At 36.2% G+C, this 72089-nt stretch overlaps 3 protein-coding genes and 1 non-coding gene across 6 annotated transcripts; 2 read left to right on the top strand and 2 right to left on the bottom strand.

Annotated features, from left to right (window-relative positions):
• Positions 1 to 26042: 26042 nt before the first annotated feature.
• On the top strand, positions 26043 to 33544 carry LOC141704017 (tRNA-dihydrouridine(16/17) synthase [NAD(P)(+)]). Its single transcript, XM_074507363.1, has 3 exons — positions 26043 to 26619; positions 28849 to 28955; positions 32524 to 33544. Exons 1-3 carry the CDS (start codon positions 26155 to 26157, stop codon positions 33239 to 33241), a joined length of 1290 nt encoding a protein of 429 aa, XP_074363464.1. The 5' UTR covers positions 26043 to 26154; the 3' UTR covers positions 33242 to 33544.
• Positions 33545 to 43482: 9938 nt separating this feature from the next.
• On the bottom strand, positions 43483 to 43589 carry LOC141704018 (small nucleolar RNA R71). The gene has a single exon (XR_012567795.1). It is a non-coding gene; the product is annotated as a small nucleolar RNA R71 (small nucleolar RNA).
• Positions 43590 to 52253: 8664 nt separating this feature from the next.
• Positions 52254 to 54022, top strand: LOC141704015 (uncharacterized protein At4g06744-like). The gene has a single exon (XM_074507360.1). It carries the CDS (start codon positions 52319 to 52321, stop codon positions 53729 to 53731), a length of 1413 nt encoding a protein of 470 aa, XP_074363461.1. The 5' UTR covers positions 52254 to 52318; the 3' UTR covers positions 53732 to 54022.
• A 1452-nt stretch (positions 54023 to 55474) lies between these two features.
• Positions 55475 to 61524, bottom strand: LOC141704016 (homoarginine-6-hydroxylase 2-ODD-C23.1). 3 transcript variants are annotated; one of them, XM_074507362.1, is made up of 12 exons: positions 61277 to 61518; positions 60967 to 61082; positions 59892 to 60010; positions 59749 to 59812; positions 59389 to 59456; positions 58791 to 58849; positions 58510 to 58675; positions 58393 to 58412; positions 58269 to 58315; positions 56159 to 56239; positions 55986 to 56075; positions 55475 to 55878 (listed from the first exon to the last, which is right to left on the bottom strand). In XM_074507362.1, exons 2-12 carry the CDS (start codon positions 61042 to 61044, stop codon positions 55750 to 55752), a joined length of 921 nt encoding a protein of 306 aa, XP_074363463.1. In that variant the 5' UTR covers positions 61045 to 61082; positions 61277 to 61518; the 3' UTR covers positions 55475 to 55749. The 3 variants fall into 3 exon arrangements, 2 of the variants coding, with proteins under 2 accessions (XP_074363463.1, XP_074363462.1); XM_074507361.1 differs by having other exon boundaries at positions 61303 to 61518; XR_012567794.1 differs by lacking the exon at positions 55475 to 55878 and adding an exon at positions 56774 to 56920 and having other exon boundaries at positions 56040 to 56075; positions 61303 to 61524.
• Positions 61525 to 72089: the final 10565 nt, after the last annotated feature.

Genomic DNA, 72089 nt, shown 5'->3' with positions numbered 1-72089 from the left:
TCTCCTTCTACACAAGGCATATGTTACTACCCCGTCTTTGCTTAGGTGGTTGTTAATGAAATAATCGGAATCTTTTGTTAATCTCAACCAAAATTCATACTTGAAACTTAACGCATAGTTGCCTCCCTTCTAATCTTCGTAGAAAAATCCTTGGGCGTTCTACACAGACTTTCTTAGTCTTTGGCATAGCTGAGGATGTTATCAATAAATACAATTATGCTTATCCAAGCGCTCCTTATATACCATATTCATTAAATCCTTAGAGACGACTGGTACACCTGTTATTCCAAATAACATCACCAAAACTTGTAATGTCCATGTCTCATTCTAACTGCAGTCTTTGATACGTCCTCAGGCTGAATCTTGAATCAACCTTCGAGAACTAACACGCTCCTTAAATTAGGTCATATAATCAATTTTAAATAGGGGTTATTTATTCTTATTTGTTATCTTGTTAAACTTCCGATAATCAGTAGATAATTTCATATTTTCTTCCTTCTTCTCCATAAACAACATTGGTGCACTCTATGAGGATATATCTGGTATGATCACCTTATTTTCCAATAATTTTTTCAATTACTTAACTAAATCATTCACACAGGTCATACAACATAGAGTCTTTGACATTGGTTTGGCTCAGGTTTATCAATGAGAGATCTTATCCCATAATCTAGGGTAATCTTAGTGATTCATCTGGAGAGACTTCTTATCTCGTGTCTGCCTTGAAAACTTACATTAAAATTGGCTTTCGCAAACATTATGATTTGCTTCTTCTAGAAATCTATCTTTGCCTTATGACTGGACAACCAATCTGATCCTAGAATCGCATCGAACCCTCCTAGCTCGAAGGGTATCAAATCAGTTGAAAAGGAATGTTTGGGGGTTTATAATTGACAGCTAAGACAAAGTTGACTCACTGAAATTCTACCCTTATTAACCGCTTCTATAATTAAGGGCTCGAATAAGTCTTCTAGTATCGAATCTATTTTATTCACACATTCCTTTGATATTAAGGACTTAGACGCTCCAAAATCAAAAAACTTTAACAGGTACGGAATTGAGAGAAAATGCACCTGCAACTACGTCTGAGTCCCAGGCATTCGATTTCTTGGTCACTTTGAAGCTTTTGCCTCTACCGGTGCTGGATGTTGGCCCTTGGGATGTAGTACCTTGAGTAACCATTCCACAACTCCTTACAATATGCCCAATCTTCCCAAAAATGTAACAAGTAACTCCTGGATTTTCTAGATTGCATTTCGACGCATAATGACCCTTATGACCATATTTGAAACATTGAACATTCTTTTTGCACGAACTATTATGTCTCCTGTCACAGGACTTGCAATCCACTACTAACTTGACTGAGTGGGATGGAGTAGAAGCAACTGAAGTAGCACTAGACCTAGCCTGAGAGAAACTCTGTTTCCTGAATCTTTTACTCCTATTTCGGCCAAACTGATTCTGAAACTCCTGACTGGATTTTTCTTGGTCCGCCTTGTTAATAACACCTTCAGACTTCCTTTTCTTATCACCCTCTTCCTTAATGGCCAACTTCTGGTCACTTTCAATTACTAGGGCGGCCTGAATTACGAAAGGATATGTCTTGAGTTGCAATGCCATAACTCATCTGCGAATTTCAGGCTTCAACCCTTATTGAAACCTCCTTGCCTTCTGGGTCTCCGTACTAACATACTTAGGAACTAATCGGGCCATTTCCGTAAACTTGGCCTCATAATCTAACACACTTTTTCCACCTTTTTCAATTCTAAAAACTCAACTTCTAACTGATTCTATAGACAATCTGGAAAATATTTCTCCAAAAACAATTCTATAAATTTGGCCCAAGAAACATGACCTTCTCCCTCCAATGCACGATTAGATTCCCACCAATAATTTGCCTCACCCTTCAGAAAATAACTCACATAATCCGTTTTAAGATCGTCACTTACCTGAGTGAGGGTAAAGCCTTTTCCATTTCCTTTAGCCAATTTCTGGTACCAATCGGGTCCACTTCACCTCTAAACTCTGGGGGCTTAACAGACTAAAAGGATTTAAAACTAGTAGTTCGGTTTGGCTCTCTTTGCTGATGTTGTTGCTACTGAATCTGTAGGATTAGCTGCAACTGTTATTGCTGCTGCTGGCGCAAAAAGTCTAGAATTTCATATATAGTTGGACCCTCTGCAAAATTACTACTATTTTCTTTAGACTGGGTAGCTTTCTTGGGTGGCATTTTCCTAAATATAGCAGGGAATTTATTTGAAAATATAACTAAAATGCATAACAGAAAATATCACCATCGAAACGGTGCACCTGCATCAGGAAAATACTGCCCAGTCAAAGTACCCATGTCTTTATTATCAAGATCCATTTATAAAAGATCTAGATTAACAACATCAACAATAATGGCAACAACAACAATAGCAGAATCAACAACAGTACAGGAAAACTGAAATATAAAGATACTAAATAGCATAATATAGCTTCTCCATATAATGTCCCACCACTGCTTAAGTGGAACACTAACTAATCCCCATATATCGCACAACTGGGCTGGCTATATCAGCCACCACCTACAAGGAGCATTTAGTAAACCGAATCAAACTTAGGGAACTCTGGACTCTACTGAGTCCACCCTTTCGAGTTCCGACCAACCATTCCTCTACTGAGTTAACCTTTCTAAGCTGCAACCTTCAATACTGCTTCCTGAGTCCTCTTTACCATCTTCATTTCTGGAGTAGGAACCAGACATAAAACTTCTATTCTTCCAGACAGTCAACTCTTGTTTACTTTCAATAACCAGGATTGTCTAAATACAGAGGTAATTGGCGAATTCATTAAAACTAGTTTCTTTTGAGAGAAACTAGAGTGGGTTTTTTTTACTTGGATTTCGAAATTTTTGATTTTGTGGCTTGGGTAGGCACCTGTTTGGTCACTGTCACGGATTCCATAGCCACAGTTGTTTGCAAAGACACTTATGATGGAAAAGTAGCAGGGATAGAAGTGTTTACCTCACTTACCTGAGGCTGCTCCATAATTGGCATGTAGATGAGGGGAACCTCATTATGGTGATTAGCCCTGTTAAGATCAGCAATAACTCTTCTCTCTTGGACTCAACAATCTAACTTGTTTGTTGGGTTCACAATTGAGAGATCCTCAGAAATAAAGTTAGCTATCATTATAAAGAATCTAGCATAATAGATGTTCTTAGACCTCTTTTTAATGTAACCTAATTTACTCCCCAATTCATACATTACAGAAGTACTAAAATTAAAATACATATCACTCAGAAGCTGTTAGTCGCTAAACACGCGCTAAATTACACGCAAGTATACGCGTTCGCAAGTAGTATAAGATATAAATCAGATTCATTCCCACAGGGACTGGTTTAGGTTAACTTTATAATTTATGCACTTAAGCAACAATGTATGGTTATTATTCAATGCTAAGACGATAACAAATTGAGGTTGTTTATAACTAAGAATTAAACTAACAATTATAACTAAGGGAATAAGAATGAGTGAATTAATATATGACAAACATGGGATTCTAACTTCATTAAATATTTCATTCAATAGCCTTTTCATTCTTAACCTTAGCATGTAATGGTGATGACTCTAATAAAATAACATGAAACTGATAAATGCCAACTTTCGTTACACGAATACCATACTACCAGGCATCCAAAAAGAGATAGAAGCTGAATAGACACCAATTATATTGAGACTATATGTCTATAAAATTTGACAACATAACGGTTTAAGCACAAGTCTATCTTGATTACATAGGGCAAGTAAGATGATTAAAATTACCTACGCATCATGCATAAAAAATACATGAACCTATGCTAGCATGGCAAGTTCTAAATCCTTAAATTCACTTTCGCTTCATTAAGAATTAACACACTATCTTATAAGTTCGCGACGCTCATAACGAATAAGCACAACCAATACTAGGTTATCATACAATCACCACACACTAAGGCATCGAAACAAATAAACTAAAGAATCCATAAATAAATCCGCTAGAACCCCATGATAACGATTAGCCCATAATCGGACTCATCATCAATGTGGGTTCTCATGGAAGCATGGTATAATAAACGTAGTCTCTATAATGAATAATCAAACAAAGTTAACACAAGAGTATAGGTTCAACAAAACAAGAAACAAGCATCCAAGATTACAACTCAAAACAAAGATTCACAAGAATAAACTAGATCGTCTTCGCCTTTGTTGAATTGTGCTATACGTCTCTTGTCGTCTTCTTCGTAGCTTCGATATGTCTCTAGCTTGATATCTTATGAAAATGACCTAAAGTTGTTTATATAGCAGCACCATGCAATGTAGAAGTCTTTCGCTCAAAAGCCAAGTAGAAACAGGATTCTTCAATCCCGACACGGCGCGGCCGCGCGCTTGATCAGCACGGGCGCGCTGGCTCTCTGTAGTTTGGGCGCGGGGCGCGCTTGATCAGCGCGGGCGTGCTGGGCTTCTACCAAAATTTTGATGACTTCTTTTTCTTGCAGTTTTGAGCCGGTATTCGCGAGCTTTATTCCTTGGACACCATCCTAACACCATATTAGCATAAAAACAATGCTAATTCACCTGATTCTCAGATTAATGCCTGAAATGCAAAAAACACTAGAAAACACATTAAAACACCAATAACTTGAGTATAAATACACCAATTCAAAGCTTAATAGAGCATTATAAAGTGTCATAAATGCCACTCAACATACACCCAAACTTGAATCGATGTTTGTCCTCAAGCATAAACAAACTCAAAAAAAACAAGAAATACAAATGCATGAATGCAACTAAATGAATGCAACGATCCCATGGAATAACTAAACCAATCAACAAGCAACACCTCATCAAATGCATTTTTTTGCATAAATCAACCAAACCTCATAAATCAATCTACAAACCAAAGACGTACGTGTGTGCAACTGCTTACAGATATACTATCGTAACTAGATGAACAATCATGACTCACTACCTATCAAAACAATCACAAGTTTATAAATAGAATAAAGCTAGACTCAAAATAACTTATAATACTTCAATTCTTATATCAGAGTTTAACATAGATTCACGCTTTTATTCACAACAAAAAACACAAGTATGCTTATTTGATCGTGCAATGAGTGAGGTCCACAAAAGACTTATACAATAGTACCCATGTAGCGAGCGTTAGGTTAGCGGATCCCAGACTATAAAAGCCTTAGGTCACTAGGCACAAAGTCCCCTAGAACTTAATAACTCGAGTACTAAAGAGCCCACTCATGATCAATTATACATAACACTTTTTTTTTTTTCTTTTTTTTTCCAAATTTCTGAACGAGTGTGTTTCGCTCCATCTCGCTCAACCCTAGACTACTCATATAAATATGAGTCGGTTACTAGCCATTTGACACCTAGCCACACAATTAGCAATGAAATCCAATTTTCTCCAATTTTTTTAAATCTCCATGCTAATTTATTATTAAGAGAATATCCTAAATTCTAAATATAAACAAGCGATTAAACCTTGACAAACAAATAAACCATGACCATTATCTAGAACTTTAGCAACCTATAAGACTTAGTGAAATACAATTGTCTCTAGCATGCAAATTAATTCGATAAGACTTAACATCACTAAATACGACATCACTACACTAGCATCAATATCACAGATTAATCAGAAAAATCATCTAAGGGATCACGTTATTTTGCACATGCATGCAACTACATGAACAAATTATCATAAAAACTACCAAAAATAATAAAAAAAAACTACATGGAAAAATATGCAAACTATATGCACTAAACTATCATGAGTATGCAAACTAAATGTGACTCACACAAACATATTCCTTCAACTACTACCCCCAAACTTAAAATATTCACTGTCCTCAGTCAAGATAATAGTAAGGAATCAGGAATACCTACTGCGAATCAGAATCATCACCCTCAACGGGTGGAGTGTCAGGAGTGTCAGGAGGCGGATACACGGAATCCTCACCAAATACTGGCCACTGGATGTCAATACCGGTGGCTTTGAGAGCTGTCCCAAGTGCCTGGGTGAGATCATGTGCAAACCGACTATAGATATCGTGCATCGGATCCATCCTCTTCGCTAGAATCCTATAATGTGTCGAACTCAAACCAGCTCCAACATCTGCTCCAGCCTCCTCCTGCTGCTACTGCTGTGACGAACCAGCCTCCTCTCCTAAATGAGCTCTCCAAGCTGCTCTACGGCCCTGCGAAGAACCTCCCGCAGTAGCCTGATCCATGGTTACAACACCTGGAAGATGAAAATATGAATAACCAAGCCCCTAAGGATCGGGCTTCCCTCCATACCACTCCTTCATGCTCAACATCGTAGAACTGTTGATAGGAGCACTTCGAAGCTGAAGCTGCTCATGTGCGGGCCAATGAACACCAACCGCCACGCACAGCTTCGTCACAACGGACATATAAGATATAGCACCTGTGGTACCACCTCTCAAGAATCTCAAAATCCCCTGATAAATCACCATCCCCAAATCAATGTAATCGCTCTGAAGAATACCGCATAGCAGATGAGCACGCTCCATAGTAATCTCATGCACATGCGAAGACGATATGATGTTAACATAAATAAACGAATTCCAAGACCGTGTGAACCTGTTCATGCACGACGCAAGGAACGTGGAGTAATCAGTAGTGCCCCTCTTGAACTTCCAGTGAGTCTTAGGCACACACAGAGTCGCAACGATCAGATCCAAGTTGAAGTCCTCGGGATTCTTATCATTCCACGTGTCCTGACCGGGCTTCCTCACGGGCTGCTCAATCACCCTCCTAATGGCATCAGCACTGTACTCTATAGTCATCCCCCTAACTACCGTGAAGCCATTCTTCTCCGCCTTAGCGTTAGCATAAAACTCCCGTACAACACTCATGGGCACAGCAGCGGGAGCCTCACAAAAAGGAACTCAACCCATCTCAAGAATCATCTCCAACAGCTTGCCATCCTTCCCTGATGGCAGAAAACCTCGCTCCTTAGTAATAGGCTTCGAGAGAAGCCTCGTGTACTCTTCTTCAGCCTCAGGAGTAGAAAAACTTGGCCTCACACCACCCACAGATGAAGAATCGGCAGTGCTACTGCCTACTTGTATTCTTTGCCTCTTGGGTGCCATTGGGATTGAATAAGAGAGAATAAAACTAAGTGTTTGAGAGAGATTTGTGTTTGAGAATTTGTGAAGTGGTAGAGAAGTCTGTATATAAGAGTGTGTATTTATAGATGGAGAGATGAGAATTAGATATGGAATAGAAATGGAAATTGATTATGTGAATCGTGGGAATAATGGGTTTGATTTGGAGAGGGAAATTTGGGATGAGGAAGAGTAAAATTCGGTTTGAAATTGATTTTATAGTTAAAATTCCGAAATTCCCTTAAAAACTGTTGTTTTTATTTTTTTTTTTTTCGAACAGGACCCGACGCGGCCGCGCGCTTGGACAGTGCGCGCGCGTTTGGACAGCGCGGGCGAGCTCACCTTCTAGAAAACTGGCATGGCCACGTGCTAGATCAGCGCAGGCGCGCTTACCTTTTAGAAAAATAGCTCAGCCACGCGCTAGATCAGCGCGGGCGCGCTTGGCTACTGAAGTTGACTCTAAATTTTTTTCTTTTTTTGACTTTTTTGTGTTTTTTCTCATTTTTTCTTGCTTCCTCTACCTACTAATGTACAACAAACTTGAGTTGCCTCCCAAGAAGCGCTTATTTTACGTCGCTAGCTCGACGTAAAACCTTGAGCTCAAATGGACAATAGAACGACACTAACCACCTCGCGGTTTGCCATGTCACTATAGTAATGCTTCAAGCTCTGACCATTTACCTTGAATGCTTGGCCCGGATCACTTTCAAAAATTTCCACCGCTCCATGCGGAAATGCTTTTTTGTTTATAAAGGGCCCTGACCACCTTGACTTCAACTTTCCAGGAAAAAGACGGAGACGAGAGTTGAACAAAAGAACTTGTTGCCCCGGCACAAATAATTTGAGCACTAGACCCCTATCATGCCACCTCTTGACTTTCTCCTTGTACATTTTGTTGTTCTCATAAGCTTGAAGTCAAAACTCGTCGAGTTCATTCAATTGAAGCATCCTCTTCTTTCCAGCTGCATCCAAGTCAAGATTCAATTTCTTCAAAGCCCAATATGCCTTATGTTTAAGCTCTACTGGCAAATGACACCCCTTACCATAAACCAACTAAAATGGTGACATTCCCAATAGAGTCTTGCATGTTGTTCTATACGCCCAAACAACTTCATCAAGCTTCAAAGATCAATCTTTCCTTGATGAACACACAACTTTCTCTAAAATGCGCTTGATCTCTCTGTTAGACACCTCAGCTTGACCATTTGTCTAAGGATGATAAGCCGTAAAAATGTGATGATTCACATTCTACCTTTGCATCATAGCAGTGAACTTGATTGCAAAAATGTGACCCCTCATCACTGATTATGACTCTTGGAGTTCCAAACCTTGTGAATGTCTGCTTGTGAAGACAATTAGGCACCACTTTCGCATCGTTCGTTGGCAACGCCTTAACTTCAACCCATTTTGACACATAATCAACCGCCAACAAGATGTACTGATTGTTACAAGATGAGACAAATGGCCCCATGAAATCAATTCCCCAAACATCGAAGACTTCAACCTCGAGAAGCACATTAAGAGGCATCTCATCCCTCTAGACATATTAACCACACGTTGACATCGATCACATTTCAAAATGAACTGGTGAGCATCTTTAAACAAGGTTGGCCAAAAGAAACCTGCTTGAAGAATACGAGTTTTATCTTTTCTCCACCATAATGTCCTCCATAAGCCGTTGAGTGGCAATCTCGCAAGATCCCCCCCGTTTTGCTGTAAGGAATATATCTCCTGATGATTTGGTCAGCTCCTTGTCGAAAAAGAAATGGCTCATCCCATATATACCACTTCACTTCATGTAGAAACTTCTTCCTTTGAGCATAAGATAAGTCGGGAGGCATGATATTACTCACAAGGTAGTTCACAATGTCTGCAAACCATGGTTCTTCTTCTTGCACTCAAAATAGCTGCTCATCGGGAAAAGACTCATTTATCAATGTCTTATCCAATGAAGTAGCATTAGGGTTCTCTAAACGCGAGAGATAATCAATGACTTGATTTTTAGTCCCCTTTCTGTCCTTGATCTCTAGTTCAAATTCTTGAAGCAAAAGAACCCATCTAATCAATCTAGGCTTCGAGTCCTTCTTTGAGACGAGATAACGAATTGCAGCATGATTAGTGAAAACTAACACCTTAGTCCCAAGTAGATAAGATCCAAATTTCTCAAAACCATAGACAATAGCCAAAAGTTCTTTCTCCGTAGTAGTATAATTTAGTTGAGCACCATTTAGGGTCTTGCTAGCATAGTAGACCACATGAAATATGTTGTTCTTCCTCTGCCCAAGAACTGCTCCAACTGAATAGTCACTTGCATCGCAAATCATCTCAAAAGGTTCATTCCAATCAGGTGCAGTTATGACCGGCGCCGTGATAAAACTCTTCTTCAATGTCTTAAAAGCTGTAAGGCACTCGTCATTAAACTTGAAAGGGACATCTTCTCTAGCAAAACTGCATAATAGATTCGAAATCTTGGAGAAGTCTTTGATGAAATGCCTATAGAAACCCGCATGGCCGAGAAAACTAAGAATTCCCTAAACAGAAATAGGTGGAGGATAATTCTCAATGACCTCCACCTTGGCTTTGTCCACCTCAAGACCCTTACTAGAAATCTTGTGCCCGAGAATAATGCCCTGTCACACCATAAAGTGACATTTCTCCCAATTGAGAACCAGATTTATCTCAACACACCTCTTGAGAACGTGTCCCAGATTTTGCAAGCATTCATCAAAAGAATCGCCAAATACAGAGAAATCGTCCATGAAAACCTCCACATTCTGGCCAATCATATCAGAAAAGATGGCCATCATACATCTCTAAAATATGGTTGGTGCACCACACAAACCAAAAGAAACTCGTCTGAAGGTGAAAGTACCAAATGAACAAGTGATGGTAGTCTTCACCTGATCTTCAGGAGCGATACAAATCTGATTGTAACCCGAATAGCCATCCAGAACATATTAGTACTCGTGACCAGCCGATCTATCAAGCATCTGGTCAATAAAGGGAAAAGGGAAGTGATCCTTCCTAGTGGCCTTGTTCAGCTTCCTGTAGTCCATGCAAACTCTCCCCCCCCCCTGACTGTTCGTGTAGGAATAAGCCCATTCTTCTCATTTGCTACCACAGTAATTCCACCTTTTTTTTGGTACACATTGAACTGGGCTCACCCATGAACTATCAGAGATATGATAATTGATCCCTGCATCTAGCCACTTAAGAATTTCCTTCTTCACTACTTTCTTCATGATCAGATTAAGTCTTCTTTGCTGTTCGACCGTAGGCTTGCTACCTTCCTCTAGCATAATTTTATGCATGCTGATTCCCTGGATATCTGCTATAGTCCAACCAATTGCTGATTTGAACTATCTCAGAATCCTCAGAAGCTTTTCCTCGTCACTACCTGAAGGTCAGATGCAATAATAACAGGCAAGGTAGATGCATCATCTAAAAACGCGTACCTCAAATGCTCAGGTAAAGGCTTAAGCTCAAGAGTGGGAGCTTCCTCAATAGATGGCTTGAGGCATTTAGGAGCTTTGTTCAATTCCTCCATTCCAAGAGATTCAAAAGGCATATCAATCTTCCTCTTCCAGGGAGAAGTATTCAAATATTGTAATTGTTCTTCACCTTCATCATCTTCACTATCTGAATTCCCTAATAAGGCTTTTTCTAAGGCATCGGACCTTAGCAAGTGATCAAGTTCTGAAGTAACCACATAATCGACCAACTCCACCTTTAAGCACTCCTCATTTCCGTAGGAAATTTCATAGAATTAAACACATTAAAAGTTACATCCTGATCCAGCACTCGCATTGTGACCTCACCCTTCTGCACATCTATCAAGGTTCGGTCAGTCGCCAAGAAAGGTCTTCCCAAAATTATGGGAATTTTCTTATCCTCCTCGAAATCAAGAATTACAAAATCAGTAGGGAAGATGAGTTTATCAACCTTGACCAAGACATCCTCCTCAATACCTCGCGGATATGTAATAGACGGTTGGCCAATTGCAAAGTCATATAAATCGGTTTTGGATCAGGTAAGTCCAACTGCTTGAAGATTGACAAAGGCATCAGATTGATGCTAGCTCCCAAGTGACATAAGCATCTATCAAAGGACACTTTTCCAATAGTACACGGAATAGTGAAGCTTCCTAGATCTTTAAGCTTCGGAGGCAACTTATGTTGCAGCACAACATTGCATTCCTCCGTGAGAGTGACTGTCTCTAAATCATCTAGCTTCACTTTCCAAGAGAGAATACCTTTCATAAACTTTGCGTAACTAGGCATCTGCTCAAGACCCTCAGCGAAAGGTATGTTGATATGAAGTTTCTTGAACACCTCCAGAAACTTCTCAAATTGCTTGTCCAGCGTTTTCTTCTGCAGCCGCTTAGGAAAAGATGGTGGAGTATAGATTTGTTTCTCCCCTGTATTACCCTCAGGAGGAGTGTGCTCAACAGTAGTCTTCCTTGATTCTACTTCTACTTTATGCTGCTCTACTTCTTTCTCAGCTGTCAAAATTTGATCTAAAAGCTGATGAAGGAATTTTTGTTGGATATCCACTTTCCACAAAAGCCTTCAGAGTCTACAATTTAAGAACAAGGGTTGTCATGGAATCTATCAATGTATCTTTTGATGATAAGAAGATTACTGGACTTGAAGATTTCAATGATCATGATCAACTGAGATTTGAAAATGAAGATTTAAATTCTGATTCTGTAAATTCCGATGACTTAAACTCTGATCCTATAAGTTCTGACGGGTTAAGTTCTGATGTCATTGAAACTGTGGTAACAACTCCAAAAGAAAATGCACTTGTCCAGGGGGAGCAAGCTGAACATCCTACCACAACTCAAGACTCTCAAGAAGCATCAGCACCTGTGTAACACCCCCAGATCCGGGGTCGGGGATCCGGGTTTTCACGGTCTTTCTTTCCACAATATCACTTCACTCAATTAATAATAAATAACCTCATACTGTGACCCCACACTAACACACACCACAACCCGTTATAGTCTCAGAGATGAAATTGAAATAAGTACAAGTCTTTGAATCCACAATTTAAAATTATTACAACCCAAAATGATTACTTGATAATTTACAGTTAATTGCCATTATCTGCCACAAGTTATAATTATACATAATTTGATTCTCAAAAGTAGATGGTCTAAACTACAATGGATCTACCTCTGCAGCTATAGCAGCTACAACATCAGCGGGAAGACGCGGGACGCTTCCCACGCGCTTGCGCTGGGTCTGCTGGAGTCTGGCCATCTCTCCTAACTGTTGTTGTGTGATGAAGAAATAAAGCAAGAGTGAGCCTTACAGCTCGCAAGTTAATACATAGTGATAACAATAATAAAGTATCTAAATGGATACTTGATAGCATCTCTATCATACTTGATAACAATAATATAAGTATCTACAATCGTTGCCTTTTGCACCAGAGTGGCATAGTCCGTAAGCTCAAGGATTGCCACCCTATTCTGAATCCATGGTTTCAGTCCCTGCTGAAACCTCCTAGCTTTCTTTTCCTCGGTGCTTACAAACTCCGGCACAAACCTTGATAATTCAGTAAATTTTGCTTCGTACTCTGCTACAGACAAGTTATTCTGCTTTAGCTCCAAGAACTTGAGCTCCATCTGGTTTTCCATAAACCTCGGGAAATACTTCCCCAGAAACAACTGACTAAATCTCTCCCAGGTTATTATAGCATCTGTCTCCATGTTTTTCTTGGCCTCCCACCAGTAGTTAGCTTCTCCTTTCAGAAGGTAGGTAGCAAATACAGTTTTCTGTGCCTCATCGATACTCAAAATCTCAAAAGATTTCTCCATTTCCTTTAACCATGCCCTTGCCTCAACTGGGTCGGCTGATCCGTGGAACTCAGGGGGCTTAAGGGACTTAAAAGCCCTGAAAGAGTTTGCCACTGCATTGTTACTTCCTTGAGGGGGTGGGTTGGGTTGACGTTCCAAATTCTGTCTTAGGAGTTGCATGAACTGGCTCATGGGATCCATGCCTGGGTTTGGTACTGGTTGCTCAACCTCGGTTTCTCCTTCTTCAGCCTCTATCTCAAATCCCTCAACATCATATGTTTCCTCTTCTTCTTCATACAGGGAGTCATCCTGTTCCACATAATCCTCATCTTCCTCTTCACTGTGTTCTTGGTTTCTATTGTCCTGATTATGGCTTCCCTGGTCCTCAGACCCAGGGTTCGCCCTAGTTCCAATCTTTCTTGGCGGCATGATTCTGATAATAATAAAAACAATTATTGGGAAAAAATTCAACGTTAGGTCACAATCATATACAACATTGTGCCTTGCACAGCTCTTATAATGGGGAGAACGTATATCGCAATTCTATTATTTTAAGAAAGTTCTAATACGAAGTGCAGTAATAATAATAATAAAACAGTGATCCCGTCACTATGGAACTGAACTGAAAGGAAACAAATATATACATAATGCGAGAATATATAGTTTGATCTGGTCAAAAGTACAACAGTGCTACAGTCATCTGTCCCAAAAGTGATACACAAGAGTCTATCTGTCTAGTCAGAAAAAGGGATGCTATATACAAGTCAACTATCCCGGAAAATTGGCTCTTACTAAGGCCTCGGCTAACTAGACAACTAGACTATTCCATCATCAATCCTGAATCACACACCGGAACGGGTCAGCTCCCAAACCCTTTCCATCGCACGACGGAAGATATAGTCGGCCTGCCGCCTGGAGATCCTACCATGCCTGTCCCCCTGGAGAGATCTGAGTCTCGCTCGGGACGTGAGCTCTATCCCCGTAAGCTCCCTCCTCAAGGATCGGGGTATATAAGCCCTGGTCTCATAAGCTCGGGTACGCCTACCCGCCCTCTCTGCATCCAACTCCCTCCTGGCCTCATGCAGTCGGGCCTCGGCAACAGCCACTCGGGTCCTCAAAACATCCTGAACATATCCATGAGCTAACGAAGACTGTCTCTGGGCAGGGTCAAGAAGTGGTGAATCCGGAGCCGCTGAGGGTGCCTCCTCGGTCTGCCTAGGCTCGGAAGTATGGGTCTCTGAGCTGTCATCATCAGGAATCCAAGATAGTGGTGGAGGGGTAGGGGCTCTGACCACCGGAAGTGTGGGTAAAGGGATACCAGCATACACTACCATAGATCCAACACGCTCCTCAGCTACTGGGACCTCATCCGGGTCCTCCTCATCTGGAATAGCAATAACCTCTGTCTCCGACTCCTCTGAGGGGTCCTCCTCATCTGAAACAGCAATGACCTCCGTCTCAGGCTCCTCTGGGGGGGTCCTCCTCATCCTCCTCCATCTCAGGCTCCTCCTGATCCTCAACATCTAGCAGTGCCTCATCATGCTCACGCTCGAACATCTCGGGGTCCTCCATCTCAGGCGCCTACACATTAAACGAGCTAAGTTACTATCATGATACTTATAAGGGTTCCCGTAAGGGTTTTAACTGTCAGCACTACTTTAAGTAGTCCGACCATGAACTTGGCAAGAGTTCTTATTATCTTTGTGAGTTTGTTATTATATCGTCGCATCATCTCTGAGGTTTATAACGCTTGGCTCTGATACCATTTCTGTAACACCCCCAGATCCGGGGTCGGGGATCCGGGTTGTCACGGTCTTTCTTTCCACAATATCACTTCACTCAATTAATAATAAATAACCTCATACTGTGACCCCACACTAACACACACCACAACCCGTTATAGTCTCAGAGATGAAATTGAAATAAGTACAAGTCTTTGAATCCACAATTTAAAATTATTACAACCCAAAATGATTACTTGATAATTTACAGTTAATTGCCATTATCTGCCACAAGTTATAATTATACATAATTTGATTCTCAAAAGTAGATGGTCTAAACTACAATGGATCTACCTCTGCAGCTATAGCAGCTACAACATCAGCGGGAAGACGCGGGACGCTTCCCACGCGCTTGCGCTGGGTCTGCTGGAGTCTGGCCATCTCTCCTAACTGTTGTTGTGTGATGAAGAAATAAAGCAAGAGTGAGCCTTACAGCTCGCAAGATAATATGTATAGTGATAACGATAATATAAGTATCTAAATGGATACTTGATAGCATCTCTATCATATGCAAGATAATTACTTACTAGATATAAGTAAAAACAAGGAATGAAGTTACCAATACTTCACCACACTTATATCATATATAAAGCTACTTGAACTGCCACCGTTCAAAGTATTATAGGTTTTAAGAAAACATCCCATAGATGAGACCACAAGTTAAGACTTGAATAGATTCAATCTTTGAAAGATTATTGAATGAAAAAGTTATGAGATACTTTATTTAGTCCCGGTATATATATATCCACATATATATACCCCTTTAAACATTTCCTGAAACCTCTGTTATGTAAAGTATGAACAGAGTTTGAAACATCCAATGAATTTTGGAAAGGAAAAGAATTTTGGCATAAACCCGATATCTCGCTGATCAGGCAAAGATACCAATAAGTAACCTTTTCTACTGTAGATGGATGAATTCCTCACCGGTCATCACCCTGGCCGCATTAGGACCTTGCGCTCGACCGTACCCCGGTCCCTCACGCGTTGATGGACTGCCACCCAGCCACTTACACAATAATAGACCGTACCCCGGCCTGTCGCTTATGCCGACTCAATGAGATGGGCTTACTTCCCGGACGTTGGGCAAGTAATCAATTCATTTACCAAATCTGCAACCTCGTTGCGAATATAAAATACACCACAGAGCCGGATTCCCCAGGTTTTGAGCGAGTATTTAAATCCCCTTTAAAAGGAAGATCTTAAATATAAAAATGAGTTTTGGGATCCGCTCTGACTTTTAAAAATCATTTTGAAGACTCGAAAACACTTTAAAGAGTGTTTGGAGTAAGGCTGATTTAATAAAGTAAATCAGTCCCCAGAATATTAGAAAATATCTGAATATTATTAATTAAATAATATTCCCATAAAGAATAATCTTTATAAAAATAATTGAAGTAGAAGTATTAAAATTTATACTTGAAACGAGTATTAAATAACCAAAGATATACTTATATGAAAGTATTATCTTTATTTGAATAATCGAAAATAAGTTTGATTATTGACATCTTATTCTTTAATAAAATAAAGAATATATCTCAGCAAATAATCAGAGTCATAGATCCTCAAATGAATATTCAAATAATATTCAATAAATAAAATAAGCTGAGTCATAATACCTCGAATGAATATTATAAATAATATTCATTAAATAAAATAAAGGAGTCATACATCCTCAAATGAATATTCAAATAATATTCAATAAATAATATAAAAGAGTCATAAGCCCTCGAATGAATATTCAAATAATATTCAATAAATAATATAAAAGAGTCATAAGCCTTCGAATAATATTCGAAATAATATTTAATAATAAAATAAAGTTTCAAGTTATCGAATAAACCTTATTCGATTAATAGTTTAGAAAACTATAACCATATATATATATAAATATATATATATATATATATATCCATATCCATATATACAAGATTACTCGGGATCCTCGACTCCCGGTTTTAGAAAATATTTTCACCTTTGAGTCCCTATACTAAGGGTATATGCAAGATACCGTTATCCTCTAGCATAGGTATTATCAACTGAACCAACAGATATATATTTCAAGAATATGAAACAGGCATGCATATATACCATATCACATGCTACAATATATCGCAAGAATTTGCTAAATAACCAACATGCATCTATCGCAAGATAATGCATATACAAGTGTATACATCACAACAACAGTATAACGGATAGAATACTTGCCTGAGCGACTTGGGGGTGAGAAAGGCTCGGGACGAGTCTGATAACCTATAAACAACAAGTAAGTTGGAATTAAACCAAAATCACTTGTAAATCTATGATTTAACTAACTTAGACTCTAATGCTAGTTTTACGCTCACCGATTCGCTTAAGTCACTCGGGTACCCTCGGCTCCACCATTTTTAATAATTTAACCTTTACGAGTTTTAAAGCGATTCCTTCGCGAATGACTTACCAACTGCCTAACACACTTACCATAAATGTTTCATACATTAATTCACCCTTTTTGGTCTTTAACCTACATTCCAAAGTAAGGCGAGGGAAAAAGTTTCGTCCGCGAAACGCCGTTACTTGAAACGGTCGTTTCTCCTAAACCGTAAATCGGAATCGGACGAACTACATATCAAAACGAAGCTCGTAACATGAGCTATCTAAACATGGCAGTGGTCACAATCTAGAAGGGGGTTCTCGGGTCCTAATGCTATGCACAAAAACAGTCCAAAGAAAATCGGCCGTTACGACGGCTATGTTTACGCGATTTCCAATTTTTTAAACCATCCACAATCAACCCAAATCAACCTCAAATCCAACATACAACCATCCTCCATCCTTATCACATCATAACCACCCCAACCAATTCAATTTAATCTTTCATACTTATGCTTAAACTTAACTTTAATCATTCTTAAGTTTCTTTAAATCAAAACCACAAAATTACCATTCCATTACACTACCATTCCAAATCTCAAACTCTAAATCATAACAACAACTACAACATCAACCCACTACTCAAAATCACCTTATAATATATATGAACCTAGGGTTTGGAAATGGTATACCTTCCTTGAAGTGGTGGGTGGAGCTAGGAAGCCTTAAGAAGCTTTGAGAAGCCTTAGGAAAGCTTGGATCTTCAAGAAAAACAAGAAAAAGTTCAAGTTAAAAACTTGAAAACACTATTCATTGTCTTCTTCCTTGATTAAATGAAGAAGTTAGAGAAAGAATTAATGGCTTAAACTCATGATATAGCCATAACTAAGCATAAAGATGATTAGGGAATTTTCTTACCAATTTAGGATGCTTGGATCTTGATTTTGAAAATTCTATGCCTTGAAAATGTGTAAAAGCCGAGAGCAAAGTGAAGAACAAATGCCTTGGTTGTTTTTGATTTTTTGATGAAATGATTTTGCTAGCTTGGTTGGCTTGGTTTTTGTTCTTGATTTAGCAAATTACTACCTTGCCCTTGAATTTGTGTGGTTCTTATTCAACCACACCTCCTTCCTTCCCATGTCATGCTTACCTCATCCTCATGATGTCATCCTTCCTTCCTTGTCTTCTTTCTATTGGTTGGATGACATCATTCCCCCTAATCCCTTTGATTAACTTCCTAATCGTTTGCCTAATGACCGCTGATCTGCTATACGGTTTGCTTAACTTTCGTTCTCGTTTATCGTTTGAAGGATCATACCCGGGATCTTATTACTTAGGTTCCCTTAACCTTTCTCAATACATTATATTCCTTTTTATGATCCTCTATTATAATCCTTTAATTTAAATCCTTTTTATCCTGTTACCTTATACTCAATTCTCTCCGTATCTTGTGGATTTCCGGGAAAAACCAAAGTGTTCGGAATTGGATTCTGACGATATTTACATACACTTATATACTTCATAGAGTACTAATAATATCCCAGAATATCCATAACAGAACCCCTACATAGTGTGGCGTGAAAAGTTTTCTCATTCAGCTAAAACACTATTCACAAGGGTTACAAAAAGTTGAAAAATTTTGGGGTTATTACACTATGTACAAGTCAACTATCCCGAAAAATTCGCTCTTACTAAGTCCTCGGCTAACTAGACAACTAGACTATTCCATCGTCAATCCTGAATCACACACCAGAGCGGGTCAGCTCCCATACCCTTTCCATCGCACGACGGAAGATATAGTCGGCCTGCCGCCTGGAGATCCTATCATGCTTGTCCCCCTGGAGCGATCTGAGCCTCGCTTGGGACGTGAGCTCTATCCCCGTAAGCTCCCTCCTCAAGGATCGGGGTATAGAAGCCCTAGTCTCATAAGCTCGGGTACGCCTACCCGCCCTCTCCGCATCCAACTCCCTCCTGGCCTCATCCAGTCGGGCCTCAGCAACAGCCAATCGGGTCCTCAGTACATCCTGAACATAGTCATAGGCTAATGAAGACTGCCTGTGGGCAGGGTCGAGAGGTGGTGAATCCGGAGCCGCTGGGGGTGCCTCCTCAGTCTGCCTAGGCTCGGAAGTATGGGTCTCTGAGCTGTCATCATAGGGGATCCAAGATAGTGGTGGAGGGGTAGGAACTCTGACCACAGGAAGTGTGGGTAAAGGGGAACCAGCATACACTACCATAGGTCCGACACGCTCCTCAGCTACTGGGACCTCATCCGGGTCCTCCTCATCTGGAATAGCAATGACCTCTATCTCTGACTCCTCTGAGGGGTCCTCCTCATCTGAAATAGCAATGACCTTCGTCTCTGACTCCTCTGAGGGGTCCTCCTCATCCTCCTCCATCTCAGGCTCCTCCTGATCCTCAACATCTAGCAGTGCCTCATCATGCTCACGCTCGAACATCTCAGGGTCCTCTATCTCAGGCGCCTACACATTAAACGAGCTAAGTTACTATCATGATACTTATAAGGGTTCCCGTAAGGGTTTTAACTGTCAGCGCTACTTTAAGTAGTCCGACCATGAACTTGGCAAGAGTTCTTATTATCTTTGTGAGCTTGTTATTATATCGTCGCATCATCTCTGAGGTTTATAACGCTTAGCTCTGATACCATTTCTGTAACACCCCCAGATTCGGGGTCAGGGATCCGAGTCGTCACGGTCTTTCTTTCCACATTATCACTTCACTTAATTAATAATAAATAACCTTATGCTGTGACCCTACACTAACACACACCACAACCCGTTATAGTCTCAGAGATGAAATTGAAATAAGTACAAGTCTTTGAATCCACAATTTAAAAGTTATTACAACCCAAAATGATTACTTAATAAGTTTACAATTAATTGCCATTATCTGCCACAAGTTATAATTATACATAATTGATTCTCAAAAGTAGATGTTCTGATCTACAGATAGATCTACCTCTGCAGCTATAGCAGCTATGATCTCAACGGGAAGGCGCGGGGCGCTTCCCACGCTCTTGCGCTGGGTCTGCTGGAGTCTGGCCATCCTTCCTAACTGTTGTTGTGTGATGAAGAAATAAAGCAAGAGTGAGCATTACAGCTCGCAAGATAATATATAGTGTAATCAATAATGCAAGTATCTAATAGATAACTTACTGAAAACCTTTATCAAAAGTAAGATAATTACTTACTGGATATAAGCTTAAAGGAAGATGAAGTTACCAAATACTTCACTATACTTATATCATTTATAAGGCTACTTGAACTACCATTGTTCAAAGTATTATAGGTTTAAAAAAGGTCATCCCATAGATGAGACCACAAGTTAAGACTTGAATAGATTCAATCTTTGAAATATTATTGAATGAAATAAAGTTACGAGATACTTTATTTAGTCCCGATATATATCCACATATATATCTCTTAAACATTTCCTGGAACCTCTGTTATGTAAAGTATGAACAGAGTTTGTAACATCCAATGAATTTTGGAAAGGAAAAGAATTTTGGCATAAACTCGATATCTTGCTGATCAGGCAAAGATACCAATAAGTAACCTTTTCTACTAGTAGATGGATGAATCCCCCACCGGTCATCACCCTGGCCACATAAGGACCTTGTGCTGGACCGCCACCCGGCCTCTTACGCGTTGATGGACTGCCACCCAGCCACTTATACTTTGATAGACCGTACCCCGGCATGTCGCTTATGCCGACTCAATTAGATGGGCTTACTTCCCGAACGTTGGGTAAGTAATCAATTCATTTGTTTTATTAAAACAGCAACCACGTTGCGAATGTAAAATGCACCATAGAGCTGGATCCCCCAGGTTTTGAGCGAGTATTTAAATCCCCTTTGAAAGGAAGATCTTAAATATGAAAAAAATGAGTTTTGGGGTCCACTCTAACTTTAAAAATCATTTTGAAGACTCGAAAACATTTTTAAGAATGTTTGGAGTATTGCTGATTTATTAAAATAAATCAGTCTCGATATACTAGAAAATATCTGAATATTATTATTTAAATAATATTCTCATAAAGATAATCCTTATAAAAATAATCGAAGTAGAAGTTTTAAAACTTATACTTGAAATGGATATTAAATAACCAAAGATATACATATATGAAAGTACTATCTTTATTTGAATAATCGAAAATAAGTTTGATTATTGACACCTTATTCTTTAATAAAATAAAGAATATATTTCAGTAATAAGCGGAGTCATAATACCTCGAATGAATATTATAAATAATATTCATTAAATAAAATAAAGGAGTCATACATCCTCAAATGAATATTCAAATAATATTCAATTAATAAAATAAAAGGAGTCATAAGCCCTCAAATTAATATTCGAAATAATATTCAATAAATAATATAAAGTTATCGAATAACCCTTATTCGATTAATAGTTGTGAAAACTATAACCATATATATATAAATATATATATATAATCTACTCGGGATCCTCGACTCCCGGTTTTAGAAAATGTTTTCACCTTTGGGTCCCTATACTAAGGGTATACGCAAATTACCGCTATTCTCTAGCATAGGTATTATCAACTGAACCAACAGATATATATGGCAAGAATATGAAACAGGCATGCATATGTACCATATCACATGCTACAATATATCGCAAGAATTTGCTAATAACAAATATGCATTTATCGCAAGATCATGCATATACACATATACATCACAACAACAGTTATAACGGGTAGAAAACTTGCCTGAGCGACTGGGGGTGATAAAAGGCTCGGGACGAGTCTGGTAACCTATAAACAACAAGTAAGTTGGAATTAAACCAAAGTCACTTGTAAATCTATACTTTAACTAACTTATACTCTAACGCTTGTTTTGCGCTTACTGATTCTCTTAAGTCACTCGAGTACCCTCGGCTCCACCATTTTTAATAATTTAACCATTACGAGTTTTAAGGCGATTCCTTCGCGAGTGTCTTACCAACTGCCTAACACTCTTACCATAATTGTTTCATACATTAATTAATCCTTTTTGGTCTTTAACCTATGTTTCAAAGTAAGGCGAGGGGAAAAGTTTCGTTCGCGAAACGCCGTTACTTAAAACGGTTGTTTCTCCTAAACCGTATATCGGAATCAAACGAACTGCATATCAAAACGAAGCTCGTAACATGAGCTATCTAAACATGGCAATGGTCAACATCTAGCAGGGGGTTCTCGGGTCCTAATGTTATGAACAAAAGCAGTCTAAAGTAAATCGGACATTACGACGGCTATGTTTACGCGATTACCCAAATTTTATATCACTCCAATTCATCACCAAACAACCCCAATCCATTCATACAACCAAAGTCCATCCTTATCACATCATAACATCCCCAATAAGTTCAATATTAACATTTATACTTATGCTTAAGCTTGAATTTAACTATACTTAAGTTCTTTTAACCAAAACAACAAGATTCACCATTCCATTTCACTACCACTCCAACCCAAACTCTAAACCACAAGCATTAAGCTACTATATCACCATAACAATCAAAATCATCTTATTATACAAAGGAATCTAGGGTTTGGAGATGATATACCTTCCTTGAAGTGGTGGGAGTAGCTAGGAAGTCTTAAGAAGCCTTGAGAAGTCTTAGGGATGCTTAGATCTTAAAGGAAAACAAGAAAAAATCAAGTTAAAAACTTTGAAATCACTATTCATTGTCTTCTTCATTGATTTTTTGAAGAAGATTGAGAAAGAATTGAAGGCTTAAACTCATAATATAGCCATAACTATGCATAAGGATGACTAGGGAATTATCTTACCAATTTAGGAAGCCTTGATCTTGAGTTTTGAATTTTCTTTCTCTTTGAAATAGTAAAAAGCCGAGAGCATGAAGAAAATAAAATGCCTTGTGTTCTTTTTTTGATGAAAAATGAATTGTTTGGCTTGGTTGGTTGAATATTTGATTTGTTTTTGGTTAATTACCAATTTAACCTTGATTTTTGTGTGGTTAATATTCCACCACATTTCCTTCCCTCTTATGTCATGCTTGCATCACTTTATGATGTCATCATCCCTCCTTTGTCCTCCTTCTATTGGTTGGATGACACCATCCCCACTAATCTCTTTGATTAACTTCCTAATTGTTTGCCTAATGACCGCTGATCTGTTATACGATTCGCTTAACTTTCGTTTTCGTTTATCGTTTGAGGGATCATACCCGGGATCTTATTACTTAGGTTCCCTTAACCTTTCTCAATATATTATATTCCTTTTATGATCCTCTCTTATAATCCTTTAATTTAAATCTTTTTTATCCTGTTACCTCATACTCAATTCTTTCCGTATCTAGTGGATTTCCGGGAAAAATCAAAGTGTTCGAAATTGGATTCTGACGATCTTTACATACACTTATATACCATATAGAGTACTAATAAAATCTCAGAATATCCATAACAGAACCCCTACATAGTGTGGCATGAAAAATTTTCTCATTCAGCTAAAACACTATTCATAAGGGTTACAAAAAGTTCAAAATTTTGGGAGTTATTACAATATTTTTAAAAAAGAAATTATTGTTGATCAACAGAGGGAGGCGATATTGCAGGCATGATAGCTTTGGTCGTGGTACTTGTTCTCCAAGAAATTCTTTGCAATATCAGAACCATGATCTTTCATTTCATCTTAGGACCTTTTGAGAATATAGAAGCCTCTGGAACATGACATTAATCATGTAATAGAAATATAATATCTCCTCATTAACAAGTTGAACCAGCGAAATAATATTAGTGAAATTAATAATTTTAATTTCATGACTAAATTATTGCATGAATCTACTCATGGAAGCGGGGAAGATGGAAATGCGGTAGAAACAAAACAAATAGTGTAAGAAAAGATTTATGAGAGAATAAAATTTTCAATTTCTTCAGAAAAAAATATATCATTGTTCAGGCTCGACAAAGATCAACTTTTACGATATCTCTCTTCCTTTTCTCATTCAAATAGAGATGATAATGATCTCGAAATTCATGTTCCATATAATGCATATAATGCTGATAAATTTCTGTATGAAAAGATAGAAGGCAACTCTTTTTTCGGTGAGAAGCGCACCTGTCATGTTCCAAATAATTCTATAGCTTCAAACCTGCATGTAGAGGTCTCAGAAGTTGATCCACCACAGAACATTTCATCAAAGGATAAATATAATATTTTATATGGTTATATTAATAAAGAAGTTACTTCTGGAACGAGGGAAGTAAATAAAGTCGGTACGAAAGATATTCATTGATATTGGTTCCTCAATAAAAAATATACTCTCATTCGCAACCTTTAAACTTACATGACAACATCCAAATTTATCAATTGAGGTAAGGGCTGCAAGTGATAGGGACAGAAGGTGTCATATGAGTACATTTGAAGATCAATATTATTTTGCTTAATTGTGAGACATGTTTTCAATCTCATAATAAATAAACTTCTCAAGTTCAATTTTTTGCATTTTTCAACATAATAACCATATTTTATTTATATTATCACAGGATGTTCACATCATTTCCTTACTTTGAATTGACAAACTAAGATTTGAATCTATGGAAGAAGATGTCAATATTTTCTTCATTGCTCAAATCTTATGATATATGTTTTTTATGCGACGCTATTGCTTTTAATCAGTTGACAATATTATGTCATTGTACCATTTGATGCCATTTTTTTTAGGTGGATTATGTGGCTAAAATTTAGTCCTTTTTTGTAATTTAATTGAATACTTTTGTTTCAATTATACTTGATTATTATTCAAACTATTCTATATTATGGCTTCTACTATAATGCTTATTATTTACGTATATAAGATATTCTATTTACGATGATTATATTCAAATGAAACTGAAATGTATATATATGTTACAATTATTTTCGGTGTCCTTTACTAGTCATAGTAATATAATTTAATGAATATAAATGAGTTTTAAAAAAATATGTGAAAAAAGACCAATGTGTGAAGCGCAGTAAAATACTAATTTAACCTAGAACGCGGAAAATATAAATATCGGGGTTGTGGCATTGGAAGGGACTTTAATGTTCTGAAGTTCACCTTCTGGTTGTATGTTATTATGATAAGATCTTTTTGAGTGTATATTTTGATTCGAACCTAAAATTAAAATCAAATAATTGGGAACAGATTAGCTATTTACTTTTTCGATTTCGATTCGTTTCAGTATGAGGGATGACAACGGATCAGACCGGATTTCCTAAGATCCAAATCCGATCCGTTATATTTCGGGTTCAGATCGGTTTGAGTCCAGATATTAAAAATGAAGATCCAAATTCGATTCATCAGGTTTTTTCAGGTTTTGGGTCAGTTTAAGATTTAATTCGGATCCTTTAAAAATAAATAAATTTATTATCATGCAAATATGTTACGTAACACATTTTTTTTAATGTTTTGGACAAAATAGTACTTTATATATTGTCAATAAAGGCTTGATACAGTGTTCAAGGTCATACTTTACTAAATGTAGGTTAAAAGTTCCACCCCTCATGCGTGTGCATTGCTTAACTGAATACTTTACATATTTAGATAATTCAATATTAGTGTTAAATATAATAAATTTAATTATCAATAATTATCCAAAGATCCAGTTATAAACATTATATTTAAATACTTGATTTATATAAATCATGTATTATTGTTATAAAATTATGTAAGATAAGAATATGTCGGGTTCGAATCGGGTTGAGAACAGATTTGGGGTTTCGGCTCGGGTATTAGCTCGATATATTTAAGATCCAAATTCAGATCCAAACTCTTTCGGGTCTAAAAATAAATTCAAATGGATCGGAACGAGTCGGGTAAATTGCCAACCCTATTCTGTATTCGATTTTAAATATGTTTTTTATCGCCCGGAAATTATCGGTCATTATTTGGGCACGGCTTATCAAGGCCCAAATATATAAACCCCCAACTTTCTTAGAAACCTCGTTTATTGCGGCTGAGCATGGCGCTAAACTTCTAATCCCCTCTTTTCACCACCATAACTACAACGAATAACTAATGAGATTTAAACCATTCTTGACTAATCTCCCCTCGAACACATCTATCAAACACAAAACCTCTAGTTTTTCTCTTACTCAAACCCCTCCTTTTTTCATGGCCCAAACTGTCACTCAATCAGCCAATCTTTCGAACAACATAGCTTCAGAGGAAGATGACAATCTTTGTGCAAACCCCATTAAAAATCTTGGCTTAAAGAATGAAAAAGATGGAATCTTGGAAGTGGGCAGTCCAAGATTAAGCCCAAACCCAAGTGGGGAATCAAGAATTGAGAGGGCTTGGGCTCATTGGAAGAAATTGGGGGAGCCCAAGTTGATTGTGGCTCCAATGGTTGATAATTCTGAACTTCCTTTTAGATTGTTGTGTAGAAAGTATGGTGCTACTGCTGCTTATACACCTATGCTTCATTCTCGGATTTTTACTGAGAGTGAAAAGTATAGGCTTGAAGAATTTACCACTTGCAAGGTGCTATTTTTTATTCTATTTTACTTTTAGTTTTATGGATAAGTTTTTTATTTTAACTTTTGTGTGTGTTTAGTTGTTGCTAATAAAATATGATATGTAGTGAATTTGTATGTTGGGAAATGTTTTCTGATATTAGTTTTAAGTTATTGGTCCTCTATTACGGTTGTACAGCTATGAAGTATTAAGTTATGCAGTGGTATTTTTTTGTCATGTTAGTTTGTTGTACTCGTACTTTGTCGGAAGTATCAATACATTTGTTCAGGAAAAAATGAAATTGTTTGGCTATTTGATCGACAATGTACTCTAGTGCACAACTAATAATTTGTAGTTAGCTGCTTACTTTGGTTTTGTCAGTGCGCCTGGTACTGATGGATTAAAGGGTAGGTTGTTGATTGGTCAAGGAAGAGAACTGATTATGGAGTGAGAAACCCTAGCTAGAACAGTTAAATTTAGAGATAATCTAGAGGTCTGTGAGACTGTGACCTATGTACAACTTGGCAGTCTACCTGTTGTAGACTACAGAAGACCTTAGAAGATTAGGAAGCCTATTATTAGAAAGTTAGATATTAGAGCAAGTCCAACGGACTACATATACGATCTCTTAAATAAGATTATAAGAATTTTGAGCAAAATAGTGCTCCAACAGCCTCTCTTAGTAATCCCTTAAGAGCACTATCTGTACCTTATTAATAAGGATCCACCAACCATCCCTTATTTCCTTTTTTGACTTCTTTTCTCTCTCTTCTTCCTTCCCTTTTTGTCCAACTCTTTACAAATATATTATTGTTATAATAATAATAGGGAATGTGTATAAGGATCATTGTTGGAGTTGAAAACAAAACAATGTCTTAAATCGCTAAGACATTATTTTATTATATATATAAGGAACACATTAAGGTATTGTTGGACTATTAAGGTACTATTGGACTTGCTCTTATAATTTACTTGCTTAGAGCATCTCCAAGAGACTAGTAATGTGAATCCTTAAATTTAAAATATAAGGAATTTGACATAAAATTCACTCGAAGAGACTGGCTACTTGTTTCCTCAAAAACTTGACATGCTCCTCTTCTCCATTATTTTTAAGGAACCCTATCACATCCCTTATTTCATTTTTGTGAATAAAATATTTATTTCCCTCCATTTTTTAATCATCTATTTCCTCTCTTTCTTTTTTTTTTAATTTTAATATTATATTAATAAGAAGGAACATAATAAATAGTGTTGTTGCAGTTGTCTTCCCTTAAAATTCCTAAAAATTATTTATTATATTTATAAGAAATGCACCAAGAGGCTCTTGGAGATGCTCTTACAACCCATGATCGCACGGGTCTTTATTAATATCTATTTATATTATATATAATTGTAATAAAATTTTGATATAAGTAATTAAATATTAAAAATTAATTAAGATAATATTATAGTCTTATATTAAGTGTGTTTAATTTATGAAAATATTAAGTAATATAAAAAATTATGTGGTTTTTTATTTGTACCTTTAAAAAAGAATTACTGTAATGTTCAAAATCAAACTTGGAAACTTTGGTAAAATAGTACTGTAATGCTTTATTTAATATGTTGTTGGAGAGAATTGAACATGAAAAACTTTGGTTGTCCATGTTTTAATTTAAGTATTTGATTAACAGTTCAGATCCTATTATTTAAAAAATCTAACGATTGTGATTGAGAGGGATAACCAAACATAGGGGTTAACCAACTACAAATTATACCTTTGTTCGGTTATTATAGTTTAATATAGATTTTAGGAGATAGTATGTTTTACCTTTTAAGAATTTGATTTCGATTAGAAAAGTAAATTAGTTTACTATTAATAGCAAAAATTCCCCTTGCAAGAGAATTCTAGGAAATTATCCGTAGTTTCACTTGCTGTCCTTCGTTCGGATTTACCTGTCGGCTGCCGGGTGTTGGTGTTTCTAGAGATTCATCTTAGTATGGGGCTGGGACAGACCCCATACAGAAGCCCAGGTTCTCCTTGTTTACCAGGCTAACCTGCCAGAAAATGCATACTTGTTTAACCTGCCAGAAAATGCATACTTGTTTAACCTGCCAAAAAATGCATACTTGTTTTTACTGTGCCAGGGTCTTGTAACTATTGCTTCTCCCGTGCTGTGCCATTCAATTCAAGAATTTCTTTAAAATGTGATGTCAAAATTTTGACATTTTATTTAATATACGATTCTAAGCCTCTAATTTTGACAACAATGACAGGAAGATCGACCACTATTTGTTCAGTTCTGTGCCAATGATCCAGATACTTTACTGGAAGCAGCTCAAAGAGTGGCACCTTATTGTGATTATGTGGACATTAATCTTGGGTAATATCTCTTTCCCACATCCCTAGTTTGTGTTTATTTGAAACAGAATTTGTAAACCAGGATGCTTACACTATGTGCCAAGGTTATTAAGTCGCCCAGTCGAGACTCGGCGCCCGAGCCTTGGAATCGACTAGTCGAAAAAGTCGACAAGTCGTTCATATATAGATATAATTATATTTATATATACATATATTTTAATAGTACCAAAGATATGTAATGTAAGTTAACCCAAAGATATCAAACTCCCTCTTCATCTCCTTCTTGAGTTACACTGCAGAAATATGGCAAAATGGAGTCATAAGTATAACTGAGATTTTGTAATGGCTGATTGGCTGAAATAATTTTCTACTGAATCTATTTTACTCACTTGTTGTTGCTGAGGTTAAAAAAAATCGATACTTTTTATTATTCAAAACCAGAAATTGATTGAATATTTTTATGGATAAATATAAAATTTTAAAATTATAAATCAATTTAAAACATAAAAAATCAAATAAAAAAACATTTTTGGGGTAAATAAATAACAACAATTCAGTTTTTGAATAACTGAATATTCAAAAATTTGTTTTGTTGTTTTAAGAAAAGTAATGAAATAAATTAATGAAACATAAAAGAAAAAAAGGATTAAAAGGGTTTTTTTATAAAACAGAATGAAAAAGTACGGGTATATATGTACATGTATATAGACACGTACATAAAATTCGGCGGGGAAGAGATGCAGAAGAAGAGAGAAGAAAGAATAGAGAGAAAGAAAGATATGAAGAAGAAGACGAAGATAGAGATGAAGAACATACCTTAAATCACCGTTGTAGGCGCCCAAATCCTTCTTCTTTCTTTCCAGATTAACAATCGGGTAAGATTTTGTTAAAAAAACCCTATTTTGACCATTTGGACCGGGTCGGTTAACGGGTCGGGTCGGGTAAACCTATGGACGCCAGAAATACAAAGTCGCTCCTCGACTTGTTTCCCAACAGCGACTTAGGCGACTAGTCGCCGACTAGTCGTCGACTTGATAATGTGCCCATTTAGATTACCTAACCTGACAAAGATTTTATAGTTTTTTTTATTACTTGCAAGTAGAAGTAATTTTTCTACTTCTATGTTACTAAGAGCAACGCCAATACTCTCTTCGTCCATTTCTTAAATTTTATATAAAAAAATTGGTTCTTAGTAACTTAGGACACGAATAGGTATATGCATCTTTAACGACATTCCTTATATTCATTTCTTATATAATATTTTATTATTAAAAAGTAGTTCGCATCCCTGAAAATACAAATACATTGGAGAGAGCTTTTCTTAATAATTTATTATAAAATATGTTAGGAAAAGAGAGAGGTTACTTATGGATAAGTGATGAGGGGAAATTTAAAGTGATTTAAAAAATTACTAAGAGATTGTTAAAGTAATTTAAAGTCTAAAGAAACACCACCTGACATCAGCATCCCCAAATGACAGCTTCTTCTTCAATCGCTAACATCATATTCCACCAACTATTTTCACCAATTTACTTTGATATCTCTCTTTTTTATTACAACCTCCAGTTTTTATCTCTCATCCTTGTTTCTCATATCTTTCGAGATCCACTTTTCTTTGATTACGACCTTCGGTGATTATCTCTCGTCTTTATTTCTCATTTTTTTTAATCTTTGTTATTAGTATTATTTTATTTTCATAAATGTTTATTAATTGTTTTTATTTTTTTATTTTCTATTAATTGTTAAATTCAGGAAAATATCGAAAAAAAAATTAAAATTACCATTTTCTGATGTTTATTTATTATTGTAATCATGCTTGTATAATATTTATATGATAAGCATTTGATATATAAATAAAATTATGTGCATTAAGATAAAATTTTAAAAAAAAAAATAATTTAACCGGGCATATGGCTGAGAACTAAACTAGTAATTAATATTTTAAATACAAAATGAAAAAAGATTTTTTGGATAAAAGAATTTTGAACTATCTGAATGAGAGTGTCTATCATAGAAAATGTCATTTTATATATTTTCCAAAATAGTCAAAATATATGTTTTCACATCTTGAACTCAATTATTTATTATTTTATATTTGCAACCCTTACTTACAAATTAGGGCATAATAATGATGATGATGATAATGAATAAAAAATATAAAAATTTAAACACACACATATATATATATATGAATATTATGTCCATGAGTAAATACTTTTGTTTTAAAGAGCAAATTAGACCTATATTATACCAATCATACATATAAGTAATATAAAAAAAGTGCAACCACACATATATAAAATGAGAGTCTAGACTCTCGAGTACAACATTGGCGCAAATAGCGCTTCAATTGACAATTATCTCTTGAACGATTAAGAAGATTTTCAATCATTAAGAAGAAAATAGAGAAGTTTCAAACGATTTTAATGAGCATAATCATTAAAATAAGGATATTAAGAAAGATTAAGAAGGAAACAAATGACCCCTAAGTGTTTAGATAATTTTATTAGTAAATTTTAACTTATGATGTATAAAAATAAAAAATAACAAGTACTTGAAGTTATAGTGAGAAAAGGATAATATTAGTTAAATATTTTAATGAAGTCAAAATGTGAATTTAAAATAATAAGTATATCGGTTTTACCACAAACGGAATTATAACTTCCAAGTAATTTTTAACTATATAATCTTATAAGACAAACATAATTGATTTCCTCATCTTCGCGTGTGTGTATTTATGGGTGAGTTCTTGTAAATACCTTTTTTTAGGTACAAACTTACACACTTTTTTTGTTGAACACATAAAACTTGTGTTCGGGTTTGATATCATTATTACATTGTAATTAATTTTTATAAATACTCATACTTTATAACGAAAACACATTTCCAACATATTATAATTTATTAAAAAAACATTTTGCTACATTTTTAGGAAAAAAAATATTTTTTTTTAAATGGTGTTCAACAAATATATAACATGAGTTCAATATCATGTGTTGAAAATAGTGATACTTGTGTTTAATAGAAATATATAAAATAATTTTAAATTGGTATGATTAAGGAAATCATATTAAATTAGTAGAGTTTCATATTTCTATACCTAATCTGGTATTGGTGAACCCCATAAGGATAACTGAGTATTATATAATATTAAGTAAACAAAATTTTAATTATGGTTCATATTTTAATGCCGTAATTTGTTATTGGTAAAACAAAAAAGAATATCGAATAATTAAATTACGTGTATTCAGTAAGATTTTAATTATTAGTTAACAAATGATGTTAAACCCAAGTTATAAATGTGTCGCACAGAAAATACTTGTACCTAAGAAAAGTTTGTATTTGATCATGTTCCTATATATGTATATGGAGCACATGTTTAGCTTGAGGACACGTGAGAACAGTTGTTTTGCACACAAGTTTTAAATTTTATGCACACATTGTTCTGCACTTTTGCAGAACAGTTCTCTTTAGTTAAAACTGTAGATGTCCACATCAGCAATTGCTGATTACAGGTGTAGCATGGTAAAGGATACAGCAGACTGGTATTATAAGTGATTATTTGAATCTATATCTTTCATTCTTTGCAGATGTCCACAGAGAATAGCTAGGCGAGGAAACTATGGAGCATTTCTTATGAACAATCTTCCTCTAGTCAAGTCTCTGGTGGAAAAGTTGGCAATGAATTTGGATACTCCGGTCTCTTGCAAAATTCGTGTCTTCCCAGATTTACAAGACACCTTAGATTATGCCAAAATGGTGGAGGATGCAGGTTGTTCTCTGCTAGCAGTACATGGCCGCACAAGAGATGAAAAAGATGGGAAAAAAATTCGAGCCAACTGGAATGCCATTAGGGCGGTAAAAAATGCTCTCAGGATCCCGGTTCTTGCTAATGGGAATGTACGGCACATGGATGATGTCCAGAGTTGTTTGGAAGAGACAGGAGCTGATGGGGTGCTGTCGGCTGAATCACTCCTCGAAAACCCTGCACTCTTTGCTGGATTTTGTTCGTCTGAGTGGGTATCAAGCTCTTCTGATAGAAATGATGGAAAAATAGACCAGGCTACTTTGTTGGAAGAATATTTGAAGCTGTGCGAGGAGTATCCTGTGCCATGGAGAATGATCCGTGCACATGTGCACAAGATGTTGGGAGAGTGGTTTAGGATTCATCCTCATGTGAGGGAGGATTTTAATGCACAAACCAAAATTACTTTTGAATATCTTTACAATATGATCAATCGTCTTAGAGATCTTGGTGTTGAGAAGCCACTTTATCGGAAAGAGACTAGTTTAGACAAAACATCTTAGAAAAATATTGGTGCATGGACTTGTTGGTCCCAAATTAGTGGCAAGAGGTAAGTGAATTTGTAATATTGAGTCGTGGCAAGATTTATTTTTAATCAAACATAAGTTCACCAGCATATGCAGAAGTCAATTAATGGAACTTCGTGGAGCCTAATCCCACCAGTTAATCTGTAAAAGAGATTAATGCGGTACTTCACTGATTGTCCTAAACGTTTAACTCTTTAACTTACTGGATGTGGATGAGTGTCTTTTGCGGGAGAATGTTTACTTTATAAAAGCAGGTACTGTGTTTTCCTTTTCTTTTTATTTTTTGTCCCGTTACACCAGAATCCAGATACATATTGATGTTAATATGTGGCTACACTGCAACCAATTATGATAATTAGTACTTTCTTATGTTAAACGATGGAATGAATGTTGCCTTGTTCAGGAGAAGCTAATCTTCTTCATTCTTTGCTTAGTTATTTCACTATTTCATAGTACTTGTTCTTCTGTCGATGTAACACCCCCTTTAAATATTAAAAGGAGATATTACTTAAAATCTATAAACCTGCAAACATAGCATTAATATATTTTTAAATAATAATTAAACGGTCTAAAATTTCCAAAATAATATTAAATCTTCACACTGTCTAAACCAATAATATAAATGTTGAATCTCTAAATAAATAATTAAATCTAGATACTGATAAAGTCTGAAATCCTAAACAATAAATAGGGTGGCTCTCCATCGCACAGTCCCAGGGATCTTCCCAAGCACCTGCCAGAAAAAGAATACGACATGAGCCACACGCCCAATACAGATTTGGAATACAATTTATAAAACAAGAGATCATAAATAAATAATCAGCAATTTATAATAAAACAACAATTTTAAAAATAAGTAAGGCTGAAACAACGAGGGGTTAAGATATTTCATACCGAGATCAGAACAGATACAAATACACACATCATAGGGTACCTAATGTGTGCAACAGAACGAATAACGTGTACGGCATATACAACTTCACCGTAAATTAAATCACAAATCAAAGTCAGGGTGCACCCAACGTATCCTGAACAAATATCAAAATGGCCAAAAACTCCTCCCAAGAGCTGACACAAGGATACGCCGTGACCAATCACACTGTCACGGAAGTGTCATGTCACTGGTGCCGCAATGACATGACTGTAGCACCCCTACAGCTAGTTAACTCGGTATACCCTATATCTCTAAGGGTTCAAATAAAAATATTCTTGCAAATTTAAAATCACCTGAGACAATTAATTTAAATTTCCAAAACAGAGGGTGTCATAGATAAATTTTGAAAACCACATAAACAGATATTTAAAATTTCCAAATCAATTTTAAAACAATTTTCGGAAGTCAGAACAAGTCAACTCAAATATTGAATGAGCAGGATACAGAAGAATTGAACGAATCAAATATTTCTAAATACTAAGAGGAGTAGCACAGAAAAAAGGACAAAATCTGTACCTCGATACTCGCAATACTAACAAATCTGCAAACGATCCCCTGAAATCCCAGCTCCCGACCTAATACAAAATTTACAATTTATTATTTACATACTCATAACCAACTAACCACTAATTAATCACCTAATATTAAACTAACCGTTTCTTGCCTTAAAAATATAATACACTAAACGTTGGTTAATGAATTAACCATTCAACAAGCTTAGTACGCTAACCTGCCATTATTATTAAACTATTATATATTAAAACTAACTGACATCCAGATGGCCGAGTATAGGCAATTGTTTATTACTATTATTTAATAAACTAATTACCACCTAATCTTATCACCATTAAACTATGTATATTACTATTTTTGCACATAATTAGTATTCCTTCTGGGCATCTAGCTTTAAGAAAGTTTGTACGGTTAAAATTAAATAAATAAAATAATTAAATAAAAATAAAATACCAAAATAACAATCTTAATGACCCAGAAATCATTAACTTTTGTTATTAACAATACATAGTATTATATCATAAAAGAACAATCGAAACTTGGCAATATATTACATAATTATGTACATATAACTAGTAATGCAATCACAGATAAAGGTTTCGAAGGGACACGAGCATATACTTAAATTTCATATATCTAACAATTAAGTAACATGATTGTATAAATTAAAAACTGAATAATAATTAACTATAATACAAAACTTGTTTCAAGGCTGTACATCCATGACAAAAGACACCAATATATATCAATTTCTCTCTCTTGAAACTAGGTAGCAAATACGAAAGCAAACATGCATATTATATTAAAGGAAAAAAAACTATGTAATACTATAGTACCTTACTAGTTATCTAAGGTTCACACAGCAATGAAGCACAATCTCCCGAGGCTCTCTGTATCGTCTCTCCGGGGCAACTAAAAGTAGGTTTTGTTCATACGTTTATGAATATAATACATTTAAATATATAATCTACTGACTCATCTATTTTGATTAGAATTCATAAAATTTTAGGAGAATAAGAGTTTCAATTCTGCTCTTATTACTAAATAAAAATAATATAAGTCCTTATCCTAATCTATTATTATTATTATTATTATTAATTAAAATAAATAAAAAAATCACGTATATTTCATATATACCCCCTTAAAAAGGATTCCGTCCCCGGAATCTAACGAAACTAATACTCTTACCTGAGTCGAACAGATGCGGATATTTCTCACGAATAGATTTTTCTAATTCCCAAGTAGCCTCTCTCTCCGAATGATTTTTCCACAAAATTTTCACAAACGCAATGGTGTTCTTCCTCAAAACTCGCTCCTCTCGAGCTAAGATAGCCTCAGCTTCTTCCTCACAAGAAAGATCCTCTCTAATCTTATGTAATGGATACTGAACTACGTGTAATGGATGATATTTGTAGCCCCTCAAAACAGACACATGAAACGCATTATGCACATGAGATAGTTGTGGCGGCAATGCAACTCTATAAGATACTTCCCCAACTTTCTCCATAACATCAAAATGTCCAACATATCTCGGACTAAGCTATCCTTCATACCAAAACGCTTCACACCCTTACAAGGCGATACCTTCAAGAACACATGATCACTCGATTCAAATCCACCAAACTTTCTGTGTTGGTCCGCATAGCTCTTTTGACGAGATCGAGCTTCCTTTAAACTTTCTTTAACTTTCTCCACCTTCTCATTAGTGATTCTAACCAGCTCTGGTCCCTCAATAACTCTCTCTCCAACCTCATCCCAACAAGATGGTGCCCTACACCTCCTACCATACAAAGCCTCAAATGGGGGCATACCAATACTCGCGTGTCAACTGTTATTGTACGCAAACTATACCAGATACAGGTAATTGTCCCAATCACCTGTCCACTCTAACGCGCAAGCCCTCAACATATCCTCCAATGTCTGAATCGTCCTTTCTAATTGTCCATCAGTCTGCGGATGATAAGTTGTACTAAAATTAAGCCTCGTACCCCAAGCTTGCTGGAATCCCTTCCAAAAATGCGATGTAAATCTCGTATCCCTGTCAGAAACTATTGACACGGGAATGCCATGAAGTCTAACAATATCTCGCTGAAAAATCTCAGCCAACTCATGAACAGGAGTAGTCTCTCTAATAGGAAAAAAGTGAGCGGACTTAGTGAGTCTATCAACCACCACCCATATACCATCATTCTTCTTGAAAGTCCTCGGCAAATGAGTTACAAAATCCATAGTAATGTTTTCGCACTTCCAAACTGGAATATCTAGTTGCCGCAATAGTCCACTAGGCCTCTGATGATCTATCTTCACCTGTTGATATGTAAGATATTTCCCCACAAATTCTGCTATATCTACCTTCATTCCATTCCACCAAAAGTGCTTCTTCAAATCCCTATACATCTTAGTGTAACCTGGATGAATAGAAAATGAAGAACTATGAGCCTCCTTCAAAATTTCCTCACGAATCGTCGGGTCTGCGGGCACACACAATTTTCCACCCAACCATATCACACCCTCATCATCAACATGAAAATATGTTTGCTTTCCACCTGCCACCTCGGATCTAATAGCTTCCAAACCTGTATCATTCTTCTGGGCTTCCTTAACCTTTGAAACAAGATTTGGTTCCACTTTCAAATTTGCAATGCTGCCATTTGATCCTCTAAAATATAACTCAACACCCAAGCGCTCCAAATCTGAAATAAGGTGCGGCTGAGTAATGAGAGATACAACACTCCCCAAGTTCTTCCTACTAAGAGCGTTTGCCACTACATTCGCCTTCCCTGGATGATACTGAATAATTGCATCATAATCCTTAAGAAGTTCAAGCCACCTCCGCTGCCTCATATTAAGCTCTTTCTGAGTAAAGATGTATTTGAGACTCTTGTGATCAGTAAAGATGTCACAAGTCTCTCCATAAAGATAGTGTCTCCATATCTTCAAAGCAAATACCACAGCCGCTAACTCCATGTCATGGGTAGGATAGTTCACCTCATAAGGTTTAAGTTGCCTAGAGGCGTAAGAAATCACTTTCCCATGCTGAATAAGAACACACCCCAATCCTCTCTTAGAAGAATCACTATAAACCTGAAAACCTCCACTCCCTGATGGCAACACAAGTATTAGAGCTGACACCGACCTCTTCTTCAACTCTTGAAAGCTCTTCTCACGATCATCATTCCACTCGAACTTAATTCCCTTCCTCATTAGCTGAGTCAATGGCAAAGCTATGGAAGAGAAACCTTCCACAAAACGCCTGTAGTAACCTGCCAAACCTAAGAGACTCCTCACCTCCGTCACATTGCTAGGTCTGGGCCAATTAGTAATAGCCTCGACTTTCGCAGGATCCAACTCAATGCCCCTACCAGAAACAATATGCCCAAGAATGCCACTTCCTCCAACCAGAATTCACACTTGGAAAATTTCGCAAACAACTTCTTCTCCCTCAAAATTTCAAGTACAGTACGTAAATGCTCCTCTCTGCTCCTAGAGTATATCAAGATATCATCGATGAAGACCACCACGAATTTATCCAGATAATCATGAAAGACCTGATTCATCAAATCCATAAATACCGCTGGTGCATTCGTCAACCCAAAGGACATCACGAGAAACTCATAATGACCATAACGAGTGTGAAATGCAGTCTTCGGAATGTCTTCCTCCCTAACTCGTAAGTGATGGTAACCAGTTCTCAAATCTATCTTCGAAAAGTACTTCGCCCCTTGCAACTGATCAAACAAGTCATCAATACGTGGCAAAGGATACTTGTTTCTGACAGTCACCTTATTCAACTCCCTATAGTTAATGCACAATCTCATGGAACCATCCTTTTTCTTCACAAACAACACAAGAGCGCCCCATGGAGACACACTTGGCCTGATAAATCCTCTATCCAACAACTCCTGCAACTGCTCCTTCAATTTTTGCAACTCAAGTGGTGCCATTCGGTAAGGCGCCTTAGAAATAGGCTCAACACCTGGAACCAGTTTAATAGTAAACTCTACCTCTCTATGTGGTGGAAAACCTGGTAGCTCATCGGGGAACACATCTTCATACTCCCTCACAACTGGATAATCCTCTATGCGAGGTTCATCCTTCGATGTATCCTTCACAAAAGCAAGGTAGCCATCGCAACCCTTAGACAACAATTTACTCGCCTTTAGAGCAGAAATTAACTTAACATCCCCCTTCGGCTGAGACCCTTGGTATACAAATTCTGGTTTATCTACATCCCCAAAGATCACCCTTTTTCCTTGACAATCAATTGTGGCACGATGTTCACTCAACCAATCCATACCCAAGATAATATCAAAGTCATGCATCTCCATCAGAAGCAAGTTAACCTTATAATTTCTATCTCCAACAACTATCATACACTTTGGATATATATCAGATATAATAACAGAATTCCCCATCGGGGTAGCAATAGACATATGAGGATATAATGACGAAGGTGCAACGCCAAGATGACGAACAAACAATAATGACACAACAGAATGAGTTGAACCAGTATCAAATAACACATAAGCATCACGTCTACCAACAAGAAGTGTTCCTGAAATGGTACCTGAATTAGCTGCTGCCTGATTTGCAGTCAATGCAAACACTCTGGCTGTAGGATTCTGCTGACTGCCACTACCACCGCCAGCTCCTCCTCCACCAGTGTTGCGTAATACAGTACAATCCTTTGCCCTATGGGACATGCTACCACATAAGAAACAAGCCCCAGTTTGTCTGTAACAATCTCTACCTGGATGATGTCCACCACATGTAGCACAAGGAGCCACTGGAATCATATTAAGGTTACCCCCATATACTGAGTAACGGCTCTGCCCCTGTTCACGATTATGCCACTGCCTAGGCTACTTCTGTCGCTGAAACTGCTGATTCTGATTCTGACCAACATACTGATTCCGTTCATGGAATGACTGACCAACCCAATTCTGATTCTGTCCGCGCCACTGTCCCTGCTGACCACTCTGACCTTCATACCACTGTCTACCCTGTGCAAAACCCTGATCATCCCTAGTCTTCTTACTACCACTATTAGACCTGGAAGTCCTAAAATTTATGTGCTCCTTCTTAACATCCTTTGCTGCATCAGCCGCCTCTGCCACATTATCAAATTTAAAAGAAATTATGGAGCCCCTCAGATAAGACTTCAACCCCCATTTAAATTTATCAGCCTGCTGCGCAGCAGTCCCTGCAACTGTCCCAGCAAATCCAGCCAACCTTATAAACCTCGCTATATAATCAGTAATGCTCTCATCATGGTGCTGCACAATAGAATGAAACTCCCTCAAATAAGCCTCCCTATCAGCATTAGAGAAGTACTGCTCATAGAATACCTCCTTGAATCCCTGTCATTCCAAAGCCTCTGTATACTGCTCCCCTTTAGTAGCTTTCACTCCTCCTCACCACCTCTGAGCATCCTCCTCCAACTTATACACAGCTAACCTGACCTTTTGAATCTCATCACAACCCAGTGCATCAAAACTCTTCTCGAGATGAACAATCTAATTTTCAGCATCAATGGGAGTCGGTGCTGCACTAAAAGAGTCTGGTTTCTGCTTCACAAACCTCTCCAACCATACAAACGGCTCCAACTGATGGCCTTGACCGTTCTGATTCTGATTCCCATTGCCATTCTGATTTCCTTGTCCATTCTGATTTTCTCTCCATTCTGATTTCGTTCTTCATTCTGATTTCCTTCTCCATTCTGATTTCCCTCGCCATTCTGATTTCCTTGGTTTGCCAAAGCCTGCTATACAGCCTGAACCACTGCTTGCCCTATCATCTCAGTAAGCTGAGCGGGGTCAATATGAAAAGGATCACGTCTAGGAGGCATCTACAATATAAGATAGCGAACGAATGAAGATTACGAGAATAAATATGATGAATCAGTCACAAACAGATTTCAAAATGATGAAGCAGAATGAAATGATAAAGAGCAGAATGAAACAAAATTAAATAGAACACCCATCCTATCGTCTACCCAAACTCAAAGGTCAACCTAAGTAGGTTTTCTACAAGAAAGAACCGAAACTCTGATGCCATCTCTGTAACACCCCCTTTTAAATATTAAAAGGAGATATTACTTAAAATCCATAAACCTGCAAACAGAGCACTAATATATTTCTAAACAATAATTAAAAGGTCTAAAATCTCCAAAATAATTTTAAATCTCCAAACTGTCTAAACCAATAATATAAATGTTGAAATCTCTAAATAAATAATTAAATCTAGATACTGATAAAGTCTGAAATCCTAAACAATAAATAGGGTGGCTCTCCATCGCACAGTCCCAGATCCCCCTAAGCACCTGCCAGAAAAAGAATATGGCATGAGCCAAACGCCCAGTACGGATTTGGAATACAATTTATAAAACAAGAGATCAGAAATAAATAATCAGCAATTTATAATAAAATAACAATTTTAAAAATAAGTAAGGCTGAAACAACTAGGGGTTAAGATATTATATACCGAGATCAGAACACATACAAATACACACATCATATGGTACCTAATGTGTGCAACAGAATGAATAACGTGTACGGCATATACAACGTCACCGTAAATCAAATCACAAATCAAAGTCTGGGTGCACCCACGTATCCTGAACAAATATCAAAATGGCCAAAAGCCCCTCCCAAGAGCTGACAGAAGGATACGTCGTGACCAATCACACTGTCACGGAAGTGTCATGTCACTGGTGCCGCAATGACATGGCTGTAGTAACCCTACAGCTAGTTAACTCGGTATACCCTATATCTCTAAGAGTTCAAATAAAAATATTCTCGTAAATTTAAAATCACCTGAGACAATTAATCTAAATTTCCAAAATAGAGGGTGTCATAGATAAATTTTGAAAACCACATAAACAGATATTTAAAATTTCTAAATAAATTTTAAAACAATTTTTGGAAGTCAAAACAAGTCAAATCAAATATTGAATGAACGGGATACAGAAAAACTGAACGAATCAAATATTTCTAAATGCTAAGAGGAGTAGCGCAGAATAAAAAAAAAGACAGAATCCGTACCTCGAAACTCGCAAATTCTAATACTAACAAATCTGCAAACGATCCCTTAAAATCCCGGCGCCCGACCTAATACAAAATTTATAATTTATTATTTACATACTCATAACCAACTAACCATTAATTAATCACCTAATATTAAACTAATCGTTTCTTGCCTTAGAAATATAATTCACTAAATGTTGGTTAATGAATTAAGCATTCAACAAGCTTAGTACGCTAACCTGCCATTATTATTAAACTATTATATATTAAAACTAACTGACATCCAGATGGCCGAGTATAGGCAATTGTTTATAACTGTTATTTAGTAAACTAATTACCACATAATCTTATCACCATTAAACTATGTATATTACTATTCAATAATTCTGTTTTGCACATAATTAGTATTCCTTCCAGGCATCTAGCTTTAATAAAATCTGTACGGTTAAAATTAAATAAATAAAATAATTAAATAAAAATAAAATACCAAAATAACAATCTTAATGACCCAGAAATCATTAAATTTTGTTATTAACAATACATAGTATTATATCAGAAAAGAACAATCGAAACTTGGAAATATATTACATAATTATGTACATATAACTAGTAATGCAATCACAGATAAAGGCTTCGAAGGGACACGAGTATATACTTAAATTTCATATATCTAGTAATTAATTAACAAGATTGTATAAATTAAAAACTAAATGATAATTAATTATAATACAAAACTTGTTTCAAGGCTGTACATCCATGACAAAAGACACCAATATATATCAATTTCTCTCTCTTGAAACTAGGTAGCAAATACGAAAGCAAACTTGCATATTATATTAAAGTAAAAAAAACTATGTAATACTGTAGTACCTTACTAGTTATCTACGGTTCACACAGCAATGAAGCACAATCTCCCGAGACTCTCTGTATCGTCTCTGTGGGGCAACTAAAAGTAGGTTTTGTTCATACGTTTATGAATATAATACAGCTAAATAGATAATCTACTGACTCATCTATTTTGATTAGGATTCATAAAATTTTAGGAGAATAAGAGTTTCAATTCTGCTCTTATTACTAAATAAAAATAATATAAGTCCTTATCCTAATCTATTATTATTATTATTATTATTGATTAAAATAAATAAAAAAAATCACGTATATTACATATATACCCCCTTAAAAACGTCCACGGAATCTAACGAAACTAATACTCCTACCTGAGTCGAACAGATGCGGATATTTCTCACGAATAGATTTTTCTAATTTCCAAGTAGCCTTTCTCTCCGAATGATTTTTCCACAAAATTTCCACAAACGCAATGGTGTTCTTCCTCAAAACTCGCTCCTCTCGAGTTAAGATAGCCTCAGCTTCTTCCTCACAAGAAAGATCCTCTCTAATCTTATGTAATGGATACTGAACTACGTGTAATGGATGATATTTGTAGCCCCTCAAAACAGACACATGAAACACATTATGCACATGAGATAGTTGTGGTGGCAATGCAACTCTATAAGATACTTTCCCAACTTTCTCCATAACATCAAAAGGTCCAACATATCTCGGACTAAGCTTTCCCTTCATACCAAAATGTTTCTAAAGATGTTGTTAAGCTGAGACTTTTCCCATTCTCTCTTAGGGATAAAGCTAAGTGTTGGTTGCATTCTCTACCACCAGACTCTATTACTACTTGGGAAGATCTTGCTCAAAAGTTTCTTACTAAATTCTTCCCTATGGCAAAAACAACTGCAATCAGAAACGCTCCTACTCAATTTGCGCAGCAATCGAGAGAGTCTTTATGTGAAGCTTGGGATCATTATAAGAAGATGCTTAGAAAGTGTCCTCATCATGGGATGCCTGACTGGATGATTATCAACTGCTTTTATAATGGCTTGGGAGCACAATCTAGACCCATGCTTGATGCAGCATCAGGTGGAACCTCATGGGCTAAGAGCTACGATAAAACTTATGAGTTGATTGAACTGATGGCTACTAATCAATACCAGAACCCTTCTCAGAGACTACCTCAAGGCAAGGTAGCAGCAATTCTGGAGGTGGATGCAGCTACTGCTATAACTTCTCAGCTTAGGGCTTTAAAAATGAATGTGCTTTGGCTAATTATGGAGTGAATCATATAACCAGTGTTTGTGAGCTTTGTGCCGGTGCGCATGAGACGGATAAGTGTGCTATTTCTAGTGAATCAGCTCAGTTCATGAGCAATTTTCAAAGGCCGCAGCAACCAGTTCCAGCCACCTATCATCCTAACAACCGCAATCATCCTAACTTCAGGAGCAACATGGTTATGCAAACTTAAATTTAATTAAAGTGTAGTGCAACTAATCAGAGAAAATTTAATTAAACTAAAAATTGTGATATTTCTCTAAGTATATGAAATAAATGAGTATGTTCAACTTTAAACTTAGGGAATTTGTATAATGTATCCCATATTAATAGGTTACTTTATAAATATGTCCCCTTTTAGTTAACAATTATAAATATATCCCACAGTTAAATTTTAACTCTTATATAACTTATATATATAATAAATTAATATACATATTGTTTGTCTACTTGAATGGACTAAAATGTCCCCAATAATATACATATATATGATTAAGTTAAAAAAATTGAAAATGGGATATCTATATTATAAATGGGATAAATTTGTAAATAGGTTTTTAAAATGGGACTTAATGATAAAAACCCTTAAATTTAATATATTGTAAAACCAAATTTAGTTGATAACCTAATCGAAAATTGAGATAAATTTAATGATCTAATTGAAAATTGAGATAAAGTTAATGAGCTAATTAAAAATTGAGATGAACTTCAAAGTATGTCACGTCATTTTTCTGTTATGCAATTTAATGGAACTAACGACAATGATGAATTTGTAAGTTTTAAAATACTTCATGATTTGACTGAAAGCTTTTTTAACTTGGTGACTCAGTTATTACTAACTACAGTGACCAAATAGTCATTTTACCCATAATAATACTCCCTCCGTCCCAGCCATTTGTATACAAATGGTTCGGGCACGGAGGGCAAGAAACATAATAAAATAATAAACTAATGTAACTTTTGTTAAGATAGTGAGATGAGAAAAAAAAAGTGTAATTTAGTGAGAAAAAATATAAAGTTGGTTAATATGGTATTTAATGAATAAAGTGAGTGTAATGAGAGAAAGTAGTGAGTGTAGTTGAATTTTATATTATAAATTTTTTACTATTTTGGATAAGTTTGAAATGTATAGAATTGAATGGGACATTAAAAAAAAAAGAGTATAGAAATGAATGAGACAGAGGGAAGAGGGAGTAGCTAACATTTGACATGAGGGTTCTTTGGCAGCCTCTTTCAGATTGCTACAGCCTAGAGCTGACAGGAGGGTGAGGTTGTGGTGGATCGTCACAATGTTCTTGAAATGGTTGAAAAGTCGTTAATGTCTCACAGGACAAAAACAAAAACTGAGAGGTGATATTTTACTTTAATAAAAGGGTGATGGAGATTGTTTTTGGTTTGAAAGGACTGAATTTAACTACCCCACCTACACATGCAAGTGTACTATCTTGGCTTTAATCGTTCCGGCTCAAGTCCAGTGACCATCCTGTCAAGTTCAGGGCCCTAGGATTACAGCTTTATTTGTTTTGTCTATTGCCTTGAATGATTCTGCTCTAATATGTAAAAACTATATTGGCTAACAAGATTTATTAGCAAACCAAAGATATCATGTTCAATGTTACAATGTATGATGACATTAAAGTCATATTTAACGTGACGATCTCCATGTTAAAAGGATGATGAACAAGTTTATATTTAGCGAGATGATCTGGCATGGACATATTATCAGCTAGATAGCGAATAAGGGTACAAGTTTTATGTTGGACCTTTTTGTGGATGAAGTAGAAAGTAGAGTTATTTAGCGCTGGTACATTGATGGGATAATTGTCATGCATTTGTTATTAGTATTAGTAGCTTAATGTTTAATTTTTGGATAGCGAAGTCATGATTCATTGTATTCTTGTAATTGTGCAAGAATTCTCGTATATGAAGAAGGAAGTCGGAAAAGTCATTACAGTGATTGGAATATACGGTCCATACCCTTTCAAAGAGACGTTGATGCAGAAGGGGCACCGCATTTGCTCCCTAGGGCTGTTCTTTCCTTATCCTAACACTTCTCTTTGGAGTCTCCTTTAATAAATATTCTCTACTGTACATGCATTATGTAGAGAAATTGAGAAAAGGATGTTAATTGTAATTAGTTACACAGAGATAATCATAAAGCAGGGGATTAGTACGGGGCAGGAAGTTGAGGATCTGTTTCTTTGCAGAATTTGGAGGCCATGGAATTGCAGGGGAGACTTTTGATCAAAGTCTTTGGGTTTTTGTCCTCATCATGTAAAATTCCAGCTAGATGTCCTACAAACAATTACTATCCCCCTCCCCCTTGTAATGGGGAATATGAGGTTGCTCCAAACAGATACAAATTTTAGACTCCACACAATTTTCGTTACACATCTTATCCTCCCGCTTCAGTCTTAGCCAATCTTGGCCATTACTTTGAATTCCACTACGAATTTGCTTTGCCTCTATTCATTTTGTGCATGGAAGAGGGGAACTTGATTTTTTTTTTTTTTAATTTCGTGTTTGTTACAATTTGTAGCCATAATCTTTAAAATAAATATGCATTTTTCTTCATATCTTAACTTTTACATAATGCATTTTAAAAAAGAGAAAACGGCATAAATTTGCCTTTTGTTTTAGGGATAAATATCAAGTTCATGACTGATTGCAGCCAAATGACTTAATTTGACTCACTTTACTCACTCATTTAATTAAAATGTACAGGCCGTTAAAAGTCAATGAAGAAATTGGTCAAACTTAACGTTAAACGTTAAGTTTTCCGTCTGACGACACCTGTCGTTGATGTGGCAACACATGTCGCTGAAGTGGCAACACCTGTCGCTGAAGTGGCACATGTCCAAGTTAAAAATTAAAAAAAAAAAGAGAATCAGTTATGTCAAAGAAAGGGAGAAGAAGCGGGAATTGAAAGAGGGGAAGAAATGAAACCCTAATCCTCTTTTTTCTTGGAATCGATCGATTGCTTGCGTTTCTGGGTTGATTGTGGAAGATTGAAGAACAACTGACTGATTGCTATCATCAAAGCACCGTATAAGGTATGTATTGAAATATATATACACACTTACGATTTCTGTATGACATGCATACTGAGTTGTGCTTATTTGACACCATATTTTAGTTATTCAGTTGAACATCATCTCGTGTTTGCTGTTTACTTCGTTTGTTTGTAATAAAAGTGTGTAATCGAAGTTATATAATCTTTGTTATGTAGGAATGTCTTCTAGGGTTACCCTTTATTTACATCACAATGGGGTTTTTAAAGTTGAACCCGTGAAGGGTAATGCTGGGTATGTGGGGGGGTCTGTAGAAGTAATTGAAAATGTTGACATTGATGTAATATCTTACTGGAATTTGAAGATTATGCAGAAAAATATAATTATAGCCCAACTGATTTGTACTACTTCCAAAATGATGGTCATAGCTTCAAGAAAGGTATTAGATTATTATATGATGATGTCTCTATGAGGGATTTAACTAAGCTGTCTCTACCATTAAAAAAAATGAATGTTTATGTGGATCATCAAAATCAATCTACTGATAAACCACCAAATACCGATGATATAATGGATGAAGATGTTAGTGGTTCTGCTGGTGGTAGTGGGGGTCATAGGACAGATGAACATGTTGAAGAAGTAGAAGAGTCTTTAAACGAAAATGATGAATTTAGTGATGAGGACAGTGAAGATTTAGATTATGAGGGGTTGACTGATAAGGAAAGTGATGAAGAGCTTGTGGAGGCAAGAAACCTGAGAAAACAAGTTATATCTGATACCGATAGTGAAGGGAGTGATTATGATGAGGAAGACTACAACAGTGATGAGTTAAGGTCTGATGAAAGTTCAAGTGAAGATGAAAATATCAAACAGGGATACATTGGCATTCCACCTGGGAACAAAAGAAAGAAGAGAACAAAAGTATTTAATCCAGATAAAAGTGAAGGGATAGTAAAATGGGAGGTTGGGATGAAATTTGCATCTATTGAGGAGTTCAGGAAAGTGGTAAGAGATATGGAATTAGAGAGAGGAGAGCTTTGCATTTCATAACAAATGATAGTAAGAGGGTGCAAGTAGGTTGTGAGAAAGGGTGTCGGTTTTATTTATGGTGCAGTAGGCTAGAAAATGCAGGAGGAGCTGTGCAGATCAAGACATGTCTTGATGACCATTTGTGTACAAAACCTTATGAAAATAAACTGGTGAGTGTGAAAGTACTGACAGAGATGTATGGTGAAAAAATCAGGAAGAATCCACAGTGGAAGGTGAAAGAAATGCAGGAAACAATAAGGAAAGAGCTTGAAATAGAAGTCCCTAGGATAAAGTGTTCTAGGGTTAGACAAGCTGCTCTTGTTGGGGTTATAGAGACATTGAAAGACCATTATGCCAGGGTATGGGATTTTGGTTTTGAGATTCTAGAAAATAATCCAGGAAACAGTGTTGACATAAGGACAAACAGGATAACCGATGATTCTCAGAATAAATTTCAAAGGATCTACATATGCTACCATGCATTGAAAGAAGGATGGAAGTTGGGATGTAGACCAATTTTAGGTGTAGATGGATGTTTCCTGAAAACTGTGTGTGGGGGTCAGTTGCTGAGTGCAGTTGGGAGGGATGGTAATAACCAGATGTACCCAGTTGCATATGCAGTGGTAGAATCTGAAAGTACTGAAAGTTGGAGATGGTTCCTTGGACTACTTAGAGAAGATCTTATTCTTGGAAATGGAGTTGGACTCACAGTGATTAGTGATCAACAAAAGGTATGCTTTATTTATTTGCAACTTACATTACTATGCTTTTTGGTTGTTGTTTCATATTGAATGCGTATTCTTATGGTGTAATAAATGCTAGGGACTTGAAAATGCAATGAAGGAGTATCTACCCCATGCAGAACACAGATTATGCACAAGACACTTATACAATAATATGAGAAAAAAGTAAGTAGTTACATTATAAAGATATTTCTATTAAAGATGGCCCTAACTGATTTTGACAATTTTAAGTATTATTATATGTGTAGGTGGCCAACCGGATTAGTTAAAAATTATTTTTGGATGGCTGCATGTGCAACATACCCAGCTGGCTACCAGAAAGCAATGAAAGCTCTTCAAAGGAACTCAAAATCAGCATATGAGCACCTCTCCAAACTGGATCCCAAAAGCTGGTCAAAGGCATTTTTTCAGAATAAATGTGATGCTGACAATGTGGAGAATAATATGTCAGAGTGCTTTAATTCCTGGATAGTTAATGAGAGGTACATTATCTCACAATTATTTATTGCATATTTTCTGATTTCTTTTATATTTATCTGATTTTTTTTAATAATGTTTGTAGGTACATGCCAGTTCTTACAATGTTGCAGGAACTTCATTTCAAAATAATGAGGAGAATCAGGACAAATAGGGAGGCTATGCAACATGCTGACATTGTCATTTGCCCCAGAATAAAGGGTAAGCTTGACATTTCAGTAAAAAACTCTAGAAAGTGGCATGCCAGTTGGGATGGGGACAAAAAGTATATGGTAAAATTTGGCACAAAAGCAGTGACTGTCAACTTAGAAGATAGGACTTGTGATTGTAGGGCATGGGACCTAACAGGGATCCCATGTTCCCATGCTGTGGCTGCTATACATGATAGGAGACATCAACCTATCATGTATGTTTCAAAGTATTACACCAAAGAAATGTATATGAAGTCTTACAATCAAACCTTGCAAGCTTTAAGAGGGGAGGATTTTTGGGAGATGACAGACAAAGCAGTGATGTTGCCACCTGACATTCCTAAGAAATTAAGAGGGAGGCCCAAAAGATTAAGGAGAAGAGAGCATTGGGAGGGGGGTAGTCAAAGTAAATCTACAGAGGGAGTGCCTGGTTTGCAGAAACTAACTAGTGGGAAGAAAATGCATTGCAGTTTGTGTAGACAAGCAGGACACAAGAAGCCTAAGTGCCCCCAGAACCAACAGAACAAGGGGGGAAATGAAGCTGAAAAACAAGATGAAGGTGGTGAAGGTGGCCAAGAGGAAGGAGAATCTGAACAGAGACAGGGACAAGAGGAGAGGCCTAGGACTAAGTTGCCAGTAAGGAGGGCCTTACCAGGTATTGTCATTGGAGAACCAAGGGAAACATCCAAGGTTAAAGCATCTACTGGGAAAGGGAAGGGGAAAGAACAGATGAAGAACAAGTCTCAAACCAAGAGAAAAGATAGGCCCTTCTGGATGGCCAAAAAATGTCAGCAAAAACAAATTGAACCAGTGATTGAGGAGGAAGAATTTGCTGGTCAGCTAGAAGACATCCTTGCAGCCTATGATGACAACATTCTTCATGAGACATATGATGACTTGATTGAGGCTTCTAAAGAAAGCAACAAAGTGCCTAGCAACCATGAAACCTTGACTACTCAACCTACTCCAAGGACTCAGTCATTTCAGGAAATGCTCTTAGGAGCTTGTGGAGGTAAACTATTCATGCCTAATCCTGGGTTTGTGTCAACAGGCCATATGCCAAATGGGACTCCATGTGTTAGTACTCCACCATTTAAACATGGTGATGCACATGTAACTCCTACTATGGCAGCAGATGGACCAAGTACAGAGAAAACCATGGAAGGCCTTGCTGAAGAAGGTGCTGAAGTAGACAGTGGAGAAGAAGGTGATGAAGAATCTGAAGAGGTAGATCATGAAGAATCAGAAGGAGAAGAAGAGGGTGATGAAGTCATGTCTGGAGAAGAAGAAGAAAGCGATGAAGATGAGGTGGAACCAGAACCAAGGAGGAGCAACAGATTATGGTTGAAGACAAAGTTCACTTTTAAAAATACGCCGGATGATCCTGTCAACCTTGATGATGATTAAGGGTTTTTAATTATGAACTTTATATTTTTGGGTTTAGTGTAATCAGTCCCAAACAATGTACTTATGTTAAGTATGGTCAGTTGAATCATAACTTTGGGATGGCTATATTTTTGTCTTAAGTATGGTCAAGTAGACCTCATTTTGGTATGGTTAAGTATGTAAAACTTATGTTTCAAAATTTGAAACCATGTAATGACTGAATGAAGTTATCTACATTAGCAGCTTATTTCACACCAATCTTCATAATGCTATAATTGCATTCATTCCATTCATTTAAATATTGCTAGTACATGGACACTGAGCCATACTGATGCATTACAATTGCACAAAATTCATCAGTGGCAACACAATATGAAGCCATCCACTAACTGAAATTCACACCACTAACATACAAATTACATAACATAGAGCCATCCACTATTAACATTCTTCTTCTGCTGGGACTTCATCACCAACACAGCAATGAAAACAACAGTTACAAATCCAAATATCTTTAGTATCTTCCAATACTTGCCAAATTTCACTTTCTTCTCCCTGTTCTTTTCCTTCTTCTTTGCTACTTTTTCTTCGAGCATCACAATCTTCTCTTCGAGCAACTCTATCTTTGCTTCTAAGTAAATTCTTCGATTATTGAGATGAGTGATAACTTCAGCATTCCTTCCCCGAAACTCCGTATCATACCATTGAAAATAGTCACACCTGCTATCCTGCAAGTTTCAAATTTTAATTTTTTTATTCAAAATTAATTCACTAACATCATCTTTAATGCTATCACAAATGTCTTACTTGGGAGTGAGAACACGTATAAAACCTTCGTCCTGGATTTCTCAAGGACCAAGACGTATACATTTTCCCCCTATCACCACAATCGCAAATGAACCCAGAAGAGCTTCTTAAGGACATGGGGTGAGAAGATCTTGTTGTGCTTGTTGTTGCCATGGAAAAGAAGAACCCTAAAATATTTAGGGGATAAATTACAGAGCCATGGGTTGTATGTATATGTATATAAAGGCCAGATGTAGCCGTTGTACAGTCCACGTCATCTACAGCTCAGCTGATTGGTCTCTGTTCATGCCACATCAGATCTGACCGTTACAATCTTCATTGACTTTTAACGGCCTGTACATTTTAATTAAATGAGTGAGTAAAGTGAGTCAAATTTGTAGTCAGTGACCAAACTGAGTCATTTGGCTGCAATCAGTCATGAACTTGATATTTATCCCTTTTGTTTTAATTTGTATATTGAAGCTAGCACAATTCATTTATCTAAACAACTACGTATATTTAATCTAAAAAAAGTAATAAACATTATGAATGAGCTAAAAAAGGTTAAGTTATTAGAAGCCAAAAAGTAAAACCATAGCACGTTATTAGTTTTTACCTAAAAACTAATAAAATAAAAGAAAAATACAATGTGACAATTTATTGAATGATACTTTTATTATCCATGGTGTTTTACCTGTATAATTTTGACAACTGAGAATTTTAAAATTTTAGATAGTTACCAATATACAAGGAGAATGTAGCTTATGATCATTTGGTTTCTATAAGTATAGCTTAGTTCAAGGGTGACTGGAGATCGTAATCAGGCCTGGTAAAGTAGAAATGACTAAACTTTGTTTCTCCAGGGCAATATTCCTTATCATTGTTTCATATTCATTCTTTCACAACTTAATCACTTCCGGTGCTTCAATTTCCCATGACAACCACAACAGAGAGGCTCTCGAAATTGTGATTGGCGGTGGTTATTTAAGCCCCGCCGAACCTCCGGAGGACTGTCCTCCTCCCTCTCCTCCTCCATGTCCTCCTCCAACTCCTCCTCCTACATGTCCTCCACCCCCACCACCTCCAGGAAACCAACCTTCACATCCACCACAAAAATCGCCCCGGGCAAGCCCGTCCTCTCCACTTTCTGCTAGTCTAATACGTGTTGCAAGGGTAATAAGAAACTTTGGAAAACCAATCGAGTATGATCCCAAACACTACAAGGATACATGGAAAGGTGACGACCCCTGCACGTACAGCGGCGTCATCTGCGACAAGGTAAAAAACAAGCGCACTGCCGTTGGCATCGACTTCAATGGCAACCGCTTTGGTGGCAAAGGAGGCAAACTACTAGACATAAATACAATTGTGGGTTCCATACCTGATCTCATGTTCTTCCATGCAAACTCTAACAACTTTACAGGTGCTCCCGCCAACATTTCCAAACTTCGAAATTTGTTCGAGCTGGATTTAAGCAACAACAAAATGATTGGAGAATTCCCAAAAGATGTCTTGAAAGCAAGTTCCCTCTCATTTTTGGACCTGAGGTTCAACAGTCTAAATGGGACAGTGCCAGCTGAAGCATTCAAACTATACCTCGATGTTCTCTTTCTCAACAACAACCAATTCACCGGGTACATACCGCAAAATTTAGGTGACGTTCGAGCTCTTTACCTCACCTTGGCAAACAATCTATTCACTGGTCACATCCCTAGTAGTATTGGTAATTGTAACAAAACCTTGGTTGAAGTGCTTTTCTTGAACAACAGCCTCACCGGATGCCTACCCTATGAGATAGGAAACTTGAAATTCCTGAGGGTGTTTGATGTGAGCAAAAACCAGTTAACAGGTCCCATTCCACATTCCTTCGAATGCCTGGAGAATATGGAGTTGATGAATTTGTCACAGAATTACTTTACCAATGAAGTGCCTGAGATGCTGTGCAAGCTAGGTAAATTGTCCAAACTTACATTGAACAACAACTATTTTACACAGGTTGGTGCGGAATGCAGAAAGCTGATAAGCCAAAATATGCTTAACATCAACATGAATTGCATCAAGGACCTGCCCAACCAGCGACCTGACGCTGAATGTAAAAAATTCTACTTACAATATACGGCCTGTCCTAATGAGAATTCACTACTACAAAGCATGTCTTGCCCAGTCAAAACGACAGAGTCATCACTGGATAGCGTGCCAAGACCAGCAATGGCTCCGTCTCCTTCTTATGCTGCTCTCGGCATTCACCATTAGTGCACCTAACAAGTATATAATATGTCAAATGCCACTGATACTTTCAGAACCTGTGTATATCTTTCATGTATCAATGTTGTAAGATCTGGATGCAGCTGCAGTGTTGTAATTTAAGTATGTAGTTTATTTTCTACTTGCAAGCATAAAACTCCGACTCTACATCAGTATATGCTGATGATCGGAGGATTATCAATCTTTCTATTTCAATAAGCAGGTGCCCAAGTGCAAGATGTACCGGACTTTCCTAAGTGTAATATTAGATGTCGTATTCATTGGACTATTATTTTTACAGTTGCCTTTGATTCCTAAGTATTAAAATTTCAGTATTGTAAATTAATAATTTCATTGAACGATAAAAAGAAGGTACCAAACCATGATCTACAAATTAGTGTATACCTATACCTATATGAAATTATCATTTGAAGTCATTAAAAAGAAACAGGGTGACACAGACTACTACACAAGTTATAAGCAGAAAGAGGGAAAACTAAATTCTTACCGACTATCAAAATATTGACCGTCTTCAAAAATCAAAATACATCTTCAAAATACACAACCCTCGGTGATGGAAATAAAATGAATCTCTTGTATATATATAATAGGAGAACAATGTGATATTATTTTTGAGATTTTTTATTTTTTATTAAAATAATTATTTTGCTCTTGTATGTGTTGTTTATTGGAAAAATGTTTTTCTAGAAAATCAAACAAGAGCTTGCTATTAAGACCTACTCAAACCTCATACATTTGTTTGTGTGTCTTTGAAAGAATAAATCTTTGATATTGCAATTATTGAGACTTTCTAATAATTTTTAATCATGGTTTTCTTTTATATTTGTTACTTTGTATCGTATTATTATATAATATATTTTAAATTAGCATGTATGTAATATTTCGTTAAATATACAAAATACAAAATAGGGTTAATCAAATTGAAATCAAATATCATATATCTATGATCGAATATTTACAATAGTTTAATAAATATTTTTTATCTCAATTTATTATTGACAATATATATTTAACTTAAATGAATATATACACACACATAGAGAGAAATTATATTATATTATTTGATTTGATCCCTTCTATAATATCTATAGAAAGATAATTAATAATCATGAAAATTGTTATAGAATTACTTTATAGAATTCTAATAGGATTTACAAACCTAAACAAATAGTTATGACAATTGAGTCGAACTTAGAAAATAAATCTCTATATTAGAAAACAATCCATATACTAGAAAACAATCCATATTTGATCTATATCAACACGGCCAACACTATAACATATACTCAAATATATATCTCATACGACAGACATATTATTAATTACACGTCCGACAGACATATTATTAATTACACGTCGTCACCATGGACATATATTATTAATTATACATCGTCGCCACGAATATAACAACCTTATACAGGTTTCAATACAATATTAATGAAGTTGAACGAATATATTGTTGATTCAAAATAAAACAAGTTTCAATTATCATTCACTAATAAATATTTGAACCTACACAAATTACAATTATTATTAATATATCTTTAACTCAAAAATCCAATTTACCTTGCATGATTAAAAATATAAATTTTTTATTACAAAATAAAATCTTTTTGATTCAACAAAATGATACTCCTAAAGCTATTATACTATTATATTAAAAAGATGAGTATAAACCTATTTAATTGGCTATACTCAACATGCACCGAGACGGAAAAGTACATCTCGATGTAATAATAGTAAACATCAGCTTTTACCATTAGATCGTAATATGAATTTTAATGAAGTGCAACAAATGACATTTGTGTTGGAGTTATAAACTGAGATACTCTTAATGCCTGCTTTATGCTGTACATAATACAAGCACCTTATATTTTATTTGAAATACAAAGAGAAGCAAAACTTTCATTTTCGTCCATTTCATTACAAATTAAAAATGAAAAAAAAAACCGGTCTTCAAGCTGACCTTCTTTCCTAATACATTGAATGTTGTCAGACTGACATCATTATGTCACAAAGTTGGTGAGGACTTTACTAACAAGATGCTTCCCATAAACAGCTGGTTCATAATTTTTAGTTCCGCCAGTCCTCTTCGTGCATATATCCAAGGGTTCTATGGCAGCGTCAAAATTTGGCTGATAAAATGAAGCATTATGCAAAAAGGATCACTCAAGAAGGAATATAAAAAAAAACAGGAAACATAAAGGGAAATAGGAATACATCTAGAGAATGAGAGATCAACCTCGTAGAAATAAGCAACACAAACCCGATATTTTGGAGAGCAATTGACAACCCGATGCAAAGTCGACTCATATATTCCATTTGATAGAATCTGGATTACATCAGGTTTAACATAATATTTTGCATATAATGGATGAACTTTCTGTAGCAGAGTTTCCTGCAAAACTATATTACCTTCAGCATATCACCAATGTTGCACACAAATGCACCCGGGATGGGAACTGCTGATATCCACTCACCAGAAAGGTTTCTCACCTTCAGAAGAATAAATTTGACATAGGGACACATATCAAAAAATATTCCAGACACAGGGCATCACCATACATTATGGTACTTGTACTATTTGAATCTGGACCATCAGATATAATTTTCAAGCTCAATTTAGGACCTTTGTGCTCCAAAGGAGTGACGAAAAAAGAACGAATTAGAGGCATTTTAGTAAGAATGGATTTCTAAAGGTACTCGCATGATATCAAAACTACAGATGAAACTTCATTCAATGAGTAACAGCTGTCGAGGTAATAACTAATTAGCAAAGTAGTAGATATGTGTTATGCACGTGGGCTGATTATCATAATAACTTTTAATAACTGAAATTGAATTTAAGTTATATAAATAAATAATTTATAGCCAATATGTACTGAAGTTGAATCCTAGTTGAAAAAAATTCTTTATAGCAAATAAGTAGTATCATTTAAAAGATAAGCAGCATATGAGATAATTGTGCAGACCTATTCCCACAAACGAAAACCCTCCAAATAAAGGAACCTCTCAAAGAAAAATATATACCTATATCAGCTTCCAATAGCAAACTCTTTCACAACAATCACAAAGGGAATAATGGGTCCTCATACACTTGATAATGTGAGAAGAAAGTCTTTTTCAGAAAAATTACTGTGGAGGAATCCCCCTCTCCCTTTCCACTTTTGCACCTTCCTAAAGCAAGTCCAATGCAATGCTATAAGTGGTGCCATTTCCATAATTTGAAATCAAATGCTAAAAATTTCAACTCCAAAGGAGTTCTATCCTTGGATGCAAATAATATGCATATATGCATCTAGCATCCTTGGTTCTAAATTTGAAAGCAGAGATGTATTTATGCATCCATGCCACATCATCAAGTAACCATAAATGACATGCATATTGGTAAACTTTAATTAAGATATAGGAGGGAAAGACAAAAATGAGTTAAATTTGGAATTATTAGGTTTCAAAATGCAACTAGCATTGGAGTTGAAGTTCTATTATAGCACCAAAAAAACACTTTTTGATGCCAAATTATAGCAATGACTATAGTCATTTTGCATCTAGCATTGGACTTGCTCTTAGATGATAAAGCACAAAATGGCAACAGATTCCAGTGCTTTCTCTACCTCTACCTAACAAGAAGCCTATAACGTCTCACGTATACCACCTATTCACCATCCTCATTGACTAATAAGCCCAGTAAAATCAAAGATATAGCAGTCACCCAACACATGAAGCACAATGAGGAAAATACAACATCCGAGATGTATTTAGCAAAAAAAACGTTCCATATTTAGCAAAAAAAAACGTTCCACACGCATATTGCCACCTCGGCACCTCTTGTGAAGCAGCAGGTAGCCACTTATCTCCACCAAACTCACACATCTGGCCACGAGCCTATTGCAGAAGTTAGCATATCTACTATGATAAATTCCTTGGCCAAAATAATAAAGATTAAAGACACCCTCGGAGGTGTCCCCACTTTACAGATGCTTCTAATGGTACTTAGCCAACCCCATCTCAAGATGCATTCTAAATCATTAACAAAGAAAAACCAGCTGCAATACATTCAGCTAGTCTTTGCATTTTTAAATTGTACCTGCATACTAAATTTGCAACTAATCTATTTTGTTTCACAGTTTGTTACACTACTGTTAATTTTAGTTTAAACAATCTCTTCTTGTCATCCACCTTTCACGTTATCATAAATAATTTATCATCAGCTTATATACATAGAATGGCAAAGATGTCCTAAAGTGAAAATGGTGACATTACATGACTGAGGTGATGAAATTCAGCGGAGTCTACAATGGATCGTCACTTTTATTTACTAAATTAGGTGGTTGCAGAAGCACGGTTAACTTATAGCTAATAATGTTCTTTATGTTCTGCTTTAACTTTCTTGATTAAAACGATAAACAAAGTTGGTATATGTAACACAATAAGGTTATTGAATACACACACACCCAGACCAGAAAACAAGAAAGCAAAGAAGTTTGTCAAAGAGGAAGTAACACACAAAGGATAGAGATGACACCTGTAATGCAGTGATATCATCATCCTGATTAACCAGTGTCAACAGCCCTGAACAGCAGAAGACAACCAGAATTGACAAACCAGACATTTAAACTATATTTCATGAAGGAAGCTAGCAATCTTACCATAGTCTGTATGAGCTCCACTGAGTTTATGCGATCGATGCAAAAAAAGAGAAGTGTCAACTATAATGAGTTAGTGACGATAGAAGTATAACTAATTGAGTAGCTTCACTGATTTACCAGCCAATGTCATTATTTGGCAAGTCTTGCCCATCTATACTGGATACCCCGGGGTAACCAATAATACGTAACACCCAAAACGGATCTCCAGCTCGTTTAACCTCTAATTCATCCAAAGATGCACCCAAAGCTAGAGCAATCCCCCGCATTATTTTCCTTGACAAGGCTGTTGGCAACAATATTAAACTAAAGATATGCTGAAACTTGCACCATTTTAAATATGGATTTTAAAAGAGACCCCCCACAACAAAATGCAATTGTTTAATTATGGTAAAGAAAACCTGTGCAAAGGCTAATATATTCCTCCATCACTTCTTCAAAACTTGGAGGATCAACTGGCCTACACAAAGAAATAAACAATACAAAACCTTAATCTCTTTACAATAGTATTCCAAGTATGTAATATATACCTATATAATACACCTATGAAAGAAGACCCTCAAGATAGAACACAAGTTCAGTCAATTACTGAAAAAATGATACATAAAATGATGTTTATAGCATGTAAAGTGCATAATAATTAAACTATTTAGCTAGGAAAAAAACAACAATTCTAAACTAGTACATAACATATTTGTTAACTGATATATTAAAGAATATAGTCCTTACTTGGATTAATGGTCAATTAGTGCATATATGCTACATTAGTAAAAGCTGAAAGATAATATAGCAAAACAAAAACAACAAGTAAATTCTATTGCACACTTGTAGATCAAGCACCGCAAAATTAATTTAAAGCATATAAAACTCACATATATATCTCAGTTTGGGTGTGTTTCCTAGAGAGGTTGAGAAGGAAAGAGGGTAAACAAGTTCATTAAATACTCAATTTAATATAATCCTAATACAGACTTGAATGGTAGTCAATACAATACATACCACTTGTTACAACCTGCTAATGGATCCCCCAGAGCTCCATACATCCCTTGTTTCAGTTCTCTGTAACACTATTCGCCAAAAAAATAAATGAATATCATTCCGTTCCCTTTGTATCAATAATAAAAATCTATATCACAAGCCAATATTTGTGACATTTAGCTTCTTAAATCCAGATCCACTTGTGGTTGGACTAGTATCCTCAAGCGTCAAATTCATGACTTCCGACTTAGAATCCTCAGTAACTCAAGTCGTCTTAAAATTGTAATTTGTTTAAGAGTAGGCAAACAACCCATTATCTTCTGCTGAATATCCACGATTTTCAATCTAATAAGAGATTGCAGTACACGAAGGTAAACTCACATCAATTGCTTCATGCATATCCGGAATGCCTTTGGTTACATTTTCACCAACTCGTTGATATCCTCTGCACTTATACATACTTCATTTAGATAGCGAAAAAACAAGCGATAACTGCAAGTATGTAATAAATAACATATCCAAACCTGTATCCAGTTGCTGCAGTCATTTTAATCTTCAACTTTTGTTCGTAGGGTAGACTGAAAAACTTGTGTGTTAATTTTCTCACCTCATTTACTAGGGACATGGGAATACCATGGCCTGTCTGCCAAATTAAAATATATTAGCAGTTTCTAGAAAGAATAAAAACATAAAAGTGGAAAGAAAAATGCTGCCATCCCAAATTAAACTTTAAAATCTCCATCTTGGGGAAACCAAAAAATGGACACCAAAGTCAGATTTCAACATGGAAGTAACTAAAGAAGTCAATTAACGTCTGACTGAAAGGGAAAACAGGTATAGAACCACACTCAGGAGCAACACCTGTTCTTTTTTTTTTGCTAAATAACAAATGACCTGTTTGTGCCTTTTAATAAAAAAAATTCTAAAAAAGTTGTTCTATGGCAACTTATATCACTTATATGTCACTAGATGTGAGCAAGTTCAATACCTTTCTTAAAAATGACAAAAGTCATTTTCAAATAAGTAAGTTTGACAGTTTTGGATTGGTTACCTTTCATCTTTAAAAGAAATCAATCTCATCACAAATTGATCATGGGCACAACTCCGCCAGAGGTCATTTTCAGTGCTCTTCCAGTACTTCCCTTTTCTAACCTTTCATCCTTTCCCCAAAATCTCATTTCTTCTCTTACTATACTTGCATATTTTATCAATACCTTATTTGTATCCTTTTATTTATTTCAGAATTAAATATTGTAATTTGTTATGTGCAAAACAGTTTTGCAACTTGTATTAACATCTTGTTCATTGCAAGTCAAAGTGGCGTCAAACACTCCCAAAATACAAGTTACTATAGTTAACATATGCATCCTATTCAATAGCCTTTTGAACAGAAAACGAACAAAAGAGTGAAAAAGACATTATTTGTTTTCGTGAGAACAAATTCATTCTTATAAAATAGAGTACAACAGGTGGCTTGTAAGCTAGTTAAACAATACATTAGTCAACAATGAGAACAGTCTTGCATTTATAAACGCAACAAAACGCATAAATGAAATAGTATTACTAGTAGTGAAATTATCGAAGGCGGGGAAGAGTTACCACATAGAAGAATCCAGCTTCTCTGCAAGCTTTATCGAGCTGTCGAACTACTTCCATCACTCCCTGGTTTTGTGTCATATTAGAATCATCCCATTTTTCGACTAGAGGACTAATGTCTACAATCAAAAACACATACACAACTTTAATTTCAATAAAATTACCGTCAAACTATAGTAATCAGCTCAATAATAGAGTCTGATTATAATAGTTTAGCTAAAAAATTGATAAACATACAAGTACAAATATGAAAGCATATTGGAAATTAAAAATCATAATAAAATTTGAAAAAATGGTGCTAAATAATTATTACCAAAGTAGAGGTGAGGGTTTGAATACCGATAAGAGGGATGGATTGGAAGTCGGTGGACATGGCGGTTCAAGCTTTCGTTGCTTTTTGATTACCGGTTGCTGTCAAAATGATACCTTCTGTGATACTGAATCTGAATCAAATTAGTCACTTTTGTAATTATATTCTAATGGATTTTTTTCATGATTATTAAAGGGAGTAAAGAATTGCTAACGCAGAATTCTGAAATTACACTTATGTCCTTAACTTTAGGGCCTGTTTGTCTTATAGCTTATAATTACTTATTAGTTTCTGGTTCAAGGCTCCATTTAATAGACGTGAAAAGTGAAAAATAAAATTGTAGTGCTGGTATTTTGCATTTATCTAGAGTTTACTTTTTATGTTTTTCAAGTTTTGTAAATTTTTTTATAACAGATATAATGATCTGTATTTTTGTATTATTAAAAATTAATATTAAATAAATAAAAATTTATTATGCTTCTGCAGCTATTTGTTGAGTTAATATTAATTATGTGTGACTCAGTTGTGTTTAAAAATTATTTATCTTATTAATTACTTAGTTGTATTATTTAGTTTCTGGTTTTAAAAGGGGTTTTATTGCAGATTTTTTTATAAATACTGAAATTATCTTTAAAATTATTTTTATGACTTTATAATTTCAATAATTATTTATAGGAATTTACAAAATTTAGAAAATTATATCTTGTTAATTATTTATCTCTAAATGATTTTTTGGTTGCATTTAATTGTGGGTCCAATGTTAAATTCAAAAATGTCTCAAAAATCATGAAATTTTTTATTTTACTAGTTTTTAAATATTCCGTGAATTTTAAAATTATTTTGGTAATTTTTTGAGTTTTATTTACCCACAAATTGGTTCGTAAATCAGTAAAATGCGGAACATAATTGGGGCTTGCAGGATTCAGTACACGTGGCAATTGATGTGATACGTGTCAAATTCTCTGTTAATTTCCTATACGTTGCAGTTCAGGAGAAAAGAAAGAAAGAAAAAAAAATATAATAAAACACAACACACACACAAACACAGTCTCTCTTTTTTTCAACCAATATCTTTGCACATCTCTCGCTCGGTCTTTTCTCTCCCTTCAATCCTTTCTATTCTTCCCCCCGTGCTCTCCCCGTGTTCCCCGACGATTCTCCCCTCTTTCCCTTCATTTCTCTTCCCTGTTGTATTGTTGCCTCCGCCGCTTTATTCCGGTTGGTTTCCGGTTGCTTGCTTCGGTTTTAATCCTGCTTGTTTGATATATATACATATATATGTGTATGTGGGTTGTTATTGTCTGTGTTTTGTGTGCCATGTGTTGCCGCCTGATTTCTTCGTTTTCCGACCTGTTTTTCCGACCGTGTGTTGTAATTTCCCGGTTGTGCGAATATTGATTGGGATTTTTTATATTTTCCGCAGGAAAAATTATTTGATTAATTTTCATAAAATAAAGTTAGTTGCGTGGGGAAATTTTAATTATCGGCGGAATTCGCGTTGGAAACCCGAAATAAACGGGCACCTCCGAATTTTGTCGCCGTCAACGATGAATTTCGATGAGATGACGGTGGACCGTGATGATTATTCCGAGTCCTGCAACTATAAAATATTATTTCGAAAAATTTATTTTCGAACGTAAATTAGTCGGGTGTAATTATTATAGTCGTGTAGGTGATTAGACTGCAAATTGTATTGATTATGATTGGTTGTGTCGATATGATATCGACTGGTAGTCCGATAAATAGAGGAAATGCTGCTTGATTTCCGAGAAATTAATTTCATAAATACGAGAATGCATCCCGTAATTATCGGAAATACCAATCGAGTACATATTTATAAAATATTTTAGGAAAACTACTTTCGTATCATGGTGAAATATTTTGGAGTTTATTACGTGTAATAAATAAATATCTGTTGACTCAGTGGAATATTTTGCAAAAGAGTCCGATGACCCTATTTTTCTGAAACGTCAGTTATACGTATTTTCTGAAAATAATTACCAAACCGAATTTCGAGAATGTGAGCCCTACCTGTTTTATGTATTGAGATAGTACGTATAAATACGAGTCGGGTTATGATATCGTAAGAGTAGAATTAATAGTGATGATATGTCAAGAATAAGTGATCGTCTAATTTAGGGTATTTCGATTATGTAGGTTCCAGTCGAAAGGCCCAAGCCCCGAAATCGGTCTAAGGATAACCTAGTGCTCAATAGTTAAAGCTCAGCAAGGCAAGTACCTCTGATCATACCTTTTATGGTTCAGTAATCTATATGAATAAATTGTTGATTTAAATTTTGTACTAGAACAGAACATTTTGAGTTACATATCCCATGTTATTATGAATTTTTCTGTTTAAATCATGTTTTAGGGGAAAAGTAACTTACTGAAATACTTATCTCGAAATTGTGATTGATATTGGAAAATGTTTAGAAATGTGATGTTAAAATTTTGTGATAAAGATTGTTTTAAAAGAGATAGGTATAAATGGATTTGAAAACTGGATAAAAGGGATCAGATATTGGAGTTGCGTAAGAGGCCCGTTATTCGGTAATGGCCCAGCGTTGAAGCGTAAGAGGCTAAGTCGGTTGTGCACACTGTTTGAACCAATTAGTCCAGCAAAATAAAGACCTAGCTAGTCTCTAAGTTCCGGAACACCTATTCTGGATGGCCGCCAGAGCCGTCCAGTGTTGATAGACTTCTTAGCTATCTTCACATGTGAACGTCCAATGTATCTGATAATTGTTTTGTGGTTCCTGTAAAGGAACAAATGATTTTGGTTTTGGTTACTGTAATGAAACAGATAATTTGGAAATGGAAATAGCATGCTAAAATTGGACTCTGGTATTTAAAGAACATATAATTTATGTTACGTTTTAAAGAGTGTAAGATATATTTGTGATGTCATGTCTAATCTGATTTATTTAGTTTCAGAACTTAATATCAGGACTTATCATGACTTACTGGAAATCAGAACTTACTGAAGTCAGAACTTATATCAGAACTTAAGGCCGTCAGGATTTATATCAGGACTTAAGTGCGGGAAGACTTCAGATAAGGAATGCGGCTGATTTATAGGAGAGGATCTGGACTAAACAATAGATGATATGCATGAAGAGTTGGACAACTAGAAGACTTGTAGAAGATAATATCTGATTGATATATTTTAGGAGACAAAATTATATTCCATATCAATTAGAAGATATCTTGTAACTGTGTACTATATAAACACAGCTTAGGGTTTACACTATATGTGTTATCATTCACGAGAACATTATTCATTGTAACCTAGCAGCTCTTAGTGATAGTGTTCATCACTGAGAGAGTAGTTTAACCTACTTTGTAACAAAGCTTATTATATTACTTGATTACTGTTACATACTTGTGTTCTAAATTGATTTGATTGTATAAACACTATATTCAACCATCTTCTATAGTGTTGTGTGACCTAACAAGTGGTATCAGAGCCCTCTGTTGATATACAAACAGTGAGATCCAATTTACAATCATGTTTGACGAAACACAAACTCCACCTAAGCCCACCAAAACTCAAGATACTCAAAACAATCAAACCCACAGTCGATATGAGAGTATTAGGGTTCCCATACTGAGAGCATCTGAGTATCCTATATGGAAGGTAAAGATGGCTATGTTTCTGGAAGCCACAGATCTAGAATACCTTGATAGAATTAATGATGGACCATATAAGCCTACCAAGCTCTCTGTTGCGGTTGCTGATCAACCAGCAAAGATGATACCAAAGGAGAAATGTGATTACACACCTGAAGATATCTCATCTATTGCCAAGGATGCAAGGGTAAGGCATTTGCTGCATAGTGCAATTGACAATGTCATGTCAAACAGGGTTATTGGATGCAAGACTGCAAAGGAAATATGGGATGCTTTGGAGACAAGATGCCAGGGAACTGAAGCCATCAAAAAGAACAGGAAGCTATACTCACACAAGAGTATGAGCACTTTGACTCAAAAGCTGATGAGTCATTAACTGATTTATATGATAGGTTTTCCAAACTCTTGAATGATCTGTCACTGGTGGACAAGGAATATGATCTTGAAGATTCAAATCTAAAATTCCTTTTAGCTCTTCCTGAAAATTGGGATTTGAAGTCTACTATCATAAAAGACAACTATGACCTTGCTGAAACTACTCTTGATAAAATTTATAGTATGCTCAAGACTCATGAACTTGAGATGGATCAAAGGAGCAAAATGCATGGAAGAAAGTCAAAGACAGTTGCTCTTAAAGCTGAGGAGGAATCTCCTAAAGTGGTTGTCTCAAAGAGGGGCAAGGGAAAAGCTCTCATCATATAGTCTGATTCAGAATCATCAAACTCTGATGATGATGATTCAGTATCTGAAAATTATCTAAAGTGGATGTTGATGCAGAGATGATTCAACTGTGTGCTCTTATGGTGAAGGGTATCACAAAGATAGCCTACAAGAAATTCAGAAAGGGCAAGAAGTTTTCTAGGAAAAGTGGAAGTTCTGAAAAGAAAGGGTTCAAAAAGTCTGAAGGCAAAGGAGGAAACTCTGATAAAGGAGACAACTCAAATGTCAAATGCTACAATTGTGGTGAAAGAGGCCACATCTCTCCTGACTGCAAGAAAGGAAAAAGTGATAAAGGCCAGGCATTTATCACAAAGAAGAAAAACTGGGCAGACACTTCAGATTCTGAAGAATAGGTGAACTATGCCTTGATGGCAAATGTGGCGCTCCAAAATCCGGGGTCAGGGATCTCGGAGGCCATGCCATCTCAATCACTATAAACCACATACCTCGCATCATAATATATAAATACTCACACTTTAAGACCCCACACTTACTACACACACACTTATAGGTTATTATCTTTGAAACGAACCATTCATTACTAGAGTAGATCAACCACAAAGTGATAATTATTACAACCCAAAAGTAATTAAGTCTTATCGGGGAATAACCTTTAAGTAAGGCTAGTCCGTTGGTCAAATATACGTTTCTTATTTTTTACCTTACATAAGTCATACTTATAAATAAGCCGAACTAAAAACAACTGAAAACCAATCCAGCTTATTCGGACTACCTGTGGTACAACACCAAACAACCTACAGAACAGCTGGCCATTTCCTACCCGTTTCCTGGCCGTGGTTCTCATGGTAGGCATCTTGATTCACTGTTGTGTTGTGTCAATTTAAGAAAATAAGTGTGAGCTATAATGCCCAGCATAAAAATGTACAGTATGAAAATGACTGTATGATAACTCACGTAAAACATCATATATGATAATTATATTTTATTCGAAAATAGTTTTCCTTGGTGATACACACCTTCTTATGAAAACAATTCTTTAGTGGATTTTATTATCCTGCGAATACCTTAATAGTAAACCCAGCACCTAGGCTTGGGTTACGGTATTGCATCACAATTCTAATTGGAAGAATAGGACATTCACCGGAGCCACCGTATACGATGATCAGTCATACTACGGAAATAGTAACATTTTCTACATGTAGATGGACGATTCCCTTTTATTATTGGTTATCACCCTGGCCGCATTTGGGTCTTTTCTGTGTCTGTCCCTCCCAGGTACACACTTCATGTCTATCCCTCTCAAGACACAGTTTTGCGTCCATCCCTCTCAGGTATGCATACTCCACATATTCATCAGTATATAAGATACCTTCTCATGTGGTAGTAAATTGGTAGTCTCCCCAGTCCACGAAGTACCGGAGTCTACCCCTCCTTGTCCTTGTAAGAATCTCATCATCAATCTAGAACTTATATTGTTCCCCAAGCATATTGCTTGTTGATAGGTACACTTTGATTTGTACGTATTTATATGTACTTCCGAGAATTTTTGGAGGAAGTACTAGAGATGTGAGTTGACCATTGTCAACATATTTGTTATATAAGGGGGAGTTTCTTTTGAAACTATAATCCAAATATTTAAAATAAGTCGAGATAATATTCTCCGACGATCTGAAATTATTCGAATGATTTTCCGAAAATCAGAAAGTATTTTGAATCAGGTTATATGATTTTTAAATCATAATTAAACCATTAAATAACTAATGCTTAATAATCAAATATTTATCATTGAATAATTAAACCTCGAATTTTTATATTTTTAAAAGAATATTTGAAATAATATTCCTCAACTAATTTATGTTTAAGTAATTTAATAATCTTTAATATTTAATCGAGGCTGAAATAAATATTCACTGGAGAATACTTCTCCCATAATAAATGAATAGTAAATAGATATTTATTATTCGAATGATAAAGTATAGTTGAGGGAATACGATCTTTAGAAATTGTTTTAATAAAAGTTCGAGGTGTTTAGTATTTTGTAAGTGGACGTTGAGTCCTTTTAAAGCGTACTGCTATGGACTTTTAATCATCCTATAATATCATCGGGATGATCACCGGGTTGTTATCTTGAAATTCCGACCGACTCACGGTCTTATACTTATACGTCACGCTTAAAGCAGAATTAAACATTCTACGATACTCACTTATCGTACAACATCGCTATATTATGCGAAAAGTTCAATTACTAAGTATCATGGCAAACATGGTTTTATGCAATGATAATAAAACAATCCTTTCACAACACAACAGTAAAGGGAGTTGGGTTCATAAACTTGTATGGGTATCTCGAGGTGGAGGATGTTCTAGGTTCCGCTCGGAAATCTATAATCATAAACACAATTCGTTTCGTTAGGTCCCTTTTGAATTTACGGCTACCCGCACACATGCGCTAATTATTATGCACCCTCTCAACTTATATTACCCTTATTATTCCTTTAAGCCCTTATTCACATCATGGTCGCTTCCTTTTTCAAAGTATCTTAAGTTCATTTTCATTTTCGTCGTCGGCTTCGCTTATGGATTCTACGGTTTCTAATCGCGCGGTCTCGGCTCCGATATTTTATAAAATTGAAAATTATTAATTTCTCTTGAAATTTTTATGGAAGTTAGAAAACTCAATATACTACTCTCTGTAAAAATTTCATGATTTATGAATATTCTTAAGTCGATCCTTTATATTTTCAAAGTTCGTAATTCGTAGCGGTTTTTGTCGCGTAAATCACTTTTAGTAAAACGGCCATAACTTTTGATCCGTAAATCAGAATCAAGCGATTCAAGCGCCTAAACGATCCTTATGACATTATCTATCACAATAAAGGGTTATTTTTCAAGAAACTATAGTTTACATCTTCGGGACTTTCTGCAGAATCTTAAAGTTATGTTTTGTTCATTTTAACGAGATTACGGTTACGATCGGAGTTTCGTTTATGCCTTAACTCTTTATACTACCACCAATAATCAACATATAATCATCACCACACTAACTCCTCTCACGGACATCATGTTATTTAGGCAACAACAATCAACCTTAAATCTACTTAGCTAAACATCAAGATTACAACAATACTTCCATCAAAACTAAGTTTACAACTATATATTAAAAGGATCTTGAACATAAATCTTAAATAAGGTAGGGTCAAAGATTTATACCTTTATTGAGAGCTTGAGATTGTTCTTTATGATGGTGAAGTCTTGGGAGTGCTTAGTATAGTTTTTGAAACCTAAAACAACCATTAAAATCAAGAAACCAAAGAAGAGTTACTATTCACACTATTCATTATCAACTTTCTTGATTTTATTTCACCCATCAAACCTTGATAAAAAGAGCTCAAAGATTTATCTTACCTTAGTTTGGTTGGTAGGAAGCTTGAGAATTAATGGGGGGGGGCATTTATCCATGGCTAGAGCTTGAAGTTTTGATTTTGATTTCTTTGTTTTAGGGTGAAGGGCCGAATGGAGAAGGTTAGGAGAGAAAGAGAGAGATTTTGGTGATGCTTCCTTGGTTGCTTCTTGGAAATGAGGCTTGTGATATATTTTTATGTGATTGTTATTCCTTAGTATCTATCCTAGGATTTGATCTTTGTTGCCAATCTTGGAGACAAATCTAGCTAGCATTGGTAGATTACAAGCTAAGCCACTTGTTTAGCTTTTTAGCTTACTATTTGATAGCCTTGGTTGATCATCCTACACCTTAGCTCACTATTTGATAAAGTAACCATGGTTACTTTTCTACCATGGTTAGTTAGTGTGTTACGTTTATTTAATCATTTACGCGTTCGCTCGGTCGCTTAAACATTTTCGTAATACTTTCTTGTAAATGGTTCGCGACGTAATTCCTCTCGTATTTATTCCTTATGTTTTGAATTATCATACTTGGATATAAATCCGTAGGGTTTTAACTTCGTAATTATATTATGATTCCCGTAATCCTCGATGATTCGTAATTATGGTCATTTTTCAAAGTTCATTTTCTTCGAAAACTAATAGCGTTTACATACACTCATTTGGTACTTATACTCATAATATCAACTCCGAAACTCATTTTCTCATGCACTACATAGTGTGGGCTAAAAAGTTTTCCCCGTCCGTCAGGGTTACTATTCATTAAACGTTTTACAAGGTCTCAAAAATTTGAGTTATTATAGTCTTCCCCTCTAACAAGGATTCCGTCCCAGAATCAATTAGAAAATAAGCGGGGATATCTATTCCTCATTGCGTCTTCAAGTTCCCAAGTTGACTCATCGACATTTTGATTCCTCCACAAGATTCTAACCAGCTTCACATTCTTATTCCTCAAAACTTGTTCTTTTTGGTCTATTATCCTTATTGGTTGCTCGATGTAGGTCAGGTCTGGTTGTAAATCTACATGCTCGTATTCTATTACGTGTCGTGCATCTGCATGGTACTTCCTTAACATAGATACATGGAACACGTTGTGCACTTGTTGCAGATTAGGAGGCAAGGCGAGCTCGTAAGCTAGAGGTCCTATTCTCCTTAAAATTTCAAAGGGTCCTATGAATCTGGGACTCAGCTTCCCTTTCTTCCCAAATCTCATCACTCCTTTCCACGGAGATACCTTCAATAGCACTGAATCTCCTACTTCATATTCCCTATCCTTCCTGGTCTGGTCAGCGTACTTTTTTTGTCTGTCCTAAGCTGCTACCAGTCTTTTCCTGATGAGTCCCACCATTTCCCTGGTCTGTTGGACTAACTCTGGTCCTATTGTCTTGTGTTCTCCAACTTCATCCCAACATAGGGGAGAACGACATCTCCTTCCATAAAGAGCTTCATACGGAGGCATTCCTATGCTAGCGTGATAGCTATTGTTGTAAGCAAATTCAATCAGGGGTAAGTGGTCATTCCAATTTCCTTTAAATTCGATGGCACACACTCGTAGCATATCTTCTAGGGTCTGAATAGTCCTTTTGCTCTGTCCATCAGTCTGGGGGTGGTAAGCGGTACTCATGTTTAGTCTGGTGCCTACACATTCCTGGAAGCTTCTCCAAAATCAGGAATTAAACCTTGGGTCTCGATATGACACTATGGCAACAGGAACGCCGTGTCTCACTACAATTTCCTTCAAGTAAATATCCACCAGCTTGTCTACGGTGTACCTTTCATTGATTGGTAAGAAGTGTGCAGACTTGGTCAATCTATCTATGATAACCCATATGGCGTCGTGATTGGTCTTCGTCGTTGGTAGGCCTGTCACAAAATCCATGGCTATATGCTCCCATTTCCATTCCGGAATTTCCAGGGGCTGTAATAGTCCACTAGGTCGCTGATGTTCAGCCTTCACTCTCTAGCATGTCAAGCACTTGCTGACCCACTCTGCTACTTCTCTCTTCATGTTAGGCCACCAATAATATTCCTTAAGGTCACGGTACATCTTCGTACTTCCTGGGTGGATTGAATATCTGGAGTTGTGCCCTTTGTGCAACAGCTCGTCCTTTAACTCTTGTACATTTGGAATCCAAATTTGGGACGCATACCTCATGATCCCTTTCTCGTCCTTCTCGCATCTCACTTCCTCACCGGTCAATGTTCCTCTTTCTTCACTCATCTTCTTTTCCTGACATACTCGTATGTTTTTAGTCAGTTCCGACACTAGCTTAATCTCAAATAATCCTTCTGTTCCTTTACCGGTCGTCCTCACGTCAATTTCCATCTTCTCAAATTCTTTAATTAATTCCTCATATGTCATTATCATTTTGAGTCTTTCCTTCCTACTAAGGGCGTCAACCACCATATTGGCTTTACCCGGGTGATACAAAATTTCACAGTCGTAGTCCTTAATCAACTCTAACCATCTCCTCTGTCTCATGTTCAGTTCCTTCTGAGTAAAAATATATTTGAGGCTCTTATGGTCTGTGTAAATCTCGCACTTCTCACCGTATAGGTAGTGTCTCCAAATTTTCAGGGCAAACACTATGGCTGCTAATTTTAGATCATGCGTCGGGTATCTGCTTTCATACTCCTTCAATTACCGCGAGGCATACGCTATAACTTTGTCGTGCTACATAAGCACAATCCTAATCCTTTAAGCGATGCGTCACTGTATATCACAAACTCTCCCTTTCTATCGGGAAGAGCGAGCACTGGTGCTGACACCAGCCTCCTTTTCAGTTCCTGAAAGCTTTCCTCACATTTCTCTGTCCATACAAACTTTTCTGTCTTCCGAGTAAGACTAGTCAGTGGACCGGCTATCTTAGCAAAGTCTTGCACGAATCTTCGGTAATATCCTGCTAAACCCACAAAGCTCCTAACCTCTGTTGGGGTAGTTGGTCTTTCCCAGTTGGACGCCGCCTCTATCTTGGCGGGGTCAACTAAAACTCCTTTGCTGCTCACCACATGTCCTAAGAACTGAACTTCCCTTAACCAAAACTCGCATTTTGAGAACTTGGCATATAATTTCTCATTCCTCAAGATTTCTAAGACCATCCTC

Source organism: Apium graveolens, unplaced genomic scaffold (genome assembly GCF_009905375.1).
Source record: "Apium graveolens cultivar Ventura unplaced genomic scaffold, ASM990537v1 ctg7311, whole genome shotgun sequence".
Classification (NCBI taxonomy): domain Eukaryota; kingdom Viridiplantae; phylum Streptophyta; class Magnoliopsida; order Apiales; family Apiaceae; genus Apium; species Apium graveolens.
Note: the sequence above shows the minus strand (reverse complement) of the source record. Positions and strands in the feature narration are given on the sequence as shown.

Excerpts from the sequence above, each read along its gene's own strand:
- LOC141704017 (XM_074507363.1), top strand. The coding sequence starts at position 26,155 with ATGAGATTTAAACCATTCTTGACTAATCTCCCCTCGAACACATCTATC. Across the intron at positions 26,620-28,848 it reads AAGAATTTACCACTTGCAAG|GAAGATCGACCACTATTTGT; the intron begins GTGCTATTTTTT and ends CAACAATGACAG. Across the intron at positions 28,956-32,523 it reads TATGTGGACATTAATCTTGG|ATGTCCACAGAGAATAGCTA; the intron begins GTAATATCTCTT and ends CATTCTTTGCAG.
- LOC141704016 (XM_074507361.1), bottom strand. The coding sequence starts at position 61,336 with ATGTCCACCGACTTCCAATCCATCCCTCTTATCG. Across the intron at positions 58,413-58,509 it reads CCAAATAATGACATTGGCTG|TGGAGCTCATACAGACTATG; the intron begins GTAAATCAGTGA and ends GCATAAACTCAG. Across the intron at positions 56,076-56,158 it reads ACATTGGTGATATGCTGAAG|ATTCTATCAAATGGAATATA; the intron begins GTAATATAGTTT and ends GATGTAATCCAG.
- LOC141704015 (XM_074507360.1), top strand. The coding sequence starts at position 52,319 with ATGACTAAACTTTGTTTCTCCAGGGCAATATTCCTTATCATTGTTTCA.